Raw genomic sequence first — 72,089 nt, forward strand, 5'->3', positions numbered from 1 at the left:
GGCCCTTTGCGAGCCGATTTTGGCTTCATGAATCTACCTGCAAGACCCTTAAAGCAATCTCTCTTTATGGGCGAACGGATTTTAATTTATTATTCCCTTTGAGGCAGCTTTATGACAATGTGTACTCTTGCTTATATGACTTGATTGCTTAGAACTTCAGATCTACTAATGATCTATGTATTGATTACTGATTGACACTTTAGATGATTTCAAATCTGTAAACCTTTTTAACGTTTAATAAACCTATATGGTTTGTAGAAAACGTAACCACTTTCGGTCTTCCTTGTGGAGCCTAACGTGCTTTATCTTATTTAAATGTACTGATGTGATAGCTAGCCTCAGTTGTGGACCTTGATTCATCGGGCAAGTGCTTTATGGGCTCAAAATTAGCACAAAGAAAAGTTCTAGCAGTGTCTTCTAACAATTGAAACAATCCAGATTAGAGCTGTTCTTTTCCTGTTAATATCACATGCTTGGTGAAATTGGCTGTTCATTTTTGGTTTCACTTTTCGACAAATCAGATAAAGGGTTCAATCACAGTTTAGTGACAGTCACCTTTTGTGAAAAGAAAGTGTGTGTGTCCAGTGTAAAGGCTAGCTTTGTACGGACTATGTTGGAGTCTAATTACGGATGCAACAAGTGTTCCTCTAGGTCAGTGTTTCCAAAACAGTGGGTTGCGACCCGGTTTTTGGTGTGTCAGGAAAGTCCAAGCAGTAAAGAAAGTTCCCTTTCAATTCTGTGTTTACCTTATCACATTTGTGGGTGCTTCAAAGACAAACGTTAAATGTGAGGCTATGCCTTCTGACAAATAGTTGCTCATACTGCAAAAAGAAAGGACATTTTAAAGTCAATTATGTGGCAATCTAGCTGAAGTACATGGTGTGTGAAAGGAAAGGCTGTAGGATGCTATTTTTTCAACACACAACATGTATCCACCTGTAAATGAGCTGTATGAATTCAGCATTTAAGAAAGCAAAAACAAAGCACATTTTGGTACTTTTGACGTGTGCTGGAAAAATAAATTTTAATAGGATCAAAACAAATCAAGGCATTTTGCTTCGTTCTGCCCAAATGATAAAAACTTGCATAAATCCAATTTCCATACATTATCATTTACATGCTATATAGTTTTATCAGTAGAACTCTTTATCAGTGCACATTTAGTGACCACTTCAATGGAAAATGTGCTATCTGTGAATGACAATACTCAACCACGTGATGCTTTGGTTACATTCAAAAAGCACCCCACCTCATCTCAATTAAAGGTAGGTTGGTCAAAAAAATGTGTTGTGGATATTAAAGGTTTGGGAAGCACAGCTCAAGATGGTTGAGAAATGGATATACATAACACAGCTACAAACAATAATTCAGACAATAATGTGGATGAAAAACATATTGTCAAGTTATGCAGTTTTATTGTATTTACATAGTGCTTACTACCATAGAAGAAGCACTTTTGGCTGGTGACATGCTCCTCCTGAACCCAAGGTTAGTTCTTAATCCAGTGGTTATTGTTTAATTATTGGTCAGTTGTTTTTGGGATTCACTTTGTACTCTAAAGGAAACCATTTCGTCAATTTACTCCATTTTTTGTGGCAGATTAAAATAATAGGTATTATCCTCATGTGATTTCATGCAAATGGTTGGTTGGATAATTTAAAGATGCAAGGAGATTAGGTCATGTTGCACTGCAGTGCTATCTATGGTTTCAAAGAAGGAGGGGAGGTGAGGGCAACATTCAGAAATACAATGATAAAGAGTAGGCAGACAGGCTAGCAGAATAGGCTACACTGAAGAGAGTAAGTTATGCAGAGAATGGAGGGTAAGAAGGGGGTAATTCGATAGAAAAGATGGAGAGAGAACAGTTGTTAGTTTTAAGTCGTGGGCAATTTTTCATTCATGGTTTTTAGGAATGTAGAGGTAGCTTTTTGAGATAGCATGCAATCTGAGGATGTAAACCTGTAGAAAGAGACAACATTATTGGCATGTGGGTTCGCACAATGCACTTCAGCATTTGTATACCCCCATGTGGAGTGCCCAAGCACCTATCCATTCATATAGCATGCTACATTGAGATACTGCCTACATAAACGCCTATCCCACAACTAAAACTTAAATGGGAACTTTCACAAAGTGCTTAGGATCTGGTTCTCTCTTAATCTTCGTAAAGGGATGTCTGTATGGAGACGGAGCTGATCTGGTTTTCCTTGATCATTAACAGGTAGTGCAGTGGCATCTGTTTTCAGGCAATGAGACCAAAATGTGTGCTAGCACTTGTATTTATGAACAAGATCATACAGATGATTCTCCAATGTATCACATTGTAAATAGGCTTATTTTTAAGAACTCTAACCAAGATGTGATACCAAACTACCCAATTTGTGAGATGGTTAGTGCAGACACCTTTCAAAGCTGCGTGAAATGGGCATGCCAATCCCTATAGGGGATGTATGAAGTGGTAAGAGCTTGCATCTCCTAGAAAGCTATGATGGATGATTAAGTGGGAACCTAAAAGAGAAGGCTACGATGGCCAGTGCAAGCACTTAAAATGGTTTTGTGGGATGATGGGTCAGATATCCCAGAGGGTTGCTTGCTGTAGGGTGTGTACACCATAACAAGCCTGTAAGAGATATCCGGAGAGGCTAGCAATGTTTTCAAGGTGAGATGTACAGATAACTACCTGAGGTGTCTGTAATGGTGGTTGCAGGTACCCATCGGCGATGCATGGTGTGTTTGGTTCGGTACCTTCCAGGGATGTGTGGGACGACAGGTGTGACGGTTGGTATCACCATACAGTCTTATTAATACTGATGTAACAGACAAAAAGTGCATGAAAATGGCAGATAAAGAGATGTAATCCAAAAAGGATGATCCTTTCCAGCAGTAGCTCCAGGATCTTACAGTGTTGCAGTGGCAGCACCGCCTGAGTTGCTAGAAGGGGCCTGGAAAAAACTGGACCTGATCTGCTCCTTGTACGAGACCTAAAATATGTTGCATGTCTACCAGTTATGTAGTTTCTTAGATCTTTTGATCCAGAAGATGAATTTGTAGTTGTTAATCTGTACACGAGTCCACCAAGGCCCTTGCTCAACTAAGTATGTGTAATGCAGAAAGAGATGTTTTTCTCTACAGTTGACCTTCTAGGGATAATTGGTGGATCAAGCAACCTGCCAACCAAACTCACGTGGGAGAAATGCTTGTTGTAGATCATCTGCAGTTGTGTTACTATTGAAATTCAGGTTTTAAGACTCTCCGCCTAAACCCAGTTAGCTGTGTTGGGGTCATGTTTTCTTTTAAGATCTATTGCATTTGTAGGTCCTCAATGCTCATTTTATTCCACAAAACGAAAATTACAATGTGTTTGATATGGTTTTAAACTTGTAAAAAAATTGGTAGTCACATTTTTGTCTGTAAATGAATCTTCTCCAAGGCAAACACTCACAAAATACTTGTTTGTGAATATTCCCAAACTCTGCTCAACTGATAGACAGCTTCACATACCGGAGCAGATAACATGCAAGCAATGATCTAAGGTAATTATCCTTTTAAGATTTTACTGAATGGATGTGACGGTGATCACCAGCGCATTGACACTACATGTGGCAATAAATTAAGCTTCTGGGTGATCATCAATACGATAATCTCAATATTAATCGAAGACATTAATTCCTTCAAAATCGTTATCTACCAGACGCTACGGTGGTTACTATAGAGTAACAGCAGTATCAATATTTCCCTCATAGACCATATTATATACATCCAATGATTATTTTGCACAATTCCCAATTCTAATTCCAAAAGTACACCCATAGACACTTAGGTTTATCTCAAAATATATTTTTATTTATATCAAAAGATTTGTTATTATAAATTATTTTTTATTTTTCTCTTTTTGTTATTTTAACATCACATCCATTTATCTAGTAACAGAATGAAGGCTTCAGTCCTCCAGTACATATGTTCATCGATACATACACTTCTTGTAATTCATGCTACTCATAAAAAATACAGATAAAAAACACGTATTACTACACCCCCCTGGATTACTTCACTCATACACTCTAATACCAACTTTCATACCACTCCTTTCACTCTCAAAACAACCTATATCCCAACTTGGTACTCAAGGCGTCTCAGTAACAATGTATGAGACTCCGCACTAGAATGGTCTACGCGCGTTTCGGTGGGTTAAATGTTGTTCGACAACCACCTTCTTCAGGACCTTGTTAGGTATCACACTTGTATCTTGCCAGGGGACCTACAAATACATATACACAGTATTAACATGGTGTACTAACATAACAATTGTATACAAATAACATTCCATTTAAATTGTCTGATCCAAACCAGTCCAGCCCACGGGCCACCCAGAAGAGAACGTCTCATGTACAGTAACTCATTCAAGTCCGGAAATTTGGAACAAGATTCTTACAAAACAACTGCTCAAGTTCATTATACAGTGTCTCATGTAAGCACTGTGCGTCTCAATACCATATGGCTTCAACCCTCATTCAAGTCTGGAATTTGGAGCAAGATTCTCACGAAACGACTGCTCAAGTTAATAATGCAGTGTCTCTATCTAACCACTGTGCGTGTAAGTACCATGTGGTTACATCCCCACTTCATATCCATATGCTCCCACGTAATACTTTCATATCCAACATCATTCATTAAATCCTGTTCTCTCAAACTTACATGTGAGTCTCAAACTCAAACGTCCTTATGGTGAAGCTTTTCTTCTAATAGTCGGAGTTGTCCGTTTAACGACACGGGAGGTCTAGGTCCTACTTTCTAAAATGATAGGTTTAAGGGACCTCATTAAGTTTGCTAATGACACCATGTTTAAATCAATAACCTATTGGGGGTTGCTTCCATAATTACAACTTACCCACAAGAGCGTCAGGTACACATAATTCCCAAAGTCCACTGTTCTATTTCAAGCTTGTAAGGGCTCAGTGTTTTTATTGTCCTGATGTGGGGAAAATACATAAAATGTTGTTTTACTCTCCTGCTCTCTAATACTCTCCATTGTACATTCTCCCCATATTGATTGTTCTACTAACCTGAGGTGCTGTGATAATGTCCTCATAAATTCCAATGGATCAAATCCGTCACGTAGATGTTTTCATAGTGACTTGTTATGGTCCAGTAATTCTTGTCTAATACCTATGATAAAAGTCACACATAAGTACTGAGTACCACAATCTATCGAATAACGACTAACTGTTAGTAGGTATTTGTTTCAAAAAGGGGTGGCATGCCATCAACACACTGTAAACTATAGTGTGGAATTAATGTTTCTTATTATAGATTTCTGTCATCCCTTCATATACTGCCTAAAAAAGATTACAACTCACACGGTCAGTTTAAGTTAATAAAGACCATCGCTATCCAAATATTATCGCTAAAAAGTACTGCGAGCCAAGCGACCCGATACGAGAGAGATATAACATTGTCCAGATAGCCTGGCCCTTTCCCGATTCTAACAGAAGCCGTCTAATACGACTAACTATTTGATCACAAGGAACCCTGCACGAGACTAAATCCCATTCTTTCCAGTCTCTTACCTTTTCTTATTTTCGTCGTAATCTTTGCCTAGTGGTCCGTCTCCCCGTGCCGCCTCCGAGAAAATTAGTTACACTAGTGTCTCCGGATGTTGGCTTTTAAATACCGAACGCCGTCTTTTCGGTCGGTCATCGGGTCTGTATTCTCGCGAGGAGACGTCGGACAGATAACGTTCGCTATAGAAAGAGGACTATACCTATCCACCATCTTGTAGTGAAAAAGGGCGCCGCATATATTTTACCTACAGATATCGATGTTCTAATGGTATGATGCACGTCGCCATATTAAGGCGAAGTTTTACAATATCCTCAAGTGTCTTTGTAACCGGGGATTTTAGATAGCCATAATACTTAATGTCCTGTACCGGTGAAAAGGGAAAATTGTAACATTCCTGTACTTTTCTCCATTTATTTTTATAGGGTGTCCTAATTAATTCACTATTGATCAAGTATAATGAATCTCATTAGAAGGACATTCTAATATTAGGCTAGCCTAATTGAGCTCTGGAATCACAGATTTAAATATACCTACTACGAGTCATCTCCTCTAGGTTGATCAGGAGATCGTCAAATATTTTTACAGGTATGTACTAGGCAGAGTCATCATCACTAATGCTCCCTAAATCAGTCCTAGTTTAGAGAATAAAAGAGTCTTCCGAGTATTTAATTCTCTGTTTTTCATGATACGTTGTTTTATATAGGGTCATAGATCATTTTGTAACATACCAGGCTATGTCTTCATTTAAGCCTTTCCGTATGCTGTTAAAAGGAAAAATCCAAAACGTTTCACGTTTCTTGCGTGTGTTTTCTATTTTTTGACCCATTTTGTATTGTATCTTTTCCAAGATACACCACTGTAGATCTTCTTCTGTGTGATTTCGATCTAAAAAGTGTTGGACCAGTGGTGCCGACATTTTTTTCGTCCTAATTGCAGACTTGTGTTCACTCAGTCGTACCCGGAATTCGCGACCTGTTTCCCCTATGTAAGGAAGACCACAGGGGCATACGAGTATGTATACAATGTTGCTGCTTCTACAGTTTGTGAGGGATCTAAGTTTCACCTCCACATTGTTACATTTAAGGCAGTCTGTAATAATCGCTGATCCGCATGCGTGACATGCTCCACATCTATGGTTTCCCAAAATACATGGAAGACCTGTAATCGATCTCTGTGTCGTTTTCTCTTTAGCCCTCTCTCGCGTATGAACCAACAGATCCCTGAGGTTCCGATTTTTTCTATATGCCACTAGGGGTTGGGGTAGTTGGGGTTCATTTTCGTCCGTGTTAAGGATCCTCCAATTTTTGTTAATGGCATTTTTTATCTTAAAATTCATAGAGGAGTGAATAATCACACATACAATTTGGTCACGTGGTGTACGAGTGTTTCTCTGTAATAAGGCTTCTCTATTATAGTACTTGGCTCTCTTGTACGCGTGGCGTACTAACCGATGTGGATAGCCTCGGTTTAGGAGTCGCATCTTGAGGGCATCACCATGTACATGGAAGTCTTCCATATCTGTACAATTCCGCCGGATACGGAGAAACTCACCAAACGGTATCGAGTCTTTTTGACAGTTCGGGTGAAAACTGCCAAATTGTAGGATTGTGTTCTTCGCAGTAGGTTTCCTATAAAGGCTAACCTTCAGTTGTCCTTCAGTACCGTCAATTGTAATGTCGAGGAATTCTACCTTACTGACACTCCAATTTGCTGTGAATTTGAGGTTGTTATTGCTCGCGTTGAGCCATAAAATAAATTCCTGCAGTATATCTCCTCTCCAAACAAAAAATATGTCATCGATAAAACGTCTCCAATGAGAGACGTTTTCAAAAAATGGGGCTGTCTCGTTAAATATATTGGTAAGTTCCCATTCTCCCATGAATGCATTCGCCACACTCGGGGCACATGACGCTCCCATAGATGTCCCCTTAATTTGCTTAAAAAGGGAACCATCGAAGTCAAAGTAGTTGTTCAACAGAACGACTTCAAGGCACTGCAGGATGAATTCATCTGGTCTATTGTGAGGAAATCTCTGTAGGAGGGCAGCTACTGACTGTAACGCCTGACATTGAGGGATGTTGGTGTACAACGCCTCAATGTCAAGCGTCACAAGTATTTCCATCCTGCCATCAAAGGGGGTCCCCTCAATTTTATTGATCATATTCCCCGTGTCCCGAACGAAGGAAGCATATCTTTGTGTGAGTGGACAGAGAAAAGAATCTACATATTTTGATAGTGGTTCTGTACTAGATCCTATGGTAGAAATAATGGGGCGCATAGGAGGGTTCACTTCGTTTTTATGAGTTTTCGGAAGGCCATATGAGGCAGATATGATGGGACACTCTCTGTTGGGGAATCTACGTTCATTCTCACAAATGTAGCCTCCACTAAGAGCCTCATTTGTCATTTCCTGAATCTGTGTGTTCAGTCTTATCAATTCTCTGGGCTGCGCTGGTCTATAATGATCCTGTACTGACAACATGTCCTGCATCTTCTGATTGTACAATTCTTTATCAAAAACAGTGATGCCCCCTCCCTTGTCACAGGGTTTCACAATCAGATTACGATTATTTCTGATATTCTTAAGGGCAATGGTTTCTGTGTTAGACATATTAAAACGAGGTTTAGTAGGATGTTTTACTATACGTTCAATGTCCTTAAGGACATTCTGTTCAAATATGTTGCATTCCGGGCCCACCATATCTAATGTGGGGGTGAACGTAGAGGGGGGTTTGCACTGAGATAAATTGTTGCTCTCTCCCTCTTCTGATCTGTGCATAAAGAACTTCTTCAATCTTACTTTCCGGAAGAAGGCAAAGAGGTCCTCATGAAGTTTGAACTTATTTAAAGGAGTAGATGGCACAAAAGATAGACCTCGACTCAGCAATGATAATTCCTCAGTTTTAAGCTCTGTAGTAGATACGTTGTATATCGGCATGGTCCCTGCATTATTCTCCTTTACCACCAATATTGTTGATTCCTGGTTCTTACATATCGTTGAGGTTGTGGGGTCATCTGATGTTGTTGTTGTTGTCCCCCTCTGTCTTGTTGCTATCGGACATTCCTCCCTCTGAACTGTCACCGTGGTAAAAAACCACGACCAGAGAAGGAACGCTGGAATGGCCTACCTCTGTATGATCTAGAGTTGTATTGACCATTTCCAGAATCATATTGGTTGTCATTATCTGAATCAGATGAACCAGTGTCTGAAAAGTTGGTAAAGCGCCTATTATAATTGTTGGTACAGTTTGTGGCGTAACTATTAGACCCGTCGTCTTGATAATAATTTGGGTTCAAATAAGGATATGCTTTCTCCTTTGTAAACCATCTGATGTCTTTTCTCAACTTTTCAGATTTTTTATTAGTCAAATAAAGTTCAAAGTCTTTCATCTCAGCTAGGGTTTTATCTAGTCTTATTCGAGCTTCCTCTACTGCATTAGATGTTTTCAATTTTTCCTCCATATCAAATATTTCCTGGCTTAAGGTCGCCATGATGTCTTTGGCAGTTTCAATTATTAACATCATCCAGTCGCTGGAGCAGCGGTTAGAAATAAGTGACCACCACTCCAGGAACTTTCTGACCTCAATAAAAAGGGCCGGAGCATTACGTACTCTCAGGCCAGATGGTATAACTCCTACCTTAAGGTATTCCAACATGTAGAAGGCATGTGATTCGATAGGTTTGAGTTTCTTTTTAAGATTAAGAAGGTTTTGCCATTCACTATTGTCACCTTGAAGCACTGTGGAGGGCCCTCCACTATCCAGCGCCTGTCCTATTAGTGAGGAAAAATCCTCATCGGAAAATCCAAAAGTCTGTAATCCTTCCATAGTGGAGGGTTTACTCACACATATGATTCCAAATAATGCTATTTATTCATCCACCCAGATTTAACAGACAAACAATTATATTCACTCTACTAATATACAATCATACAACCAACTATGCCTCTCTCCCAGGTGGTGGGAAAAGATCCGTCAGACCAGACAATTCAATTGAAGTACCAGTGGGCTACCTCTAATACAAAAAATCCCACAGTTAAAAAACTGTGAATGCAAAAGCAGAATTTGGGGACCCCCTCTTGGAGACCTAGTGTGGTCAGGGAAAAGAGGAGAAAGAACATGCAGCAGTATCAATATTTCCCTCATAGACCATATTATTTACATCCAATGATTATTTTGCACAATTCCCAATTCTAATTCCAAAAGTACACCCTTAGACACTTAGGTTTATCTCAAAATATATTTTTATTTATATCAAAAGATTTGTTATTATAAATTATTTTTTATTTTTCTCTTTTTGTTATTTTAACATCACATCCATTTATCTAGTAACAGAATGAAGGCTTCAGTCCTCCAGTACATATGTTCATCGATATATATACTTCTTGTAATTCATGCTACTCATAAAAAATACAGATAAAAAACACGTATTACTACACCCCCCTGGATCACTTCACTCATACACTCTAATACCAACTTTCATACCACTCTTTTCACTCTCAAAACAACCTATATCCCAACTTGGTACTCAAGGTGTCTCAGTAACAATGTATGAGACTCCGCACTATAATGGTCTACGCGCGTTTCGGTGGGTTAAATGTTGTTCGACAACCACCTTCTTTAGGACCTTGTTAGGTATCACACTTGTATCTTGCCAGGGGACCTACAAATACATATACACAGTATTGACATGGTGTACTAACATAACAATTGTATACAAATAACATTCCATTTAAATTGTCTGATCCAAACCAGTCCAGCCCACGGGCCACCCAGAAGAGGACGTCTCATGTACAGTAACTCATTCAAGTCCGGAAATTTGGAACAAGATTCTTACAAAACAACTGCTCAAGTTCATTATACAGTGTCTCATGTAAGCACTGTGCGTCTCAATACCATATGGCTTCAACCCTCATTCAAGTCTGGGAGTTTGGAGCAAGATTCTCACGAAACGACTGCTCAAGTTAATAATGCAGTGTCTCTATCTAACCACTGTGCGTGTAAGTACCATGTGGTTACATCCCCACTTCATATCCATATGCTCCCACGTAATACTTTCATATCCAACATCATTCATTAAATCCTGTTCTCTCAAACTTACATGTGAGTCTCAAACTCAAACGTCCTTATGCTGAAAGTTTTCTTCTAATAGTCGGAGTTGTCCGTTTAACGACACGGGAGGTCTAGGTCCTACTTTCTAAAATGATAGGTTTAAGGGACCTCATTAAGTTTGCTAATGACACCATGTTTAAATCAATAACCTATTGGGGGTTGCTTCCATAATTACAACTTACCCACAAGAGCGTCAGGTACACATAATTGCCAAAGTCCACTGTTCTATTTCAATCTTGTAAGGGCTCAGTGTTTATATTGTCCTGATGTGGGGAAAATACATATAATTTTGTTTTACTCTCCTGCTCTCTAATACTCTCCATTGTACATTCTCCCCATATTGATTGTTCTACTAACCTGAGGTGCTGTGATAATGTCCTCATAAATTCCAATGGATCAAATCCGTCACGTAGATGTTTTCATAGTGACTTGTTATGGTCCAGTAATTCTTGTCTAATACCTATGATAAAAGTAACACATAAGTACTGAGTACCACAATCTATCGAATAACGACTAACTGTTAGTAGGTATTTGTTTCAAAAAGGGGGTGGTATGCCATCAACACACTGTAAACTATAGTGTGGAATTAATGTTTCTTATTATAGATTTCTGTCATCCCTTCATATACTGCCTAAAAAAGATTACAACTCACACGGTCAGTTTAAGTTAATAAAGACCATCGCTATCCAAATATTATCGCTAAAAAGTACTGCGAGCCAAGCGACCCGATACGGGAGAGATATAACATTGTCCAGATAGCCTGGCCCTTTCCCGATTCTAACAGAAGCCATCTAATACGACTAACTATTTGATCACGAGGAACCCTGCACGAGACTAAATCCCATTCTTTCCAGTCTCTTACCTTTTCTTATTTTCGTCGTAATCTTTGCCTAGTGGTCCGTCTCCCCGTGCCGCCTCCGAGAAAATTAGTTACACTAGTGTCGCCGGATGTTGGCTTTTAAATACCGAACGCCGTCTTTTCGGTCGGTCATCGGGTCTGTATTCTCGCGAGGAGACGTCGGACAGAAACGTTCGCTATAGAAAGAGGACTATACCTATCCACCATCTTGGAGTGAAAAAGGGCGCCACATATATTTTACCTACGGATATCGATGTTCTAATGGTATGATGCAAGTCGCCATATTAAGGCGAAGTTTTACAATATCCTCAAGTGTCTTTGTAACCGGGGATTTTAGATAGCCATAATACTTAATGTCCTGTACCGGTGAAAAGGGAAAATTGTAACATTCCTGTACTTTTCTCCATTTATTTTTATAGGGTGTCCTAATTAATTCACTATTGATCAAGTATAATGAATCTCATTAGAAGGACATTCTAATATTAGGCTAGCCTAATTGAGCTCTGGAATCACAGATTTAAATATACCTACTACGAGTCATCTCCTCTAGGTTGATCAGGAGATCGTCAAATATTTTTACAGGTATGTACTAGGCAGAGTCATCATCACTAATGCTCCCTAAATCAGTCCTAGCTTAGAGAATAAAAGAGTCTTCCGAGTATTTAATTCTCTGTTTTTCATGATACGTTGTTTTATATAGGGTCATAGATCATTTTGTAACATACCAGGCTATGTCTTCATTTAAGCCTTTCCGTATGCTGTTAAAATGAAAAATCCAAAACGTTTCACGTTTCTTGCGTGTGTTTTCTATTTTTTGACCCATTTTGTATTGTATCTTTTCCAAGATACACCACTGTAGATCTTCTTCTGTGTGATTTCGATCTAAAAAGTGTTGGACCAGTGGTGCCGACATTTTTTTCGTCCTAATTGCAGACTAGTGTTCACTCAGTCGTACCCGGAATTCGCGACCTGTTTCCCCTATGTAAGGAAGACCACAGGGGCATACGAGTATGTATACAATGTTGCTGCTTCTACAGTTTGTGAGGGATCTAAGTTTCACCTCCACAATGTTACATTAAGGCAGTCTGTAATAATCGCTGATCCGCATGCGTGACATGCTCCACATCTATGGTTTCCCAAAATACATGAAAGACCTGTAATCGATCTCTGTGTCGTTTTCTCTTTAGCCCTCTCTCGCGTATGAACCAACAGATCCCTGAGGTTCCGATTTTTTCTATATGCCACTAGGGGTTGGGGTAGTTGGGGTTCATTTTCGTCCGTGTTAAGGATCCTCCAATTTTTGTTAATGGCATTTTTTATCTTAAAATTCATAGAGGAGTGATTAATCACACATACAATTTGGTCACGTGGTGTACGAGTGTTTCTCTGTAATAAGGCTTCTCTATTATAGTACTTGGCTCTCTTGTACGCGTGGCGTACTAACCGATGTGGATAGCCTCGGTTTAGGAGTCGCATCTTGAGGGCATCACCATGTACATGGAAGTCTTCCATATCTGTACAATTCCGCCGGATACGGAGGAACTCACCAAACGGTATCGAGTCTTTTTGACAGTTCGGGTGAAAACTGCCAAATTGTAGGATTGTGTTCTTCGCAGTAGGTTTCCTATAAAGGCTAACCTTCAGTTGTCCTTCAGTACCGTCAATTGTAATGTCGAGGAATTCTACCTTACTGACACTCCAATTTGCTGTGAATTTGAGGTTGTTATTGCTCGCGTTGAGCCATAAAATAAATTCCTGCTGTATATCCATTTCCCCTCTCCAAACAAAAAATATGTCATCGATAAAACGTCTCCAATGAGAGACGTTTTCAAAAAATGGGGCTGTCTCGTTAAATATATTGGTAAGTTCCCATTCTCCCATGAATGCATTCGCCACACTCGGGGCACATGACGCTCCCATAGATGTCCCCTTAATTTGCTTAAAAAGGGAACCATCGAAGTCAAAGTAGTTGTTCAACAGAACGACTTCAAGGCACTGCAGAATGAATTCATCTGGTCTATTGTCAGGAAATCTCTGTAGGAGGGCAGCTACTGACTGTAACGCCTGACATTGAGGAATGTTGGTGTACAACGCCTCAATGTCAAGCGTCACAAGTATTTCCATCCTGCCATCAAAGGGGGTCCCCTCAATTTTATTGATCTTATCCCCCGTGTCCCGAACGAAGGAAGCATATCTTTGTGTGAGTGGACAGAGAAAAGAATCTACATATTTTGATAGTGGTTCTGTACTAGATCCTATGGTAGAAATAATGGGGCACATAGGAGGGTTCACTTCGTTTTTATGAGTTTTCGGAAGGCCATATAAGGCAGATATGATGGGACACTCTCTGTTGAGAAATCTACGTTCATCCTCACAAATGTAGCCTTCACTAAGAGCCTCATTTGTCATTTCCTGAATCTGTGTGTTCAGTCTTATCAATTCTCTGGGCTGCGCTGGTCTATAAAGATCATGTACTGACAACATGTCCTGCATCTTCTGATTGTACAATTCTTTATCAAAAACAGTGACGCCCCAAATTTACGGACTTGAATGAGTTACTGTACATGAGACGTCCTCTTCTGGGTGGCCCGTGGGCTGGACTGGTTTGGATCAGACAATTTAAATGGAATGTTATTTGCATACAATTGTTATGTTAGTACACCATGTTAATACTGTGTATATGTATTTGTAGGTCCCCTGGCAAGATACAAGTGTGATACCTAACAAGGTCCTGAAGAAGGTGGTTGTCGAACAACATTTATCCCACCGAAACGCGTGTAGACCATTCTAGTGCGGAGTCTCATACATTGTTACTGAGACGCCTTGAGTACCAAGTTGGGATATAGGTTGTTTTGAGAGTGAAAGGAGTGGTATGAAAGTTGGTATTAGAGTGTATGAGTGAAGTGATCCAGGGGGGTGTAGTAATACGTGTTTTTTATCTGTATTTTTTATGAGTAGCATGAATTACAAGAAGTATATGTATCGATGAACATATGTACTGGAGGACTGAAGCCTTCATTCTGTTACTAGATAAATGGATGTGATGTTAAAATAACAAAAAGAGAAAAATAAAAGATAATTTATAATAACAAATCTTTTGATATAAATAAAAATATATTTTGAGATAAACCTAAGTGTTTAAGGGTGTACTTTTGGAATTAGAATTGGGAATTGTGCAAAATAATCATTGGATGTAAATAATATGGTCTATGAGGGAAATATTGATACTGCTGTATGTTCTTTCTCCTCTTTTCCCTGACCACACTAGGTCTCAAAGAGGGGGTCCCCAAATTCTGCTTTTACATTCACAGTTTTTTAACTGTGGGATTTTTTGTATTAGAGGTAGCCCACTGGTACTTCAATTGAATTGTCTGGTCTGACGGGTCTTTTCCCGCCACCTGGAAGAGAGGCGTAGTTGGTTGTATGATTGTATATTAGTAGAGTGAATATAATTGTTTGCCTGTTAAATCTGGGTGGATGAATAAATAGCATTATCTGGAATCATATGTGTGAGTAAACCCTCCACTATGGAAGGATTACAGACTTTTGGATTTTCCGATGAGGATTGTTCCTCACTAATAGGACAGGCGCTGGATAGTGGAGGGCCCTCCACAGTGCTTCAAGGTGACAATAGTGAATAGCAAAACCTTCTTAATCTTAAAAAGAAACTCAAACGTATCGAATCACATGCCTTCTACATGTTGGAATACCTTAAGGTAGGAGTTATACCATCTGGCCTGAGAGTACGTAATGCTCCGGCCCTTTTTATTGAGGTCAGAAAGTTCCTGGAGTGGTGGTCACTTATTTCTAACCGCTGCTCCAGGGACTGGATGATGTTAATAATTGAAACTGCCAAAGACATCATGGCGACCTTAAGCCAGGAAATCTTTTATATGGAGGAAAAATTGAAAACATCTAATGCAGTAGAGGAAGCTCGAATAAGACTAGATAAAACCCTAGCTGAGATGAAAGACTTTGAACTTTATTTGACTAATAAAAAATCAGAAAAGTTGAGAAAAGACATCAGATGGTTTACAAAGGAGAAAGCATATCCTTATTTGAACCCAAATTATTATCAAGACGCCGGGTCTAATAGTTACGCCACAAACTATACCAACAATTATAATAGGCGCTTTACCAACTTTTCAGACACTTGTTCATCTGATTCAGATAATGACAACCAATATGATTCTGGAAATGGTCAATACAACTCTAGATCATACAGAGGTAGGCCATTCCAGCGTTCCTTGTCTGGTCGTGGTTTTTTACCACGGGGACAGTTCAGAGGGAGGAATGTCCGATGGCAACAAGACAGAGGGGGACAACAACAACAACATCAGATGACCCCACAACCTCAACGATATGTAAGAACCAGGAATCAACAATATTGGTCGTAAAGGAGAATAATGCAGGGACCATACCGATATACAACTTATCTACTACAGAGCTTAAAACTGAGGAATTATCATTGCTGAGTCGAGGTCTATCTTTTGTGCCATCTACTCCTTTAAATAAGTTCAAACTTCATGAGGACCTCTTTGCCTTCTTCCGGAAAGTAAGATTGAAGAAGTTCTTTATGCACAGATCAGAAGAGGGAGAGAGCAGCAATTTATCTCAGTGCAAACCCCCCTCTACGTTCACCCCCACATTAGATATGGTGGGCCCGGAATGCAACATATTTGAACAGAATGTCCTTAAGGACATTGAACGTATAGTAAAACATCCTACTAAACCTCGTTTTAATATGTCTAACACAGAAACCATTGCCCTTAAGAATATCAGAAATAATCGTAATCTGATTGTGAAACCCTGTGACAAGGGAGGGGGCATCACTGTTTTTGATAAAGAATTGTACAATCAGAAGATGCAGGACATGTTGTCAGTACAGGTTCATTATAGACCAGCGCAGCCCAGAGAATTGATAAGACTGAACACAGAGATTCAGGAAATGACAAATGAGGCTCTTAGTGAAGGCTACATTTGTGAGGATGAACGTAGATTTCTCAACAGAGAGTGTCCCATCATATCTGCCTTATATGGCCTTCCGAAAACTCATAAAAACGAAGTGAACCCTCCTATGCGCCCCATTATTTCTACCATCGGATCTAGTACAGAACCACTATCAAAATATGTAGATTCTTTTCTCTGTCCACTCACACAAAGATATGCTTCCTTCGTTCGGGACACGGGGGATATGATCAATAAAATTGAGGGGACCCCCTTTGATGGCAGGATGGAAATACTTGTGACGCTTGACATTGAGGCGTTGTACACCAACATCCCTCAATGTCAGGCGTTACAGTCAGTAGCTGCCCTCCTACAGAGATTTCCTGACAATAGACCAGATGAATTCATCCTGCAGTGCCTTGAAGTCGTTCTGTTGAACAACTACTTTGACTTCGATGGTTCCCTTTTTAAGCAAATTAAGGGGACATCTATGGGAGCGTCATGTGCCCCGAGTGTGGCGAATGCATTCATGGGAGAATGGGAACTTACCAATATATTTAACGAGACAGCCCCAATTTTTGAAAACGTCTCTCATTGGAGACGTTTTATCGATGACATATTTTTTGTTTGGAGAGGGGAAATGGATATACTGCAGGAGTTTATTTTATGGCTCAATGCGAGCAATAACAACCTCAAATTCACAGCAAATTGGAGTGTCAGTAAGGTAGGATTCCTTGACATTACAATTGACGGTACTGAAGGACAACTGAAGGTTAGCCTTTATAGGAAACCTACTGCGAAGAACACAATCCTACAATTTGGCAGTTTTCACCCGAACTGTCAAAAAGACTCGATACCGTTTGGTGAGTTCCTCCGTATCCGTCGGAATTGTACAGATATGGAAGACTTCCATGTACATGGTGATGCCCTCAAGATGCGACTCCTAAACCTAGGCTATCCACATCGGTTAGTACGCCACGCGTCCAAGAGAGCCAAGTACTATAATAGAGACGCCTTATTACAGAGAAACACTCGTACACCACGTGACCAAATTGTATGTGTGATTAATCACTCCTCTATGAATTTTAAGATAAAAAATGCCATTAACAAAAATTGGAGGATCCTTAACACGGACGAAAATGAACCCCAACTACCCCAACCCCTAGTGGCATATAGAAAAAATCGGACCCTCAGGGATCTGTTGGTTCATACGCGAGAGAGGGCTAAAGAGAAAACGATACAGAGATCGATTACAGGTCTTCCATGTATTTTGGGAAACCATAGATGTGGAGCATGTCACGCATGCAGATCAGCGATTATTACAGACTGCCTTAAATGTAACAATGTGGAGCCGAAACTTAGATCCCTCACAAACTGTAGAAGCAGCAACATTGTATACATACTCGTATGCCCCTGTGGCCTTCCTTACATAGGGGAAACAGGTCGCGAATTCTGGGTAGGACTGAGTGAACACAAGTCTGCAATTAGGACTAAACAAATGTCGGCACCACTGGTCCAACACTTTTTAGATCGAAATCACACAGAAGAAGATCTACAGTGGTGTATCTTGGAAAAGATACAATACAAAATGGGTCACAAAATAGAAAACACACGCAAGAAACGTGAAAAGTTTTGGATTTTTCATTTTAACAGCATACGGAAAGGCTTAAATGAAGACATAGCCTGGTATGTTACAAAATGATCTATGACCCTATATAAAACAACGTATCATGAAAAACAGAGAATTAAATACTCGGAAGACTCTTTTATTCTCTAAACTAGGACTGATTTAGGGAGCATTAGTGATGATTACTCTGCCTAGTACATACCTGTAAAAATATTTGACAATCTCCTGATCAACCTAGAGGAGATGACTCGTAGTAGGTATATTTAAATCTGTGATTCCAGAGCTCAATTAGGCTAGCCTAATATTAGAATGTCCTTCTAATGAGATTCATTATACTTGATCAATAGTGAATTAATTAGGACAACCTATAAAAATAAATGGAGAAAAGTACAGGAATGTTACAATTTTCCCTTTTCACCGGTACAGGACATTAAGTATTATGGCTATCTAAAATCCCCGGTTACAAAGACACTTGAGGATATTGTAAAACTTCGCCTTAATATGGCGACGTGCATCATACCATTAGAACATCGATATCCGTAGGTAAAATATATGCGGCGCCCTTTTTCACTACAAGATGGTGGATAGGTATAGTCCTCTTTCTATAGCGAACGTTATCTGTCCGACGTCTCCTCGCGAGAATACAGACCCGATAACCGACCGAAAAGACGGCGTTCGGTATTTAAAAGCCAACATCCGGCGACACTAGTGTAACTAATTTTCTCGGAGGCGGCACGGGGAGACGGACCACTAGGCAAAGATTACGACGAAAATAAGAAAAGGTAAGAGACTGGAAAGAATGGGATTTAGTCTCGTGCAGGGTTCCTCGTGATCAAATAGTTAGTCGTATTAGACGGCTTCTGTTAGAATCGGGAAAGGGCCAGGCTATCTGGACAATGTTATATCTCTCCCGTATCGGGTCGCTTGGCTCGCAATACTTTTTAGCGATAATATTTGGATAGCGATGGTCTTTATTAACTTAAACTGACCGTGTGAGTTGTAATCTTTTTTAGGCAGTATATGAAGGGATGACAGAAATCTATAATAAGAAACATTAATTCCACACTATAGTTTACAGTGTGTTGATGGCATACCACCCCCTTTTTGAAACAAATACCTACTAACAGTTAGTCGTTATTCGATAGATTGTGGTACTCAGTACTTATGTGTGACTTTTATCATAGGTATTAGACAAGAATTACTGGACCATAACAAGTCACTATGAAAACATCTACGTGACGGATTTGATCCATTGGAATTTATGAGGACATTATCACAGCACCTCAGGTTAGTAGAACAATCAATATGGGGAGAATGTACAATGGAGAGTATTAGAGAGCAGGAGAGTAAAACAAAATTATATGTATTTTCCCCACATCAGGACAATATAAACACTGAGCCCTTACAAGATTGAAATAGAACAGTGGACTTTGGGAATTATGTGTACCTGACGCTCTTGTGGGTAAGTTGTAATTATGGAAGCAACCCCCAATAGGTTATTGATTTAAACATGGTGTCATTAGCAAACTTAATGAGGTCCCTTAAACCTATCAATTTAGAAAGTAGGACCTAGACCTCCCGTGTCGTTAAACGGACAACTCCGACTATTAGAAGAAAACCTTCACCATAAGGACGTTTGAGTTTGAGACTCACATGTAAGTTTGAGAGAACAGGATTTAATGAATGATGTTGGATATGAAAGTATTACGTGGGAGCATATGGATATGAAGTGGGGATGTACCCACATGGTACTTACACGCACAGTGGTTAGATAGAGACACTGCATTATTAACTTGAGCAGTCGTTTTATGAGAATCTTGCTCCAAATTCCCAGACTTGAATGAGGGTTGAAGCCATATGGTATTGAGACGCACAGTGCTTACATGAGACACTGTATAATGAACTTGAGCAGTTGTTTTGTAAGAATCTTGTTCCAAATTTCCGGACTTGAATGAGTTACTGTACATGAGACGTCCTCTTCTGGGTGGCCCGTGGGCTGGACTGGTTTGGATCAGACAATTTAAATGGAATGTTATTTGTATACAATTGTTATGTTAGTACACCATGTTAATACTGTGTATATGTATTTGTAGGTCCCCTGGCAAGATACAAGTGTGATACCTAACAAGGTCCTGAAGAAGGTGGTTGTCGAACAACATTTAACCCACCGAAACGCGCGTAGACCATTCTAGTGCGGAGTCTCATACATTGTTACTGAGACGCCTTGAGTACCAAGTTGGGATATAGGTTGTTTTGAGAGTGAAAGGAGTGGTATGAAAGTTGGTATTAGAGTGTATGAGTGAAGTGATCCAGGGGGGTGTAGTAATACGTGTTTTTTATCTGTATTTTTTATGAGTAGCATGAATTACAAGAAGTATATGTATCGATGAACATATGTACTGGAGGACTGAAGCCTTCATTCTGTTACTAGATAAATGGATGTAATGTTAAAATAACAAAAAGAGAAAAATAAAAAATAATTTATAATAACAAATCTTTTGATATAAATAAAAATATATTTTGAGATAAACCTAAGTGTCTAAGGGTGTACTTTTGGAATTAGAATTGGGAATTGTGCAAAATAATCATTGGGTGTAAATAATATGGTCTATGAGGGAAATGTTGATACTGCTGTATGTTCTTTCTCCTCTTTTCCCTGACCACACTAGGTCTCAAAGAGGGGGTCCCCAAATTCTGCTTTTACTATAGAGAAACATCCTGGTGATCTTCAAAAAGACAATTCCAACCCTGATGAAGTTCATGTTGGACGAAACGCGTTGGCTGGGCTGATGCATTTGACTACAAATAAAGAATAATTGAAAATATGAAATCCCAAGACTCCTTGCACTCCATTTGTGCATGTATTTTGTTGATTCCATAACATTTTGTATCATTTGGGAAAAAATATGTTTAATTACATGCTTGTGTATAAATATTGAAGGTCTTACGTTCAATTGTATGCTCCTTTTCAGAACATAATCTTCTATGTGCATGATCGGATATTTACTTCTATCAAAGGTAGGATAAATCTGTTTCTTGGCTGGGAGTGGCAAGATAACACCACCCAAGTTGGTGGAGGTGTGTAAAGAAAGTGTTTCTAGAAAGGGTAACATTTGTTTTGAAAAGATACAAAGTTACAACCTTTTCTCTCATTTATAAGATCTTGACCCATTTCACATTTAAGCATTTATACATGAGGAAATGCCTTATCACTGTAGTAAGCGACAATTCAGAAATGTTTCGGAGGAATGGTACTGGGATCCTGAAATTTGGCACATCTTTTTAGTGTATTTATAGAAGCTATCTAGAACTGCTTGTGAATTATCAAAGAAATTGAAACTGTACTCGACAAGTAGGATGAATCTTATGGGAGTACATTTTACTAGAACCATGGCTTGACTGAGTATTACAATACTTTCCCGGCTTAAGGCAACTTTAGGACTGTCTTAAGATGGAATAGCCAGCCTTAACAATATGTTATGATAGGACAAAACTTTTCTTAAACCAGGGACATCTATCTTGACTTAAGGCAGTCCCAGGAGTATAGTAGAAAAGGGAAAATGCCAGTGTTGTAAGTAAGGAAACATCTTTAGTAAATGAAGTCCCATGATTATCCCAAACAAAGAAGGACACATGATACATAATTCAGTTACTCCTAAAGGCTGCCCATTGTTCAACAAACTGTGTGTTACTATACCAAAGAAAGTATGAAAATTAGCAAGCAGATAGAGGCAAATAAAATGTGAAAAATGACTTTATGATTTGGTTATTAGCGTGTCCAATTTAGTTATTAATGAGAAATATCTATTACTTACCCATGTGGAAAAAAGGAAAAATAAATTGATAGGAAAGTTAAGATTCAGCTTCACGACATTTTACTACACAATTTCCATTGCATTTAAAAAAAAAAGCTGTAAAAATGTTTAATTTAAAGGCAATCCAAAGTATACAAAAAGTGATTGATGGAATGCTTGAATTATTCTCAGCCACTGGTATTTACTTGGCCGCATCCCAGTCCATCGTTATTTTGCACACCATGTTACCTCAGTTTGGACCCAGCTATTTGCAAATCAGTCTTGACCCTGCTCCAATGGGAAAAGTCCAGCCCGAACTGCCAAGCCAGGTCCTCCCTGAACTGGACACAAGCAATCTATGACCTGTTTTGCCCGGGTTATGGGCTCATCAGTCAGGTATAGCTTGGTTCCAGAGATACGGTGTGCACGCAACCCATGTCTTGGACATGCACGTCCCGCTTATGCCGACATACTAAAGTATTCAAAAAGTGATTATGGAATGCTTTAAATATATATAAATGCTTTATATATGCACATCGGTCTTGACTCTGCTCCAATGGGAACATTCAAGTCACAACTACCAAGCCAGGTCCTCCTTGAAACGAAACACAAGCAACCCATGAGCCGTTTTGCCATTGTTATAAACTCATCAGCCTGTTATAGCTAGGTTCCAGTGACACAGTGTGGCTGGGACCCACGTCTGGGGAATACCCGTCGTACTTAGGGCAACATGCTAAAGTATACAAAAAGTGATAGATGGAATGCTTGAATTAATCTTAGCCATTGGTAATTGCTCAGGGCCACACCCCAGTCCATTGTTATTTTGCACACCATTCCACTTCAGTTTGACCCCAGCTATATGCAAATCAGTCTGGACCATGCTCCAATGGGAACAGTCCAACCCGAACTGCCGAGCAAGGTCTCCCTTAAATGGAACACAAGCAACCCAGGATCAGTTTTGCCCTTGTTATGGTCTCATAAGCTAGCTATAGCTTGGTTCCAATGACACAGTGTGCACAGGACTCAGACCTGGGTGTACCACTCCCACTTAGTTATACCGTACTGATAAGCCAATAACAAGGGCTAAACCAGTCCTGGGTTGTAATTGTAGTTGTATTTATAAAGTGCTTACTACCACTGACGAGGCGTTAAATTGCTTTTCGGGGAGTAGCATGCTACTCCGGAACCCAATGGATTAGTTGAGGATTAGCATAGGGAAATATAAGTTGTCAAGCTGAGCGGTGGACATGTGAGTCTGTTAGTTTGATTGAATAGATAAATGGAGGGGCAGGGGAATAAAGAGTCTAATAGTGTTATTTGGGAGATCATATTAGTTAGATGAGGTTTGGGATGAGTTAAAGAAGGGATACAAGAGGGAAGAGTCTTGGAAATCTCATTTTGGAGATGATAGTAGTAAAATGAGGTTTGAGGTGAGTCAAGGAAGAATAGAGGAGGCAAGTGTCAGGAAAGGGTTAAATGGGATACCATAGTATTAGATTGAGGTTGGGGTGAGTCAAGGAGGACTATAGGAGGGGAGAGTCAAGAATTGATCTTAGGGTGATCATAGTTGTTGAATACGGTGTGGGATGGGTCAGAGAGTGGAGGTAGAGAATATATTGAGAGAGGAATAGGATAAGACATAGAGTAGTGCATTAGAGGGAGTTGGTTTTTTCGTTTTGTTTTTTGCTTGTGTTCAAGTTCAAGGAAGACCTGGCTTGGCAGTTTTGGCTTGGCTGTTCCCACTGGAGCACGGTCAAGACTGATTTCCATATTGCTGGGTCCAAACTGAGGCGGCATGGTGTGCAAAATAACGATGGACTGGGATGCGGCACTGAGTAATTACCAGTGACTGAGACTAATTTAAGCATTTCATCTATCACTTATTGTATACTTTGAAAGAAAATCCATGCACTAAAAGTATATTGTGGGTGCTTCTCCAAACCTATGGGTACCTACAGAGAGAAAGAGAGAGGGACACAGAGAAATAGGCTGTGTGTGTCTGTGTATTTATGTGCAAATGAGTAAACTCCCATGCCCTTTGGTGCACACAAGTAAGAGCCCTCCTTTTAACAAGAACTTACTTCTGTGATGGTTATGGCCAATGGCAGGTGATGGGTGGGAACGGTTTAGGAAACAGTCTAGAGAGTAATAGTAATCGATTCACCATACTTCATCACACTCCTACATCTTAGATCTCTCCTTTTGTCAAAATGTGACTTCACAGCAAGAGAATAGGATCAATGAAGAGGGTAAATGAGGCAAGAACCAGGCGAATGGCTTAAGCAAACAAATGTTCTCAAGCACTCTTGGAAAAGTTTGGCATTACCTTGTGAGACCATTTAGGGTTTAGTGTTGAAGAATGTATGTATCCTGGCTCACTTAGCAGACGCCTATTTGTCTGAAAATGGCCTGCTTGGAGAAAACCAAACGCCATCTTCTCTCAGGTTTAATGTGGATGGACAGAGTATGTAAGGGATGTTCCCTCTAAACTAGGGCGATGGTGGCTGCAGAAGGTAATGCCTCTCATGGTGTTGCTGAAGCTGTTTTTTCTGCATCTAAATCTCTACATGTAATGAAAACTGGTTATAAGGTAAAAGACACCTGGTTCTATCCAGACAGAAACATTCGGCTCATCTGTCATTGCTATTGTGTAATAGCATTGCAAGATGTAACGAAGTTAGCAGTCCAGTAGCTGGGGTGGGCGGAGTTAGGTGGGCAGAGGGGAAGAGGAGGGGACAGGACAGGAAAGGGCAGTCAGAGTAGGGACAGGAACCAGAGCAGTTGTATGAGAATAAAGCTCCAGTAAATATACTATAGAGCGTCTGTGGTTATTGTAGCTGGATGCTACAGCTGGCGACGAGGATGGGATGCGCTTGAACCCAACCCACAGAACCCCACAAGAAAGCCCTGTCCCCAGGCAGCCTCGAAGAGAAGGAAACGCTGACCAAAAGGACGAAAGTACGACCTGCCACGTGAGGCCGGTAGCAGGTGACCCTGTCCCCCCCCCAGCGGACGAGAGGGACCCCAGAGGGAGCCGAGGCACCAAGCGTCTTAACGCTCGAGGTAGAGGAGACCTTTTCGCGCTAAAACGCGACTTGCGCAGGAAGCGCGCAGTGACCAGCCAGTGCTGCAGGAGCAGAAGCCAGGAGCCTACCCTGACTCTGCCAGACCCCACGGGAGAAGAGAAAGTGTCCCGGCGTGGAGGACGGCGCCCCACGGAGACCGCCTGTCAAGCGGTGCTGAACGAGCGCTGTTCGCGCCAAAAAACGGAAGAAAAGCTCACCCCCGATGCGTGAGACATCGCCTGCTTGCCACGCAGTGAACCGGGAGCTCGCTTGAGTCGCGTCTGACTGCTCCGGTGTCCGAGGAGCGTCTGGAGAGGTGCGGAGGGTGAGCTGCCCGAAGAAACCGGCTGCCGGTGAGTGCCAAGTGGAGAATGGAAGCCTGAATGAAATCCTGTGGAACACGAGACTCCCATAGCGGCGGCCATCTTTAAGTCAGGCGACTTCCGGGACATCCTCCCTGGACAAAATAGAAGCGGCCATTTTGAAGTCAGGCATCAAAAAAAAAAAAGTGGGAAAACAAGCATCGGCCATCGATAAAGAAAGAGAAAGAGAAAACAAGCATTGACAGCCGCAAGAGACAAACAAGCATTGCTAGCCACAAGTAATCAAACCTTGGAAACGCACGCCTGACGCAAGAAGCGGACGCAGGCGCCAAACCTCATTGCCAAGATGTCTAACCCTCCCGCACAGAAGGACGTCAAGGGAGGCACCCACCTGCGAGCCCCGGAGCCACTGTCAGTCACAACGGGAAGCAGTATGGGACTAAAATGGCAAGAATGGCTAGAGGACTTCGAGGACTATATTGAAGGGTCCAAAATTGAACCAGACAAGGACAAGATCATAGCCCTTCGCAATCTAGGGGGGCGTGAAATAAGCAAGATTGTACGAGAGATTCCAGCCACAGATAGTGACACCTATGATAAAGTAAGAACTTTTCTAAACAATCGTTTTCTGCATAAGAGAAACGTCGACTATGAGAGACACAAGTTCCACCAGCAGCGCCAAGGAAAGGAAGAACCACTGAGCTCTTTCATACATCGGCTGCGGAGGCAGTCCCAACATTGTGACTTTACCAATTTCTCGCCGGATGCGGCCATCAAATCTCAAATAATCACGGGGTGTCACTCGGAGTCGCTGAGACGGCGACTGCTGAGAAAACCACAAGAACTGGCAGAGATCGAAGAAAACTCCCGACTGTACGACCAAGCCGAAGAAAATGCGGCGGAAATCGAAACAGGACCCAGTACCAGCCGTGAACACGCCAACCGCATCACTGAGAGACGGCAGGGACGACAGGACCGGCGCGACAGTGGACGACGTCACCCGCGAGACCGATCGCGGCGCTCCAAGTACTCGCCCCGGCGTCGCCCGGACTACAGGAGGAAAGTACCCGAGAGGCGAGATCGCCGACCGGAACGCACGAGACGATGTTTCAGGTGTGGATACGACTACCCTCACATTGACTCCTGCCCTGCCATGGGCCAACGGTGCAGAAAATGTGGACGGTCCAACCACTTTGAAGCCATGTGTGGGGATTACCACAGAGAAAAACGCAACGATGGTGACAGACGGGATGAGTCGCAGCGGCCCTCACGAGCAGAGGCCAAGCGTCATCACATCAGAGCAGTTCAAGAAGAGCCTCCTAGATCTCCCACGTCCTCACACTCCAGTCACGACTCCCGGCGCTCCCGATGGGACCGTCGTTCCCCCTCAAGAGACTCAAGATCGTCCTCTTCCAGGCACTCATCCTACACCACCGAATATGTCAATTTTGCTGATCATGACCAGTTCAAACGTTATCCACGTCTCAACATCAAAGTGGGCAACCATGCCGCCAAGTTCATGATGGACAGCGGAGCATCGCTCAACTACATATCTGTTGCCGAACACGACCGCATGGACCCCAAACCACGTTTGCATTTCGCGCCTGTCCGCGTCTACACCTGGATGGCGAAGAAACCCCTCCAGTGCTTGGGCAAATTTGACACCACCCTCACGCATGGCGAGCTCTCCATTCCTGCGGTTATCCATGTGATTAAAGGACCGGAGGCTGACTGTCTTCTGAGCCTCCCCACGGCGGAACGTCTTCAGTTGGTGCACATCCTTTTCAACGTCCATGACATCTCGGACTGCGCCGGAAAGTTCCCTTCCCTCTTCCGAGGTTTGGGGAAACTAAAGGGCCGCCAAATCCACCTGCACATCAACGAGAAAGTCAAACCAGTGGCTCAACACCCGCGAAGAGTGCCATTTCACTTGCAATCTGCGGTTGAATGTGAACTGCAGGAACTCCTGGACGCCGACATCATTGAGCGCACTGCGGGACCCACTCCATGGGTGTCCCCGGTGGTCATCGTCCCCAAGAAAGGATCCCAGAACAAAGTCCGCCTCTGTGTGGACATGCGTCTGCCGAACACAGCCATCGAGAGGGAGAGACACCCAGGCCCACTCCTAAGCGACATGATCACGGCCCTCAACGGGGCAACTGTGTTCTCCAAACTGGACCTGAACAAGGGCTACCACCAGCTCGAGCTAGACGACAGCTCTCGCCCCATCACGACGTTTGCCACCCATCTCGGCCTTTTCCGCTACAAACGTCTCAGCTTTGGCGTCTCATCGGCCGCCGAGATCTTCCAAGAGGCCATACGTCTAGTCATCCACCACATCCCTAACGCTCTTAATTACAGCGATGACATCTTGGTCTACGGTTCAGACACGCAGGAGCATGACACCGCCCTTGATCGTGTCTGCCTTGCTCTGATGGAAGCTGGGTTAACCCTCAACAAGGACAAATGCGAATTTCATCAGTCGACCCTGAAATTTTTCGGACACATCTTCTCAGCGAGTGGCATGAAACCGGACCCGGATAAAATCGCCACGCTCAATAACACCAAGAGTCCGACGGACGTCAACGACCTGCGTTCCTTTCTTGGGATGGCCAGCTACTGCGCCCGCTACATTCGTGACTACGCCACCGTGAGTCACCCTCTGAGGCTCCTCACGAAAGCCGGCGCTCAATTTGTGTGGACCCCGGAGTGTGAGCGCGCCTTCAAGGACATCAAACACGCTGTGGAATCAGCCAAGTGCCTCTCCTATTTCAATCCCATGAGGAAAACGGAAATCACCGTGGACGCAAGCCCCGTGGGCTTAGGGGCCATCCTGGCACAGTACGACCATGAGTCGGATCAGCGGAGGATCATCGCCTATGCCAGTCGTAGCCTAACAGACCCGGAGAAAAGATACTCCCAACCAGAGAAGGAGAGCCTGGCCGTCGTGTGGGCGTGCGAACACTTCCACATCTTTATTTACGGGAAACACTTCACACTCATAACCGACCATCAGGCACTTGTCACGATCTACGGAAATCCCAAGTGCAAGATGCCTCCCAGGAACGAGAGATGGGGCTTGCGGCTGCAAGAATACACGTTCTCGATCATTCACAAACCGGGGAAGGATGAGAATCCTGCTGACTATATGTCTCGCCACCCCCGAGACTCATCAGAGACTGAGCCCTCCATTGCGGAGGAATACATCCACTTCGTGACTACTCATGCTCGTCCACCAGCCATCCCCATGCACGCCATTCGGGAAGCGACCAACCAAGACAGCATCCTACAAACAGTAATAAAGCGCACCCGAATGAACAGATGGAGATACCACCCGCAGGAGGAAGAGGAAAGCCCTGCCGCCAAGAAAGAACTCCAAGCTTTCCGGCATGTCTCCGACGAACTCTCTGTAACTGGTGACGACCTCCTCCTCAGAGATCACAGACTAGTCATACCAGCGACACTGAGACAAGGAGTAATTGACTTGGCCCACGAAGGCCATCGAGGGGTCGTCTCCACCAAAAGAGCACTGAGAGAACGTGTCTGGTTCCCAGCCCTCGACCAGATGGTCGAAGACACATTGAAAGACTGTCACCCCTGTCAACTGACCAGCCACAGCAATCCACCTGCACCCCTACAGATGACCCCATTGCCTGATGGGGTATGGCAAGAAGTCGCCATGGACTTTTATGGCCCCCTGCAATCCGGGAAGTATGTGGTCGTCATCCTGGATGAATACTCCAGATTCCCAGTGGCCCAGTTCATATCATCCACCAGTGCCGCCTGCACCCTCAAGGTACTTGAAGAAGTCTTCGCGACTTGGGGCGTCCCCAGGGTCATCAAGACGGACAACGGGCCCCCATTCAACGGTCATGAGTTCAGCGACTTCGCGAAACACATGGACTTTCAACATCGCAAAGTCACGCCACTCTGGCCTCAGGCCAACGGCACTGTGGAAAGATTCATGTCCACCATCAAGAGAACATTCCAACAAGCCTCGGCTGAAAGGAAAGATCTTCAGTCAGCCTTGAACGAGGTCCTTAGTGCCTACCGGACCACCCCCACTCTACAACGGGCCAATGCCCTGCGACTCTCATGCTGGGGAGGACAATGAGAAATCGGATCCCCACATGGGACGGAGCCTTGAGAAAACCTCTGTCGGATCAACAACACAGAGACATGGCCATAACGGATCGACACCGCAAGGACAAGATGAAGGAGTATGCGGACCGCAAGCGAAGGGCCCGGTCCCCCTCCCTGCAAGAAGGCGACAGAGTTGTTGTCAAGCAGGAACAACGCCAAAAGACTGATTGTCGTTTCAAAGATGAGCCACTAACAATTACCCAACAAAAGGGCACCATGGTGACCGCAGAATCAGAGACACGAAGAGTTACCCGCAACGCTTCTCATTTCAAGAAGTGCTCTCCTGAAATCCATGAAAGTGTACCTGTGGTCCCCACACTTGAACGCAGGGACAACCCTGAGACTGTCGCACCCGACACCGGATCTTCACCTACAGAAGAAGCCTCACCTGAAGCTGTCGTGTCCACACCAGCGAGACCCCGCCGTCACGTGCGGCCTCCCAAGAGACTGATTGCAGAGATGGACTAATCTCTATTTCTTTCATTTGTTGCTTTATTAAGAAAGGGGGAGATGTAACGAAGTTAGCAGTCCAGTAGCTGGGGTGGGCGGAGTTAGGTGGGCAGAGGGGAAGAGGAGGGGACAGGACAGGAAAGGGCAGTCAGAGTAGGGACAGGGACCAGAGCAGTTGTATGAGAATAAAGCTCCAGTAAATATACTATAGAGCGTCTGTGGTTATTGTAGCTGGATGCTACACAACTAAGGAAAAGTGAAGATGCAGACAGGACTAGTAGATACATATCATTTAACTGAGTGCTTACTACCACCCTTCAAGCTAAAATAGTACTCAGTTTATGAGCAACTAAGGTCCGAGGCCACTTATGTACCTTGTAAATATAATAGCAGTCAGGAATGCTGTTTTCTAATAAAGCAGCTTTATGTTGTACATTCAGAGGTGTTCTGAATCACATATCATCGACCAACAAGCTGCAGGCCATTCAGATGGCAAATGATTAACCTGCTGCAGGTGGAAAAGGATTTGAATTGCCAGTTTCTGTAGGCACCAATGGAATATCAATGGCTAACTCAGCCCAGTAACTAGGGACTAGCATGACATCATCCACAATCCAAGGTAGGGAACTGCAGTCCTTGGACAGAGCCCAACAGTACCCCCTCAGCCACTGGCTTTTGCGTAAAGACAAGGTGGTAGAATGTTTAAAGTCTCATTTAACAACTACTCTTTGAAAAACCCGCCATTAACATTCACTCATCACCTCTCTTAGGCCTACTTCACAGCACCACACGAAACTAGTGAACATCATCCAGGAATACAATTCTTAACCAAGTCACTATGATGGAAACATTACTCAGTCTTTCATCATAAAGAAGCATCCTGCATTTCAGTCACCACAGCAAGCCCTGGTTCAGTAAATAAGATACTCTAAAACAAAGAAATCACTAACCCAAAACACTCGATGCCACCAGGTTTGATGTAATGAATAGCAAGTGAGTTTGTTTTCCTATTTACTTAAAGTATTTATAGAGCATAGCCCTAGCCGCTTGTCTAGCTGCTCGCTACAGAAAACATTTTGATATATAGAACATTTACTACACCACCTTCCAATACCTATATCTATGACTATCTATCCAGGCCAACGCCAGCTGCATGACACAATTGAATGTTATGTATGCATTTTGTGCATGTTGTGGTGATCTTTCACATTAAGGTACATGTTCTGTTTGCCATGGCAGTTGTTACTCCCATTGAGGCTTGCTCTTGTGGAAGATGTACTGTGCAGATGAAATTGGAACAAATAGCAATTTAAAAAAACTAAATTCAATCTTGGAATGCCTAGTAGCAGGGTTTTAAATCACTACGTTAAAAGTTCTTAAATCCAACACTATCTCACCTGACGGATGAACAACCTGTTTGCGGAGCATTGTGCGGACAAAATAACCACTGAACTCGTCGAGTCAAATGGCAACATATTTCCAGGAGGGTACACCCTTCCTTGTGGAGACTTCACACGACATCTCAGCCATTATCTTCCCTTGTCCACTTTCCAAATGCCTATGAACTGTACTGAATATAAACACAGCTAGCAAAACACCAGATCTCACAGTAGCTAAGACTAAGAACTACAGCCCACTGATTTCAGATGCCAGCCTGGGTCAACTGATCAGGCCATTACTTATTTTCCTTCACTGACAAAACACTCATGACAACCCAAGTCTCCAGACAATGTAGAAAAAAATCTAAATAACATAGGCACATTTGACAACTTAGTACAAGCAAGCCTAGCAATTCCCAAGGAAAATCCAGATGTACATATTAACAAAAAAACTGCGTATACAGCTGTATTCTTAAGGAGGGAACCAAATTCCATATGTTGCCCAGTCTGCCACAAGACAGAAAGATGAGTCTGTACACGGAAAAAAATCTTCAGCCAAAAGCAAACTAAGCACCCTAAGGCCTATGATTAGGCAGTCTAAAAACCACGATCCAGTGAAAAAAACAGCTTACCTAAAATCTCAATGAAACAAAGCCAGCAACTGACGAAAATAAATTCTTGTGAAGTGTAAAACAAATTACTAATAACCTCCCCTCAACAAAGGTCTCACACTTCTTACCTAGAACTACCTGAATCATTAATACACATGTAAATGTTGGCATTTTGCGACCCTTTGCAAAAGTCTGAGAATGCAGGGGGTGCCTCTTTAAAAGCATTAGGGACTTCTTCTTTTTTTTTTTTAAATGTCCAATGGAGGGAATGCTATCAAGAAAGCATGTACTGGTACCATGGACCACTGTCTGCTCCATCGAGGCCGCCCACCAGATTTTACGGGACAGCTTCCACTTGGGTGTTGGTAACTTTTCAAAGGTTTGCCACTTCATTTGAGGTTACAAACCACTGATACGTAGCACTGTGACTCAAAATTAGGAGGTGAATGCCCCAATCAGACCCCTCCTATTATCGAGTAGGAATGGGTCACAAAAAGCCATTTTGAAACTTTGAAAGATGCCTTCAAATCACAATATATTTTTTGTACATTGCACCACGGATTATTGCAGTTGCATAGCCTGAGATTTTGCGAATCACGTAAATCACTTACAGGTACATGCATCAAGGTAGACTTTTGCGATTCCTTAATTGCGATTATTAAGGAATCCCAATTAAGGAATCGCAAAAGTCTAGGCATGTAGAAATCTCTAAAAAAAATAGCGGTTTCTAAACATTCCTTAATTTCGTCTCGCAAATTGTGAGTCGCAATTAAGGAATGTCTTCCCATTCATTCCTATGGGCCTAGAGGCCCATAGGAATGAATGGGAATTGCATTCGCAATTGGCGAGTACCCAATAGGTACTCGCAAATTGCACATGCAATTTCAAGGATGCAAGGGTGTCAAAAAGACACCCTTTAGCACCCCTGAAATCTGCATATGAGTACATCTTGCACACAGAGTGTGTGTAAAATGGAACTTTGAAATATGCACTACAGTGCATTTTTCAAAGTTTTTGCAAATTACCATCAAGTACAAATTGATGGTAATTTGCGACTCCTATCATCGAAATCGCTAAGTTTTTTTACTTTAATGCATTGCATTTAAGGAATCTCAATTTGTGATTCTTTAAATGCATTTGCAATTTAAGTAATCGCAATTTAGAGATTACTTAAATTGCGATTTTTGCATTTTGGATGATGCATCCCAAATGCAAAAATACCGGTCGCAAAGGGGCAGATTCAGAGAATCTGCCCGTTTTGCGACCGTTTTTTTCTTTTGATGCATGTGCCTGTTAGTAAATTAGACTACAAGCCACCACCTTTATGAAAGAAACCCCTTACATTCCTGTATGGGTCAACGTTTTCTCACTTTTGCACCTCGACCAATACACACTGTCAAACTGATGAGACTAGCCACATCTTTTTCTGACTCTATATACAGGCTACTGTTTCCAAAACCAATTTTTTGCTATTGGCACACATAGACCAAACAAAAAATGTCCTACCACCATGAAGATTGACTATTAAGCTCAGAAAATCCTCCTGCAGCCAATCCTACAACGGGAACCACCAACGTATCACATCGCTCCAATTCCCAGAAAACAAAAATAAAGACCTATATCTCCTCATCCATCTCCGACAACAAATTCCTGGACAAATACTAATTGGCGCCTGATTAACATGGATCACTGATGGAAATGCTAATGCTACACTCTTTAAAAAAGATCATAGTGAACATCTCACAACCCCATTCCGCTGGCTTTCCACACAACTGACCGTGAAGTCCCCTGAAACATCTTGAAGACCCAATTGAGAACTGAGTCCTCGATCGGTACTGGTCATTGCTGCAACATTACTCCCAACTAGTTAAAATCAAACACTTCAAAGCATCTCAGCCTGAGAAATTAAATACATAAATAGCTACCTGGTAACTCAACTTGCGCTAGCTATAGATACCTGCCATTCAGGATAAATATTTTGGATTTGTTCAAAGGTGGGCGGTAATGGGACATCTGCCAACAAGAAATGGATGTCTCAGCCATTCGCCTCTGCCTTCCCTAGCTTATTTAGGTCATTTTTTTAAAGCAGTGCTATTAATGGTAGAGCTCCTGCAGGCTGCAGTATTGAGAGCATCTCTCTACAGACTTGGCATGGAAATGGTGCCCTTTCTCAACAGGGTGCCATGTACCCCTTGAAATGTTCCACTCACACTCGGAGGCAACTCCCAGCTCTTGGGGGATATACAATACTTCATTAATCCACTCTGAGAGGTCTATTATAAGGCATAACATAAGTGGCGCATAATTTTTCTCGCAACACGTCTCTCACCATGTACACAGAAGACATTTCCAGGGGGAGGGGGGTGGTGGTGTGTAATGTCCATAACCACTGCAGACATGTTTAGATTAGGTGACCCAGCTGTGGCTGGCGGAGCACGGACACAGGCTTAGCTTCAATTGTGATATGGAGACCAGGCTACTTACCTTTAAATGAGGCGCTGTGTCTGGAAACTCTGACCATTAGGGAAATATCTCTCAGTTACGTTTACCTCTAAATGTAGTGCATCTCCAATGCATTCAGGCACATCCATATAAATGTGATCCAGAATGAGAACATCCATATCATATGTAAAAATATCCAATGAAAAAAAGATTTTAAAAAAAGGTTTAGAGTACAAACAGTGTTAATTAACATTTTTAAAGAGTAAAGGTTGTACGCTTGGGGAATTCAAGAGCTAAGATTACAATGCAATCCTAATTTAGTTATATGCATTTTCAAACTGGTTTGACTAATCCAATTATAAACGCAACAAGTCAATTTCGCCTTTCTGTTGGCTCACCACAGAAGTATTTTACATGGTTTCTTAATTCCTAATGGGGGAGAGAGTCACCTTAATAAAATTAACTGCTGTTTAAATGTATAGTTAAGCAAACAATGCCTCACATCCTAAAATGAATTACATATGTTAATTTACACATGGAAACCTATGCCACGTTTTTAATTGACACCACGTCGAAAGTAATTTTCAACACAATCTGAGCTACTCATCCTCGCAGAGCCTGCTCACATGCATCACAGTAACCTGAAATAAGACCAAAAGATATCACATCCTGCACCATCCACTGGGAAAAAAGCAAACATTCGATGTGGACTTTCTTGACTACATGGCATCTCAACGTATCTCCTGCAGAGACAATATAGTTTTGGTAGATTTTAACCAGAAACGAAGAGCCAAAAATCACCCAGTCATGTCAAAGCTCGTATCCAACACTCCAACATCCCCACTCACAAAAAAGATGGCTCCTAGACCATCTAAACATTACACCATTAAAATAGGGGCTACTCATCTAAAAAATTGGCCGAACAAGACCTCGATACCATTCATCTTATCTGTCCTAACTCATGCTCCCAGGATCCCGAACATAAGGGTGATGACCTGATCAAGTGCCCTGCCGAACACTGATACCAAATCTTGAAAATCTAGAGAGCATCCAGTTATGTACAGAAGAAAAAAGGCCACGGAAAAGGTTTCAAAATTGCATAACCCTGTCCCAAAAAACACAGATCCAGACCTTTGCAGCAACATTTTGACAAACATCCTAGACATGGTCACCTCAAGGGCAACAAAGAAAACATACAAAGAGACCTAAAAATAAGTTGTCTTCTGATATGACGAAAGAATGGAAGCATATCCTCATATTGAAACTCTAGGATGTCCCAGGGGTCCATCCCGGTACCCCTACAACTCAATGTCTACATGAACCTCGAGATGAACTCAACGTCGTACAGTACACAGACAACAACAAACCCATCCACCCTACCCCCTACACCTCCCAAATCTTGACATTCTGTTTCATCAGAATTCAAAACTGGATAAAGACCAAACAATGCATAGACAGAATTCCTCTTTCACTTCCACAGTTAAGAAACTACGATCAACGACAAGTGGCTTACTGCCCTAAAAGAATGTATTATCAACCATTAAGTAGTTGTAGTTGTGTAGGTCCCTAGGCTTCATACCTTTCAAAAAGACTACATTTGAACATCAAAGATCTTTCAAAAATTGCTATAGAGGACTTCAAAAGTGCAATTCAATCCCTAGAACAATCCTGTTCAGACTACTGGCATTGACACTTCAGGGGCTTCGCCCAAAAAGTGACAACACCACCCTTGAAACCAGTGTTACATGCAGCTGCACATCTCGCCACCAACAATAACAATAGTGACCACACCGTTACTCTGCTATCCTCTCTGAGATGTCTCTCCTAGGATGTTTTGTTCTTGTTCTAAGGGAAATTCTGAGGTCTTCTGCTTCTTGTAATAAAGCAGACGACAACATCCGCGAAACACGTGTTGGCTTACACATGTCTTTTTCATTAGGCACTCGTTCTCTATCAGTTACATATAATGTAACAATCATGATTGTATCTTAAGTTTTTGATGTACAAGCAAAACTTCGAACTGTAACAATAATCATTATATTTATTTTGTGGTATTCACATTGTTAACATTTAATATCAACATCAGAAATTAACAATTCTAGAAATTGGCTTTGCGCGCTGCACATTTCGAAGTGTTTTTATACTGTGGAAGCCACTTAGGGTCACTGGCTAGGTGGGTTGTAGCTGTGCATGGCAATCGGGCATTCCTCCAAGTCCGCCTGCATTTACTTATTTAAGTGAAAAGTTAAAGCTCAAATTATTTAGTCCCCTAAATTCATCCTTTGACAAGTTTGTGGGGAATAAGCAGTTGTGTAACTATTTCAAAGCTCAAGCTATCATCATTAATAGCTGCTAGCAGTAAATTAAAAGTGGAAAGTAGGCATCATGGGTTCAAAGTCCATATTTTTGAAACAGTAATTTAAAGAAAATTTTCAGAAACGAATATAATCATCTTTAAACGGTTGTATGATAGAGGCGCGACTGGATAAACCATGCGTGCCTCTACCATGCGGCCTAAACCACAAATGCATCTTAACCACGCATTCCTTTACCACGCATGCCTTTACCATGTAATTTCGTGCTAAAGGCATGAATTATAAAGGGATATGCGTGGCTAAGGTCGCAACCCCCCTCCCCCTGCCCTAAGCTACAAACTCCCTTCCCCGCCCTGAGGTCCAAATACCCCTACCTACTCACAACCCCCACGCTTTTCCTAGCCCTTAAACTCTACCTCGAACCCCTCCCATCCCCTTAAGCTGTTCCTACAAATACCCCACCCACTTTTACTACCCTTAGGGAAACCACTATTTTAAAAAACTACCACGACCACCCCAGCCCTAAAAACTACCCTGCCCTCCCCTAAGCCCTAAAAACTACTTGACTACCCATTCCTCTCCCCCTGCCCTGAGGCCTAAAACCCTGTCCCTTAGCCTGACCCAGCCCAGCTTTGATCCAGCCCCAAAAACTACTCCGCCCACCCCGAAGCCCTAAAAAATACCCTGGTTACACATTCCCCTCACCTGAGGCCTAATACCCTAACCCCTAATTAAAAAAGACTACCCCAACCCTCCCTCAGCCCTAAAAACAACTTCAACCCCCCCAGCCCTGAAAACTACCCCCGGACCCCCAGATCTGAAAACTACCCTGAACCCCCCAGCCCAGAAAACTACCCCCGACCCACCCCCCAGCCCACAAATCTACCCTGACCCCCAGCCCACAAAACTATCCTGACCCAACCCCAGCCCACAAAACTACCCTGACCCACCCCAGCCCAGAAAACTACCCCCGACCCTCTGCCCAGAAAACTCTCCCGACCCACCCCTAGCCCAGAAAACTACCCACTACACTCCTATCCCAGAAAACTTCCCCTGCCCCACTTCAGCCCAGAAAACTACCCCGACGCACCTCCAGCATACAAAACTACTCTTGATCCCCCAGCCCACAATACTACCCCTGACTTCCCCAGCCCAGAAAATTACCCCCAGCGCAGACAACTACAGCCCAGCCCCACTTACCTCACGTAGATCTCTTCCTGCGAGGTCTTCCTGCTTCCGTCCCCAGCAGCTAGCACATATGCGTAGGTAATCCATAATATGGGCCTCATTAGGATCGCGGACGGACTTGCGTCCGTCCGCGACCCCAGAGGATGAGGGAACGTCCGCATGGGCTGCGGCGTTCCCTCATGTGCGATTAGGATGTGACCGCCACCCTGGCGGTCACATCCTCGATATTTAACATTGCGGCGGGTGCTGCTTCAAGCTGCACCCGCCGCAATGTTAAAAGTGCATGTTTAACATTTACATGCACAAAGCGGCAGGCACCGCGCGGTGCCTGCCGCTTTGTGCATGTAAATGCTGGGGGGTACCATAGGTACCCCCCATGTGCACCCCCCACCCGCCAACACCCTGGGGGCCCGCAACGGGCCCCCAAAATCAAAAGTACACATGCTTTTCCACGGCGGAAAAACCGCCGCGGAAAAGCATGTTTAGAAATGCTTCCTAATTCGGCTAGCGGTGTCTGATAGACACTGCCAGCCAAATGAGAGTTTTTCCGCCGCGGTTGTAATCCGACCGCGGCGGAAAAGCAGCGGACAGAAACCAAGACCCACCAGCCATCGTGATGCGGCGGTGGGTCTTTGGTGAGTCCGCAGAGGATTTTCCGCCTCCTCCGGGCCGGAGGTGGCTTCCGCCGGCCCGGAGGAGGCGGAAAATCCTCCATCATAATGAGGCCCTTAGTACGGTTAAGGCAAGCTTGGTTTAGCTTACGGAGTCGGAACACTCATGGTTAAGACCGCGGTGTTCCAACAGTTTCCCTCTTTGAACATCTTGAAACAGATCTTTGCAAGCAGATGCAAAAGAAATTCCCTTGCTCAAGTCTTACAGTGCAGTCTGTGTTAAACAATGGGTAAATAGATTGGGCAACATTTTTTTTAGGTTTCAGGTATGTTTCTTTGTCCTTCCAGTTTCTTTCATGAGCACTAACCATTTAAAATGAAGGGTTATAATCATGTTTACTGCTTTTATTCGTAACATTTATCTTTGTAAATAATGCAATAACTCTTTTCTTGCAATTCGGTGAGTTTTAATTAATCGATTCATGTGTATTCATTTAGATTCGCTTGCTTGAGCCCAAGGAAAGCTACTTACTGTCTGGGCTCTGAGGCAGCAGAGACGGTTGGTAACCACCTCTTGACTTGCCACCCGGAAAATGACAAAATAAATATTGTTTCTTGGAATATAGACTGAAATATATAGGGCCCTTTTTTGTGGCTGAACACATTATATAACTTTTATGTATGTCCTCCCATCTGAAGTACCTAAACTGGTCACACTCCATTACAATAGGCTTGTAAAATAAGCATCTTTTGTGACGAGTTTGACTACCCATTAACTAACATACGCTAAATTATATTGTTACAGCAGAGAGCTCGAGGACAAGTAATTCTAGTGTTCTAGAATGTCTAGGTGTTGATTGTCTCAATGTTTTTAATGATTGCTGCTTGGAAGTTATATTGAAAGGATTTATGCATAATGCTACCCTGTAGTCTTCAGAGATATCAATGGTGCCCTGGAAGTGGTATGATGTTGGGACCTTTCTCTGGCTGATTCACACCCGAGTTCAGAACTTCTTCCAGAAATCCGCGTATTTTCATTTACTACCCAGCTCAAAATCAAGTCCCTTCACTGTTGATATAGGAAATTGCTTCTCCCTGCACATTTGAGTCATTTGCACAGGCATGACTGCTCCCGAAAAGATTCAGCTAAAATAGCACTGTGCTATTCTTACAGTGCTGATTTCATGTCTATTCATCCCTTCATGCTTAAAATGTAAAACGAAATTGTGCGTTAATAATTTGAGAATGCTCAATTGGACTTCGTTGGTGCACAGGCTTCTAATGGTATTTTGTCATCAGGAAAGGTGAAAAAGTGAAACTCTCCGTGGTGTAGAAAAAAACATTATAAGGGGCGAATGGTAAAATAAATGCACACACTGGATGTACTTTTACAGGCGCTAATATGTCCCTTAGCATTCCCCATTTTACCCTTAGGTTGAAAAAAACTACAGAAAAATCAGTGCACACACCCTATGGTGTTGTGACCTGCTTTCAATATTTGACAAGAACGCAACATAATGTCCTCATTGAGCTGTTTTCGTATACTTCAAAGCAGCAGTGTTACTAAGCGGACTGTATTCAAAAGAAAATAGTGAGACCAACCAAACAGCACAAAACATTGCCTTTTGAGAGGTTTGTTCCACATTGTGTGGTGTGTACGTAGACGACCTTCAAAACCGCCACCTATGTTATGCTACTTTATAGGTACGTTTTTTAAAAGGTGCATCTACAAAATAGGTTTAAAAAGAAAAGGTAGTCTAGATCATCACAAAACTTTTGAATGGATCATAAACTAAGCATTATGTATTAAATAGGCAGTGTCAAAGACTTCTCCACACCTGCAGTCCTCAGCACTGATCATTCCACCTTCTATCACACAACTGCAAAGGCGGAGAGGTAGGAATTATTCACAATCATCCCTGCACCGACACTTATTATTCACTCACCCACTTTTGAATACTACTCTACCTCCATCATCTCTACCATCAAAGCCAATATTTTGGCCATCTACCTCCTTCTGGGCGCAGCTGGCCTTTCTTCGGCGAGCTCGATATTGTTTTTGAATCATTTGTGCCCACCACCCCACTTATCATTTTTGGTGATTTTACCTTGAACCGCAGTTACCAACTAGACCACGATGTGTTCTCCTCTCTGAACACTCTCTACTTAACATAGACTTGATAGAAACACACAAGAGAAAAGCATGTGTCTATTTGTAATATCCAACACCTAGTCCCACATTATCTGTCACCGGCTCCTCTCCCTGTAAGCATACCATAGCACAAATTCTGGTCGGCATGCCGCCAACCCTCCATCCTTCTACTAACACTCCTATCTTTACATGGGAACACCTTCCGGATTCCCTACTAGCACCCTTGAATCAAATCCATCATGAAGCCACATCTGTTAATAAAACAACATCTTTGGACCATCTCCTCATTGCCCTGTAAAAGGTCTTTAACTTATCTAAACCTCTTTGAACGTTCACCCCAGCTACCTCAGTTCCATAACCTTGATTTCACAAATCATTTGCACAATAAAACCAAATGTGTGAGGACTATTTCACAAAAGGTCCAAGAATTGCACTATTGTACATGTTGAAGCTTATACAAGGCAATTTACCCTTAACGTTAATGTCAAACAAACATCTTCCATCACCTCACTTTAGCCTCACCCAGAAAAACTTGAACTCACAATCAACTGCCTACTCAAGCGGTCGCATACAGCTGTAACACCACACACGATCAAAGGCCTACTCACTCAGTCGCATACAGCTGTAACACCACACAAAATCAAAGGCCTACTCACTCAGTTGCATACAGCTGTAACACAATCGTTACAGTCAGTAAATTATGTTCAATCCAACTTCTCTTCAAAATGTATTAGAGAAGCCTTTGCTGTGCCTCTTAAAGCTCTTCCTCCACCATCCTACACCACCTAATTGTCCAACATTGTTCTGCAATACTCTGACAGTTCACATTTCAAACACAGCGTATTTCCATTATCAAATCAGCGAATTCATCTCATGCTCTGCCTGACCCTTTCAACATAAAGCCCATCTTCCTCTAGCTCTAACCTCTAGGGTTCTTCTCAGGAAATCCTCTTCAAATCTATAGTGGCTCTGTCCTTCCTTAAAAAAAAACTAGAGCCTATTCTCCCTCTCCTTCTATTTGCAGCCCAGCGCACCCTATATATCTTCTGTAACAACCGGCTTGATCCCTTCCAATTAGATGTTTATGTGCTCAACTCAAGAGAATCCGCACACCCACTTAAACACAACTCCCTCAGCACATCACAACCACATTTCATCCATCCTCATAGTGCTTAGTTTATCTCTGGGGTTAATCTGACGCAGTTGATCGCTCTATTCAACTATTGTTCCTGCAACCATAAGGCATCATTGGTCTAGCACACAAATGGTTCTCCTCCTACTTTCCTGTTTGCTTCTTTTTTCGTTACTTGGGACTCCAAGCGAATGTATGACGTTAAAACGCATACATTTACAACGCATGCACCCACAATGCGGTTTTTACATCGCAACATCCACTACAACGCCTTCCATTACATTGCATATTAAAAACTACTTTTACAACGCATTCCATTAAATTGCATACTACATTTACAACGCATACCATTACAACACATCCATTACACTGCATTTAAGGTAAGTATTGGATAGTATAGGGGTAAAAATTACTATTCTAACTCCAAGGGGTGCAACAGTAGGGTAAGTGTTGGATAGTGTAGGGGTAAAAATTACTATTCTAACTCCAGGGGGTGCAACAGTAGAGTAAGTGTTGGATAGTGTAGGGATTAACATTACGAATCTAACTCCGGGGGGTGGGCAACAATAGGGTAAGTGTTGGATAGTGTAGGGGTACTATGCATTGTAATGGTATGCATTGTAATGCCTGCGTTGTAGTGACATGCGATGTAGTGTCATGTGTTGTTATGCTTGCGTTGTAGTGACGTGTTGTAAAGGACGTTGCAATGTAATGACTGCGTTGTAAGTGTAGTACAATATAATGACTGTGTTGTAAATGTTATTTCCCCTCCAAGCTCTCTGCACCCACTGAGCGGTGCCTCAGGCCTAAGTCCGAAGTGCTCATCTTTTTTCTCTCTACACCACCTTCTCTGATAAATTCATCCATCTCCTCGTTTGGATTCTTGCCCCATTACTATCAGACAACACACACATTTTTGTTTCTTTTCCTACATTCTCACTTCTCCCCTAGTAACGTATATGTAAGTGTCTCATTGCCATTAGTGACTAGCTCATCTAAGCTCCCTTGTGTTGAAGACGTCAAAGACAAAGGTCCTGTACTTTACTTTTTCTTTTCTTTGGCTGCACGAGTTTCCCTGATTGAATCCACCTAAAAGTGGAAATTCTGTGGCATCCTTCTACAGGGCTTTCTCTAATATTCTTTCTCCCAGCAGACAAGGTCTTAAAATGTGCCACTCTAAATTGGTTTACCATTACTTTTGTCGGCACGATAAGTAGGCACAGCCTGCAGCATATACCCTTTGACTGCCAGCTTACAGTCCCATAGCATGAATCTGCAAAAAAAGATTATCTGCCATGAAGGCAAGATTTGTATCCATTTGTAGTAGTTGGAAAAACTTGTATATAAAACGCATTAACGGAAAGCTTTCTACCATTAGGGTGTGTGGAAAAAAAGTAAGCTGTGAGTTCAGAATGCATTAGTTAAAGTGGTTTACAGTATGGAAATGTGTACAATTAGTTACAAAATTTACCAACATTCAGACTAATTGTTATGCTCCCAAAATCCCTTGTGACACATATACTCAGAATCTTGAAAGTGAGTTTGGGAATTGTGTGCTTTCACAATAAAACGCACAAAAAATGCAATTTGAAATTGAATTATTGTGCAAAAATGTCCAAAAGGCACCATTTTGTAAAACATGTTAAACAAGCATTGGCAAAGCCAATATATCAGGCTTTTTTTTTTTTGGCAGCTGAATACTGGGTATTTTTAAAATTGTTATTGTGTATTGCAGTTTATGCCAAAAAAAAACAACAAAAAAAAACATAAATGCCGATTCCTAAACATGGTCGCCACATATATACAATTAAAAAATGAAAAAATAACATATGGGGTTTGAATAAAATTTTAATAGAACTGTGCCTGGTGATTCCTAGCAGCAAGGTACACCTACAACAGTTAAATGAACTACTTTTAAAAAAATATATTTTTATTATTTTTATTCTATACAAACGAGAAAAGAAAGGAAAAAAGGCGTCAGCCATTACATTAGTAAGGGAATCATTGTAGACTGTCCATTCAGCATTTATACATTTGGTAATCGTATCAAGGAAACAGAAACACAAGAAAATACTCCATAATTAACTTCTCCTTCCCATATCCTACAGCAGTCTCCTCTTATAGGTTGTGGCATACAAAGTGTTAGGGGTCACCAATTGCACTCTGTTCTTGTGTGGGTAAGTGTGTGTTATTGATTCCCGCCTCTTCTATTTTTAATCCATAGTAGTTCAGCCATGGGGCCCATATCTTAGTGAACTTTTTGGGCAGCCTCTGGCCTCGTAGGTAGTCTTCTCCGCTCCCATATACAAGTCCATAGTAACTCTCCACTCCTTTAGTACATCTGATGCACCCCAATGCTTGGCAATATATAATATATGAACCCTTTTTAGCTCTAATGTAGATCAGAGAAAATAGGATTAACATTGGAGCAGAAATATATACTATTGGTTTTAAATTACTATAACAAGAAGATATAGTTTACAAACTCAATGATAGCTTTGTCCAGACCCAAGGAATCACCCAGTATAAGTAAAAGCAATACCCTCTCAGGCTTACAGTGCTGTATAAATTATGCACAAAAAAAGGAATTAGGAATCCTGGGTAGTTCTCAAGTTTTAGATGGAGAGCATTTCCTTTATATGGTGCACAGTACCACACCACCAACACACCAAAACTCCTGAAAACTCAAATGTAAGGCATTTGAGGTGAACAGTTTCAGTGAGGCAAGTTTCTGGGGGCTGTAATGTGGATAATATAAGGAGCAGCTCTCCACCTAAAACTTGGGAACTACTCAGGATACCCTACTTCCTTTATTGCGCGTAACATTTAAAGGTCATTCATACCTGTTTCCCCCCTACTGCCAATCCTCTGTGTAAATCTAAGGAAAAGGGGCAAAATCAGAGTCTTGTTATAGACCAAACCCTGGCATATTCAGAGAGGCTATTATCAGAGGTATAAAAACGCTGCTGAAATTTGTCACCCACTGCAAATCATCAAATGAGATAAGTGGGTTTCTTTGCAGGACAAGACGATTTCTGAAGCTTCATGTGAAGTGGTAAAGCAGATATTTCATAGCATGCCTCAATCCTTCTGAGGCAAAGTCCTACCACCATCAATGTCGCCATGGTGACTTCCTGTCAATGACAAGGACCCATGTGAGCTATTGATGTTTGTTTAAAAGGCTGTCCATGAAACTTCCCCAATGTCTCTTACGTCTTTTCCCAGAGTGCTCCTCTTGGAGCCTAAGATTGGCCAGCCATAACGTACTATTCTCACTGAAACAACAGTTTGCTGCTTACAGAATCCGCGCCTCCAACCTCTTAGGTCTTCAACAGTGGACCTCATTACCATCAGATATTCACTCATGCCTTTCACTCCAAGAGTTTGAAAAAGCCTTAGAATGTCGTCACCTGGAACTAGAAGGCCAAGAGTGACTATTGCTTCACTGAACCCTTTATGCGCGAGTGTTTTGTCTTGTTATAGTTGTCTATGATAATGCTTGTCCATCTCTGCTGTCAATGGACACACAATGACACCAACTGCCCACAACAAAATTCTTGCCTTTGATGGACGTAAACCCATTCCCTCATGTACTATTTATTGTTCACGTTTATTTTGTACAACATTTATATTGCTGTATAATAAATGAATAAAAAACTGAAGGTGAGACCATAAGCTGGAAGGAAAGAGTGTCAATGGATTACAAGTATTGGGCAACTTGTTAAATCAACTAACGGTACCCTTTTCTCATCACTTCCTCGGCTTTCGAGCACTTCTTTTACTAAACCTATTGTTAATAAGCAATGGAGAAAAAAGTAACTCATGAAAAACAAACAAATCTTGCGAGAATAAACAAGCGAGGGCAACATGAGAGTGTTTATGAACAAGTATGTGTAGGAGAAAACAAAATATTCTACGGATACTGATGCTGTGACTTGTCATGGTCATACCAAAATATCTCTAATAGTTGGTAAAACTTGAATTGAATAAGGAACCCTATCCCCCACCCTGTACGGTTCTATTTTTCCAAAAGCTGCATTCATCTTCTTCATATTCCTTTTCTAATCACTCTTTGTCTCGTTTACACTTTGCTCATGGCATTCATCTCCATTTCCTCTACACACTTCACTTACATATTCACTCTGAGAGCGTCAACGTACTTGTCATTCTGCCCTGCAACAATTCACATGTCACTATGCTGGAAACTACAATGAGTGTAGTGCAACACACACAGCATACTCAATACTGCCTTCCAAACATCCCAAAAAACTACTGTGCATCCATTGAGCACAATTTAACACCTCCTTGTTTACCCATTCTATCAGGCCACTGACCTTTGTACACTACCGTGCAATCTTGTGATTACGCATTTCACTTTATAACAAAAACTGGGGTATAAAAAATATAAACAGATGAGCACTGTCCAGCACAAGCTCCTATGGAAACCCCACTGTAGAGAACACACTTGTAAATAACTGAATAGTCAACTCCACATAGGGATTGCCAACAAATCTCAAGTCTGTCCTACTTGAAAAATAATCAGTCATACCTATGTGCATTTATATGCCACTTCAGAACTTGACAATGACCTGAAAAACGCACAGCTTCCTTCCTTTGGGGAGCACTGCTCTGGAAATAAGAAGTGTCTCTCTCTCACGCTGTACTGTGCATGAATGTACTGTGCTCTCCAAATCTCCATTCCTTGCCCATCTTCGTCGAGTGATTAAGGTTACCTAATTTTATATCGTGAACCACCATTGCAATTCTCCTCCTTAAAGAAGTCAGATAACAGAATACATTTTATCACATGAAGACACCATTTTCTCCCAATCACTCATCTTCAAAGCTCCAGTAAGCTTGCAATAAGCACAACTGTTCTTGAATCAGCTACCCATCCATGCCCATTTTAATTATGCATGAAACCTTGTGATAACTTCCATAGCCTCACCCCAGTCCTTAACTGCACATACCTCCACCAGTGATATCAGACTCCACAATTTAACTCACAACTTCCCTCACCCTCAATAAGCAAGCCAGTCTTATATAAGCCCTCGAATTTCTCTCTCCAGAAAATATTCAACCCTAAAGTCAAACTCTATCAAGTATGTTGACAACATGGCCAACCATATTTTCCCCACTAAGCCTAAACCTTACAACTCGTCATCAGCGATCCACACGAAGAATACATGGCTTACCCCACAGACACTCTTGTATTTCTCCACTCCCCAAATAATTAGGAACATCTATTTCTTAATAAAGAAACACTTTTATTTAACTGATTACAACATGTATTACATGAAGGGGCGAGCTCTACCGCGTGCAGTAGGTGGACCTATGACCGGGCAATACAGCCTGCCCAAAAATAAAATGTGAGCCTTAGGCTTCCTAAGTCGGTTTTGAGGAGTTTTCCTCTTTTTCTCTCTTTAGTAAACCCACTGAACACTTCTTTCCAAATTTAATTTTAATACTTTTTGGTATTGTTTGATTCTGATTAAACAAAAGTTGTTTTTTATCAGGATTGAGCCAATCAGGAGTGTAAGATGGTTATAACTCTTAACTGTTTAACGATGTCTTCGCAATTGTTTTTAGAAAAAGTGAAGGGGTGCGATGTGCAGCAGCTAAATATGGAGACGGGGCAAATTCACTCTTTCCAATCCTACAGCCAATGAACAACTGAAGAGATTCCAATCATTCCTATCCCATTAAAGGGGTTAAATTGTTCCTCCCGATTTGGACAACTCGTTTTCTTGAAGTGGTCGAGAGTCACTAGATGTGAGAAGACAATTTTGCAAGAGAAGGACATGTTTTGCAAGAGGTCACAATACGAGGGAGGAAGGAAGGATACAGTGCTGTGACTCACTTCAGTGATGATGGGGCGACTTCATTGCAAAATACTGCACCATCAAATGACTGCTACACTTGATGTCAAAGGGTAACTAGCGGATTCCAAGGTTACAGTCTGCCCGAAAGATTTAAAGAAAAAGCAATCCAGTGGATTCAAAAGCTATTCTGTCTGAATGATTTAGAGGGAAAGCCATTAGACAAATGGAAGGATAAGCCACAGGAAAGTTGAGCCAACTGGTACAGGGGAAGGAGATAGCATGATGTCACATGTATTGCTCTTCTGGAAAGGCTGGTGGCTGGCACACAACCAAACATGGTGTTGAGGAAGGAGGTGTGCCAGTTTTTCGAGTTGTGCACTTTGGGATGGGGAAAAAGGTATTTTTATTTTGAGAGTGAAGCAAGGGTAAATCAGCATGTCTGTCCCCATCTTCTGAAAAGGAAGAGGGGCAGGACACCAGTTATATGTGGCTTTAGAAGAAGCAGGTCAGGGTGTCTGGTATTCGCATTTGAGGAGATAAAAGGAATATAGGAGGGAGCAGAATACTAGAGGATTATATATAGGGGTCAATTTTAGTTCAGATGGTCCTCAGAATTTAAAGTTGTCTGCCCAGCTGGGAAAAATGTTTTGACCGGAACTGGCCCTTACCTCTATGGAGAAACCAACTTCAGGGTCAAGGGAAATGGAGACAGCAAGTCCAGCATGCCATGGAAGACTGGACCGACTGTCACTCGTGTTGTTTTCAAAGATAGATTCCCAAAGCAAGGATATTTCTTCTGAAATAGCATAATTAGTATCCCCCATACACTGGAACTTTTTTCCGAGTGCATGGAAGAATTTCTGGACTTTTATGCCCAGGATCACAGAGAGGATGCTGGCAATAAAATAATCGGATTTGTTGCCCTTAGGGTGCCCTGGAAATACGAACCCTGACGGTGTCGGGATTGTTGTCAGAGTTTCCCTGAAAATAGAGCCAAAGAAAAAATACATGTACTCTAAATGTGGTGAGGGAATGGAAATGAGGGCTGAGCAGATAAGTCCCATTTTTGACAGATGTCCCATTATTGTACTTCTCTCAGTGAGGCCGCTTGTGTTTTGGGAAGTAGATGGGAAGGGGGCTGGACACCAGGTAAATGTTTCCTTTGTACATGGGGATAGCGCAGTGCCAGATGCTGGTGATTTGGGAGGCACAGCAATAGTAAGGTGTCAGGTATTTTGAATACCGGTATTTAGGGCCAAATTACGACTGCATGGACCGCTGTAGTTGTGGTGGCAGTCCGACAACCGCCGCACTGTGGGACCACCAGAAGATGTACAACTGCGGTGGTCAGACCGCCATGAGACCACCGACACCGCCATGATCAAGGATCCCACTGGGCCGGCAGTCTTCAACACAGCAATAACATAGTGGTGGTGCTGCAGCCGACAATGCTGAACATATTCCGACTTGCCAGTTCGCTGCCCTTTTCATGGTGGAGAGCCCGCCATTAAAATGGTGGCAGAATGGCAAGAAAGGGGGCCCTAATAGGGCCCATTGCTGGATTTGGGCCTGGAGGTGCAAGTGGGGGGGGCACATCTAGTGCCCCCCTTTAATTTGCACCCCCAGTTCCTGCGTGGTGTGTTATGTGTGCCACAATGTGCAGGAAGGTGCAGTCGGTACTCTGAGAGCAGCGGTCTGCTCTTTTATGAACCTGTCAGACTGCTGCTCTCAGACCGCCACAGGACTGCCCGCCAGACTAGGAAAACTTCCTGATCTGGCACATAGTCTCACCGCGGGTTTGGTAGTCCCACAACAGACAGTGAGTTGCACCGTCCGCTGTGGGACCGACAAACTCTTATTCAGGCATTTAGTCTTTTGAAATTGCGACATACAGGACACCTGTTATCTGACATCTAGAAGTGGATGGGAAGCTACAGTGTGTAAGGCATGAGGGTACAGGGAAAGAGAGAGAACATTACCCTACAGTTCCATGGTGCATAAAAGGTGGAGTAAATGTTTTGGGATTCAAAGCTGAGAATGTGTATTGGCTATGGACACGTGCAAGGGGTGCTTAAGTGCATAAGCTACCTAAAAAAAAAACGCAATTATATGTATTTCAATTATTAAACTTGCAATAATAAAATACAAATAAAATACAATACTTCTCCATCTGGTCATTTTACCACCATGGCAAAATAGTCACACTCTGTAGTGCCGCTGATTGTTTTCAGGCACCATGGGGAAAAGTGAAACAAGAATAACATTTCTACGAGTACACCCCACTATGAAGGTAGTCAGCCACTTTACACTCCCCTCCCAATAAACCTGAAATATCTGTCATACTGCTATTTCATGGGATCACAATAGAGAAAAATGTTTCACATGCTTAGTGGGATAAAAATATAAATTTGTTTTTGCTTTTTTCCATTAACAGTTAGATTAAAATATAAAACAACAAAGGACTTAGAACTAGTGCGGGAATGAATTCGCCCCAATACATAGCTCCTACAAATGTTCTCAAAAGACTTTCCTTTTTAGAAGCAGGTCCTCATGCAACAATAAATGTCATTGAGATTGTTATTAGGTAAATGTATACCACCCAAAATATGTCAGTCTGGTCCTAAATTGATATCCAGTAAACCATAATAAGCTTTTCCAAAAAGGCCTTCAAAATGGTTCCTGGTTGTTAGGTTCATATGGTAGAGATAACTTTCAGTTTTTCAGTCCTGCACAGAGAACCTTATGTGTACAAATCTTAGTAAAACCATAACTCTGGGAATCCATGTATTTTTTTCACTTAAACCCTCAGTTTTTTGGGGCTGTGCCTCGCGGCTTAGAACATTTCTTTCCAGCCTGCAAAACATACAGAATCCCAAACCTAGTAAACTTTTATCCACTTAACCACATCGATGCTCGATGAGTTCCAGCCCTGTGCTGGAATATGCAAAAACCCATTATTCATGACGAGCTGGGCTCGTCATGAGCGTGCTGGGAGGCTACTGCATGACGAGCCCAGCTCGTCATGAGTGTGGAAGGGGTTAAACATACTGTTGGTCTAGAACACTCATCTCTTATCCTAAAGGATTCTGAAATTAATGTTGGATTAGGCCATTATTTATAAGAATTCCTTCAAGAAATACCTTATTTTAACTTAGATATTAATGGACCATCCGCAAAGCTCTAAATAAGGGCCTGTGAAGAACTTGTGGGGTGAAAATATTGATGATTTCATTTGAACTGCCCTCATTTATCTCTGGCTAACTAATTTTCTCCCATTCCTTTGACTGCGAGTAAGAGTGGACTGCCAACGCTCTCTAGACTTGTAAGCACTCAGCATTATCAGTAGTGTTGAGATGTCTGCTCAAATTGACAACAGTGATCCCGATCCTCATCAATTATCACAGAACTTTCTCTTAAAGACAGAGTTACCAACTTTTAAACTGTCTACATTCTTTGCAAAGTTGTATTGAAAAGCATTTTAGACAATATTTAGAAATGTTAAAGCTGATGTCTGATTGGTAGTATGTTCAGTTGTCATTAGTCTAGTTTTAAGCGGAGCAGTTTAAGTTTGGTCCCATCTGTTTAATTCAGCTGCAAATATTGACCCATAACCCACAGTAGCATTCTATTCTCGATAACTCATGCTGGGGGTCAGATGAAATACCGATCTTGTTGGAGCATATTTGGGTATAATTCTAGAAAAAACTCACAAAATAACATAATTTTGATTCTGTCTTAAACATACCAGTCCGAAATGTCTGTGGAATTATCATCAGGTATTGCATGAAATTACTATACTCAAGACAGAATATGTATTCACATGTTACCAAAAAAATATGAATGTATTTTAAAACTAGGGCCTGCAATGAGACACACACCTGTTCGCTAGACAAACGTATCCCAAACTGCTGAACAAGACGGTTACATGCAAAGTTTCCATTCATGTTGGTTTAAATTATTTGTGTTTTATATTATTCTTCTGTGATGAATACTTATGGTTTATGATGTTTGCTACCTGTCAACAGTCTCTACTGCATCTTCAGTCTCTGCTAGAAGTGATGGATATAATAGATGGCTATTAGACGTGATGGATAAAAAAATGGCAGTTAGAAGTGATGGATATAATAGATGGCTACTAGAACTGAGAGATATAATAGATGGCTGCTGGAACTGATAGATATAATACATAGCTGCTAGAACTGAGAGATATAATAGATGGCTGCTAGAACTGAGAGATATAATAGATGGCTGCTGGAACTGATAGATATAATAGATGGCTGCTACAACTGATAGATATAATACATGGCTGCTAGAAATGAGAGAATAATAGATGTCTGCTAGAATTGATGGTAATAACAAGTGGAGGACAGAGGAAAATACTCACCACGCACTGCATCAGGAGGTGGCTGTAAATAATCCCATCAGATCTCGGTATAAAAGAGGTGATCCTCCACTCTTCTCCCAGACTACTCAAGTCTCATGGTGGAGTCTCTTCACTCTGGAGCCCACATTCTGTTGTGTATTCTTCACCAGTGTCTTCTACTAGTCTGTCAGAGGGGATTGCTTTCCAGGATTCACAGATCCGGGGAAGGGTTGTGAAAGACGATGCAGTAAACATCAGAAATGACACCGGGTTGAAGTTTAGGGATCATACTCCACAATGTGCTTCATGAAGAGAGCCGCTCTGTTCAGGACACCGGACTCACTTTGCAGGTGTTCATCAGGAAGGTTCTTTTCAGGTGTCTCTCTCCACCACTATTAAGTCCCTAGCTTGGCATACGCTGTCGATGTGGGGTGTCCGAGGTCTTCTCCGCCTCATCCCGAAAAGGTCACAGCAGCTGGGGCTTCTCCCTCACCACAACCCACGCTCAAAGCTCTCATGAATGGGACCTCATGAAAGTGGCCACTGCACCTTATGAAGCATTAAAGTCCCAAATTCAGCTTACTGCACCTAGGTGTACTCGGTGTGAATTACCTGGTTGGCTTTCCTAGGACGTCTGACACTTCTCTGCTTCCCTATGCCTGAAACATCCCGTTTTCCTGCATTTTTGTCATTCTGACTCCCATTATTCTAGTTTCTTTCCCCATGATTCACTCATTGTAAGTTAGAGGCATCATTTCCCTGCTTCTTTGTCCCTGCTTCGTCCCATTGGAGCCAGAGACCCCGGTGTCCCTCTTTCTTTCCCCTGCTTGAGCCAATCAGCGCACCTGAGACCCAGATCCCAAATTTCCCATCTTTGCATGTGGCCTTTCTCCAGCTTCCCTGCTGCTCTCTCTCTCTCTTCAGTGCCAAGGGCTCTGTACCTCTGCGCGGTCCCTTCCGATCCTCGGAGACACCTGCTGGCCCCCTCCGGTCTGGGAGTCGCCGTTTCAGCCTCCAAGCCCCGCTCTTTATACACGCCTGATCCCAGGAGAGCAGCGTGCCCGTTTCCCGCGCTTCATTCGGGCGGGCTGGGTGGCCTCCCAGGGACGCGTCTCGCGCGCCCCGCCTCGCGCACGGGCTCCGCTGCAGGCTCGGCGCGCGCGCTGCCCTCTCAGGTAGCCCCAGCTGCTCCTCCCTCCGCGCCTGCGATACCGCGCTGAGTGAGCCTCAGAGGCGGAGGAGGGACGCGGATCTCTCCTGCCGTGCGTGCGTCAGAGGTCCCGGAGGGCGGTGGCCCTCCCCGGTGCCCGCGGGCGAGGTGGTGGCGGCTGCGCAACCCCGGGCGCCTCAGGCTCGCCTCACTCGTGCGTCCGGCAGATTTATCTCCTCCCGCGGCCAGGCGCGCGCCGTAGCTGTTACTCCTTTACTTCCTCCCCCTTTCATACTCCCATCTTCTCGCGCTCCCACTCCCCTCCCTCCCTCTCTCCCTTTATTACCCATATAGCTTAGTCTTCTACCCCGTGTCTCCCGCAGGTAGGCGTCGCGAGGGGGGAAGTGGCTGTTGGCCGCACTATTTGTTGATGCGGCCACCTGTGCCCACCTCCTAGCTGTACGTAAAACAAATTGCCTGGGGCTCGGTGGTTGCTCAGGTAGGAACGATGAGGGTCCTCTAGAAGCGGGTGTTGAATGAGGAAAGGTGAGCCCATTGCGCATCATGGAAAGGGGTATTAGACGGAGACGGGAAAAGGACACAGAGAGCATGGAAGAAAGACATAGTGGTGGAGAAAAGTAAGCCGAAAGGGCAGAATAAGGAAAGGAGAAATTGAGACGAGGAGACATTTGAAGGTAGAAAGCAACAGCGAGAGCATCCTGAAACGCGAAATGGAAGGAAGAGGAGAGAAGAGAAGAAATAGTGAGAAGGAGAAAAAGACGGGGGGTTGACAAAGTTAGGGAATAAGGGGAATGTAAGAGATACGATTTCAGGGAAGGAAAAAGGCAGAAAAGGAAAAAGAGGAGCTACTACCATATAAAGAGAAGAAGCCGGGATCAAAATGTGACAGAGGGAAAGAGGAGGAGGGCCTTTGGGAAGCTGTGGAAGAGTTAGAGAGGGTGGAAATCATGAAATATGTCAGACTTCGAAGGTAAACTTTATGAAAAGTCAAGTGTAAAACCGGAGACAGGGCAGGTCAGGTCAGGGAACCAAAGGTAGTCCTGGCAAACATTCTCAAACCAGCCACCTCGCTTCCTCCTCTCTCATCTCGCTGGATTTGTCTTTTCTCTCTCTTTAATCTAGCTTTCCCAAAATACACAGGGGCATATTACCAACAGTTAGCGATATTTATCGCTAACTGAGCTTAGCGTTAGATTTGTTAACACAGCGCTTCGCCCAATATTATCGCAGAGATAACGTCCTATTACCAACGTTTATCTCAAAAGCGATAATATTGCAGGCGTTAGCGTGAATATCGTTGGAAAACCAGCGGTGTTCACGCATTAGCGTGCAAATGCTGTTAGCCATGTTATCCACCTCCCATTGGATAACATGGCTAAGAACTGGTATTTGCAGGCGTTAGCGTTTGGCGATATTCGCGCTTAGTGCGAATATTTCCATTGCGTCAACTTTCTTGGTAATAGGCGATAGCGAGGTTAGCGACTGCTTTCAGTCGCTAACCAGTTGGGTACGCCCACTTTGCATGTCATTAGCGTTAAATATCGCTGACATGCAAAGCGGGCCCCAAACCGCTCGCTATCGCCTACAAGCTGTCGCTAACTGGTGTTAGCGACAGCTTGGTAATAGGGCGATGGAATTATCATCGCTTAGCGGCCGAAAACGGCCGCTAAGGTGGCAATAATTCAATACCGCCACCCTTGGTAATATGCTCCACAATGTGTCTGCCCCAATTAATTGGAGAAGTGTGGCTCAATGGTTAGAGCGGCAGACCCTGATGCAGAGGTCTAGCCCGGGACCAGGGTTCAATTCCCCGCCTCTGCGGGTCTTGGGCTAAAAAATTCCACGGAGCTGATAATTCTCGCCTCGTGCCTATTCCAATCATGGAGTCCCACTCTGCAACTCTGGTCAATAGCTTGCTTAATCTCCACAACGGCCCCCACAACGTTAAAGATGCCTGGCCTCCACCTTGGGGGTGCCCAGGAGTGGACACCTCACAGGGAAAGCCAGGATGAGTTCCAGAGCGGTATTCGTACAAGCGCCTTGAGACCCTTGCGGGTGAGTAGTGCGCTATACAAGTATCAATTTTACCTGGAGTGATGGATAAAGCAGCAGAGGACCGCACAACAGCCCCTTGCCTATGTTTGTGTTAAGCGCTATGTAAATACTTTCATGATTACACATATAAAAGCATGAGATTGTGTAACTGCTTATTCTTCCGCCCCACATCACTTTCTCGTCGCCACTGATGTTGGTGCTTCAGTACACAGGATGTGTGTGAGTAACCATTAAGCCTTCCTTCAAGGTAAACGTTAAGAAGGAGCAAAGCTAATCCAGCCTTAACAAAGGACCACTGTCTGCCAAAATGCCTCACATTCTTCAAGCCACATTCTATCAACATTTCAGATTCCTACTACACTCTCACGCCATGAGAGGGATTTGCCCCGAGAATCTGGAACTCCCTTCCCCCTGAAATCAGACTGAGCCCCTCATCCGTAGCATTTTAAAAGGAAGTCAAAGTGCTTTTAATGAACACATTTTTATTCTAGGCTCATGTACTCTACTAGTTGGCCACATTAGGTCACATCTGCTATAACCATGAAAATTATCGGACTTCTATAATTATGTATATGTAGCAGCTGGCAAGGGCTCTATGAAGGCCTCCTGCCTCATTTTAGGTCACTCCCATCCTGTTTCTCTCCAGATTTTGTTATCTGTTTTACTGTTTCTTTTCTTGACCTCTTGTAAAGCTCTCTGATACCCTCTTAGGGTCATGGTCTCACAATATAAAACTTTATAAATAAAACATGAGTAACTATCACTACATCTTTGGTCTTTGTAATAATAATAATAATCCACATTTGTAAAGCGCACAATCACCCGTAAGGGTCTCTAGGCGCTGGGGGCCGTCGGGGAGATTAAGCAAGCTATTGCCCAGAGTCACATGGTGCTGGGCTAACCTGCCACCTGAGCCGGGGATCGAACCCTGATCCCCAGATTCCAGCGTCAGTCGCCCTGGCCGCGGCGCCACACCTCTCCCTTTAAGCTACTAAAAACCGAAGAACGGTACTTGTGAAAAAGATGAAGTACACATGAGTAGACATCTGGGACCTTAATAGCTTGGAATGAAGTTTTAACTACCTAATGAAACCCTTAATCCGCCTTCCACTATTACATTTAGTATGCTTCTCCGTCCACAATCTACTGCATTTTTTACCACAGCATGGAGCAATGGGTCTGCCCACTTCAGCCATTGGCTCTCCTCACTGTGAGTGGCAGCATTTTGCTTGCACACTACCACCCGTAAAGTAGTTCACTAACATGCCAAAGCCGGTGGCTCAATTTCTTTTTCATTACTGCCTTAATTTCATGTTACTTTTTTTTTAAAATGGGTCTTTTTTTTACTCTTTTATGTTTTCAGACATGTGCATGGCACTTTTAGACTGCACCATGTTTAATTTTTATTACTTTTAACCTTTTAATGCCTATTACATATGTTTGCAATATTGTTGTAAAAAAAGCATTGTATGCTTGTCAAAGACCTAATGACTTTGCTAATGTTTATTTATGCTTAATTTCCCTCTTTAACAACTGCCTGCCTATATCACAAATTGCTCTGTCCAGTTCCAGTTTTCTTCTGCTGTTCACATTCTGAAAATGTCCTTTCTTACTATAATGAATTCATTGTCCATCATTAGCCTATCCTTCTCAATCTTGTATTTAGATTTTACTCCGTTATATGAGATGTGTCACAGACATGCACATACCTTAGATGCGTGCACACACCGATATTTTTTTTTTGTAAAAAAATTTACATCACTGAATGAGGTCTAATTTATTAAAATATCAAAGGTAGCAGACATTACATCATGTGCTGTTAAAGGCTAGGGCAGTCGACCTTGACTCTGGGAAACTGGGTTCGAGTCTGACAATGACGCTGAACATCCTGTGATTCTTGGCAAATCACTTAATCTCCCTGTGCCTAACAAAACAAAAAAAAATGAATGTGTCCTCGTGTAATGCAACTGGTGCTATGTAAAGCGCTCTGATACCCGATTCGGGTCAAGTTCGTGCTATATAAAACTCTGTAAAAAAACCCTAGGGCTGACCTCAGTATCGCCCTTAGCCCTTCCATAGCTCCCGGCTGTATAGAAGAGAAGTGAGTGCAATCTACACAAACTAACCTTCTCTATTGAAGTTCCCTTTACTTTCTATTCCTGCTTTGGATTTCATGATTCTTTGGGTGAGAGGTTAGAAGGGCATATCTAAGGGTAGGAAAGGGCAAGCTAATGGCACAATTTTCTAATTGACGTATATGCATCAATGGATATTAATCGAGTGAGGTATTATTAATCTTTGAGTGAGCAAGCCTAGATATTTAAAGTGAAGCAACCACAGTAATTGTACCACTCGTTTGTGCATTTTCTAGAAATTCCGAGAACACTGCCAGCCATTATTAGCGATTCAGTGATCATAAGATGAGGGAAAGAGGTACAACATGCACCGCTGAACATTAGATGCTAACTTAAATTCACGAAATGAAAACAATAATGGGCTTTTATAATAGTGTATGTGCGTGGCAAACATGTAATTTGTGGGAGGCGGGCTTTGTTGATCAGTGCAGTGCCCCTTAGTCGTAAACTGTCATGGGAATTCCTAATCTTTTATTTCGTGGCTTCCTTTTCTGTTCCTTCAGCAGTGAAAGGGTTCGGCTTCAGAATCAAAGTTGACATTCATAATATGTGCTCACAATGTTTATTTAAAAGTGGTCTATTTTTGTTCATGCATGCATGTAATGATGCCAGGGATTCCCCCTCCCCTCTTTTCGCTTTTTGCATCAGCCTTGGCTATCATGAAGCAGCAACTGGTTGCTAGGCAACCACCTCTGGGGAGTCACATCCCGCATTTCAACTAGGTCCATACAAGACAAAAACATAGAGCGAAGGAATTTGGAAAACCCTTTTGTTTAGAAAATGCAATTAGTCAGAATACTGCAAAGGAGCATTCTGTGGTTCCGTGTTTGGTTATTCGTAGATTTGAACGCTCTTTCCATCTATGCACACATATTTGGATATTATCAAAAAAACGAAATTTTAGGGGGAACATACCATTGCATAACTGACATGATATCCGAAGTGGTATCTTCTGATAAACAGCTGTTTTGATGACAGTGAATGTATTCATGGAATTCTGTATCATTGTGGTTAGTAATAGGTGATCTGCATCGCTTTTCCCTTTCGCATACAAACATTCTACTCCTGCTTAAGCGTGCATCAGATCAAATCATATATTTTAATATGAGAAGACCTGCATATTGGTAGCAATGGACATCTGACAATTAAACACAGTCACTGTCTAACGATGGCACAGAATACAACAAAAACTCAACAAAGTGTCTGTTTATAACTAGGGAGATTGCGACTAAAGCAAGCATGTTTACTCTTAGCTTGCGACAGGAATAGCCCCCAGAAATGTACACACTGGTTATTTCCTCTCCGGTGGTAGTGCTTGAAAACATTTGATCTGCAGCCAGTTCTGATCTCAGCCTTTGTTCCCCATAATGGTATGCACTTCGGCACGAATCCTGGCATAATTAGATAACAATGACTGTAAAATGTGTGCACAATTCTGATTATTAATACAGTATGTCTAAAATAATAGGTCTTATGTCAGAATATTCGCCACTGAAATGTCATACCACACAAATATCATAGAAAGAATAGCGACAACAAAAATATCTTCAATGTAAGTGTATAAGTAAGCATATATTTCATCTTCTATATATATTTCATGGTCTGTATATATTACATACAGAGTGACGGTAGTTACTCTCTAGGTATAGTCAGGATTCCCAGAGATAGGAGTTCCTCAGATTTTTGCTTGCTAATAACTTTGCCACCAATTGACGAATCTCCACACCTCTCTACCAGGCACAGCTTGTAACCTTTCATATTACATCACTTGTTCTATGTTAAATCATAGAGTTCTTAGCAACCCTTATGACATCTGAAATGACATTATTTATGAGATACTATGCATGGTAGAGGAGAGAGTTATAGTTAATGTAGTCAGCCTAGCCAGTTCACAGCACTGTATGGATGTCTGCAAGCTATACTGAGTTTTGGCCAGGACGTAAATTGTTACTTTAAGTTATAACTATAACGTTATAACAATTACTTTTGAATTTCAATGTTTTCGTAGTTTAGTTTGGCTTTGTGTAGAAACAATAAATTAAGTTTTCCTAACAACAACTCAACTTTAACCTATGGGTGTGTCAGTTGTGTGGGTGTATGAGATGTTGTATGGGATGTAAGTGGGTGTGTGAGTGGTTCTGTGGATGACGTAATCAGTGATGTCATTTGAGATGTCTTCAGTGATGTCATCAGCAATGTCACTGAGCATGTCATTTTTTATTTTAAACAAACTTTATTTGGTATTACTGGTGTAGAGTGCATATTTATGCAATTTTGCAAAAATGTTAAATTTGTACAGGAATGAAGTACAGATTATATATGTCTCATGGTACATTTATTATTTATGTATTTTTTTTATTTGCGGTTTTTATAGAGCGCGACACTCATCCCGAGGGATATCACAGCGCTTATACCAGATAGCAACTACTGATGGCGGATGCTAAGAGGCTAGAGTTTGGGGAAGAGGTGAGTTTTCAGTTGTTTCCGAAACTGAAGATAATTTGTAGTATGTCTCAGGTCGGTGGGGAGCTCATTCCACCTCTTTGCTGCCAAATAGGAAAAGGAGCGTCCACCTTTTCTAACTTTGTGGATGCGTTTCGTCTTGGCCAACGCAGAATGGCAAGAGCGAAGGTTCCTAATGGGAACATAAAATTCGATCTTCCCTTGAAGAATTGTGGGGCCGGTTTTATGTAGAGCCCTGGGGGCATGGCTAAGCAATTTAAAGGCAGCCCTCTGACACATCGGTAGCCAATGGAGTGTCTTTAAGCATTCCGATGCCGAGTCTAATTTGCCCTTGTTGCAGATAAGTTTGGCCGCCAGATTTTGCAGAACCTGCAGGCGAGAGAACAGATGTTCATTCATCCCCACAAATAGTGCATTGCCATAGTCCAGGCGACTGACCAGTAGGGCCTGTGTGACTGAGCGTCTGCAATCCAGGGGTATCTTTGGGAAAATCTTGGCTAGGAGTTTTAAAATGGCAAAGCCCTTGCCACAAAGGGATCGAACATGATCCTTCATGGACAAGTCATCGTCCATGATAATTCCCAGGTTCCTGGCATGTTGCTTTGGAGTGGGGGCCAAACCCAGTGAAGGTGGCCACCATGTGGCGTCCCATACACGTTTGGCACCACCAAACAGTAGAATCTCTGACTTGCCTGCGTTCAACTTTAGGCAGTGGGCATGCATCCACTGGGCCATTTCGGAGAGGCAGTCATGTAGCTTGGTTTTGGTTATATCAGGCCCTTCGTCCATGGTCACCATCAGCTGCGTATCATCCGCATAAGAGCAGATGCCGATGCCCCACTTCCTTCCAATGTCGGCAAGAGATGACATATAGACATTGAAAAGAGTGGGGCTCAGTGAGGCGCCCTGGGGGACCCCGCAGCTGATGGGATTGGGCCTGGAATAGAACTGACCCATATGTACCGCCTGAGTGCGGTTGCTCAGGAAAGACTGTAGCCAGTTCAGTGCCGTAGATTGAACGCCTTTATTCCGAAGTACGTTCAACAGGCAGTTGTGGGATACCGTGTCAAATGCCGCTGACAGGTCAAGCAGTATCAGCGCCATCGCTCCACCTTGATCGGTGGAGGATCTGATACTGTCCGACACTGCCAGCAGCGTTGCATCGGTGCTGTTATTGGCTCGAAAGCCAGTTTGGGTGGAATCCAGAAGGGAGTTGTTTTCTAGGTACCTGGTCAACTGCACATTCACCAGTTTCTCTAAGACTTTGGAGAGGTAGGGAAGCTGGGAAATCGGCCTGTAATTCTCTGGGTTGAGAATATCAGATCCCGCCTTCTTCAGAAGGGGGGTCACAGAGGCGTACACAAAGTGGGGGAAAGGGTCCAGGGGGGAGCCAGCTTTCACTGTGGTCAGGACTGCTAGGACCTCAACTTCGGAGAGTAGGTTGAAGCTGGTTAGACGGGGTGCATTTCCTAGGTCCGGTGGAGCAGTGAGAACATCAGATAGGATCGCAGTCTTGGATGGATTGTCAGAGTAGCTTTGAATAATTCGGGGAGTGAAGGTAGAGTAGATTCCCTTAATTTTTTCAGAGAAAAAGGCATTAATACGTTCACAAGCCTCAACCGAAGGGGTGAGTGTTTGTGAAGTACTAGATGGTTTGCTCAACTCCTTCACTATTTTAAACAATTCCTTCACTGAGTTACTGTTTTCCTGAATGCGCTGAGCGAAATAGTCCTTCTTTGCCTTTTTTATGGCCAGAATATACTGCCTCCGTTTATGGACATAGTCTAATCTGGCTTCACTGTCTCTAGACTGTCTCCAAAGATGTTCAGATTTTTGACATTCTCTTTTAACAGTTTTTAGTATACCATTTTTCTGTTATAGGTTTTTTTCTGGATTCCCGCATCGGGACTAAGTTGTTTAGTGTTTGCAGTATTCCCTTATTTAGCAGGGCAACGTCATTGCAGACAGAGGAGCCATCCGGTAGTTTAACATTAGCCTCTTGGAAATGTTTCTCAAAGTTGGATTCGTTGATTAGCCTCCAAGCGCGTTACATCTACATATCACAGTCTGTAGGTTTGCTCCTGTGTGTAATCGTTGTATTCAAACCAAGTGAAAATTCACATATATCCACAATATAATATTACAGCATTAGCTATGCATCCAAGGTAATTTATGATTAGAACCCAATGCATCCCACCTACCATAACCCACCCCCATACACCAATCCAGCAAAAAAAAAAAAGAATCACTTGCTGCTACAAAAGTTCTATATCATATCCTTGTAGAGAGTACCAGGGGATAAGTACCACCGATACTGTTAGGGTGGACAAGGGAGGGGAGACAATAGCAACACAAGGGGCAAGGGAGAGGAGAGAGGGGAGGGTGAATGACCATCCACTCAAAGGATATCTGTTAAGAGTTCAACCGCTGCGTAAGGGGGCCCTAATATCTATATCTTCAGCAGCCTGTGGAGTTTGAGAGACGCTTGAGACCTCCTCCGTGTCCGTTTTGAAATGCTCTACTAATTGCGCCCATTCTAAGGATATTTGATATTTTTGTAGTCCCCTATACTCCCCCCGCTGTAGCGCCTCCCAAGGCGAACAGTATTCCAAGGCGTGCATTCAGTTAATACAGACAAGTTCTGGATAATTTCCACCCAATACCCATGCAACGCCGGGCAGGACCACAACATATGGATAAAATCAGCATTGTGAGCGGGGCATCTAGTGCAGTTCGGGGAGGCTGTTGTATACATTTTGTGTAGTGTTTTTGGGGTGAGGTAGGCCCTATGTAACATAAATAACTGTATTACTTTCAATCGGCAGTTGTGGGATACCTTTCGAGGATGCTCCAACATTAGGGTCCATTCCCGATCTTCCAAATTTCGTGATAATATGTTTACCATTTTTGTCTGAGAGGCCCTAACGGGATATTCAAATGTTCCCGCAACCCATGGTACAACTATCAAACAAGATGACGGCCATGCCTCATTATGTGAATGGACTTCAGCAAATGAAAGGTAGGAGGCTCACCCTGGTCCACCAGCCAATATCTGCGAATAAAGTGTGTAATCGTGGCGTGAATCAGAAATAGGGTATCAGGTACTGCATTAGTGCGCACAAATTCATGAGGCATCTGGTTACCATCATGAAAGAAATCTCCAACTGTTTCAATCCCTAGCTGAGTCCAAACTCGATTCTGAACCCCTCTTATTATTCCACGTGTTGTGGGTTACCCACAGAGCGGGATATTCGGGGTATATGGGAACTATATTTTTGCATACTTATAAGCTTGTCTCCAATAGTGAAGTGCTATGTGTAAAAGAAAGGGAGGGTTTTGTACTTTGTCTGTCCCCGGGCGTAGCAACGCCTGTAAGGTACCACGGTCAAGGCAATCCTAAGAATACGCTATCTCAAATAAATTATGGCCTGCTAGCCAGTATGCCAGCCATTGCCATTGCCCAACTATGCAATCTGCTTTAAAATCGGGCACCCCATCCCGCCTGCAACACTGGGGAGCTGCATCTTGCCTACTGCCAGTCTATGTCTACTCGAACCCCAAAGCAAGGAGGTCAGAAGGGTGTCTAGTGTTTTAAAAATCCATGCTCGGAGGGTAACCAGAAGGTTCACAAAGTGATATAAGAGCCAGGGCAGCATGACCATTTTGGACACCGGCAGACGGCTCGCTACTGTAAGCTGTAAAGTATTCCAAAAGGAAACCTGGGACCTAAGGGAATTGACGGTTCGTACTACATTGCCAGCTATTGTGTCGGCGGTGGTCCTGTATATGTAAATTTCTAAGTATTTAAAGGTTACGGGTTACATTTTAAACTGCAAGGGACAAATTCGTAAAAAGGGGTCAGCATACGTATTATTGAAAGAATACACTATTGATTTGGAGGCATTGAGATGTAATCCAGACAGCCCCTGAATCATGAAAAAATGTCCGCTGTTGAATGCATGCATCTGTTCAAGTCCCGGAAATACAATAACATATAATCAGCATAGAAAGACACAGAATGAACTGTACCATGTATGGGAATACCATAAGGGACCATGATTTGCCGCAGATATTAGGCTAGAGGCTCGAGTGCCAGGACAAACAATAAAGGCGACAGGGGGCAGCTCCGTCGCGTGCCTCGATATATAAAGTATGCTGGCGATATAGTTGAACCAGTTTTTGTGCGGGCTGTAGGGTTAGTATAGAGTAATTTTTTCCAGTTATAGTATGCCGGAGGCAGTCCAAACTTGGTCATGACAGCTAACATATAAGACCAACTCAGAGTATCAAAGGCTTGACGTATATCCAGAGAGAGACAACCAGCTCGCGGGAATTGTGCCGAGGTAGCATGTAGTATGGCGCGAAAGCGACAAATATTTAAAGAGGTACTACATTTGGGAACAAACTAGCATTGGTCTATATGTATGAGTTGGGGAAGCAAGGTAAAACATCTAGACGCCAACAGTTTACTGAGTAGTTTATACTCCGCATTAAGGATGGAGAGGGGCCTGCAGGATGTAAGCTCGAGAGAATCCTTGTCAAGCTTCAGCAAGGAAGTGATTAATGCCTCTCTAGTTGTGGGGGGCAGTGTACCCTCAGCTAGTGAGGTAGTGTAAAGCTGCAGCTGCTTAGGCACCAGCGCAGTCAAAAAGGTTGAATAAAATTCAATAGGGAGCCCGTAAGAGCCCGGTGTTTTATTATGAGCTAACGCCCTAATCGGCATTTTAATTTCTACCGGTCTAATCGGAGCTGCCAGGTCTTAGGCGACGGAGTCAGAAATAACTGGAAGGTCTACCGCCGCAAGGAAGCGAGTAGTATCGTCTATCAAGTCCAGATGAGGAGCAGCATATAGAGTGGTATAATATGTTTGAAATTCGGAATCTATCTCAGCTTGAGTGGTGACCTGCTCATGCTGAATATTATTGATTGCCAATATGGGGGTAGGGATTCTTGGAGGCGCAATGAGTCTCGCCAATAAGGTGCCCGCATGGTCTGCCTCAGAGTGCGTGCGAAGTGTGTATGCATTAAAAGTCAATCAGTGTTAAACATTCCAGCATTTCTGCATATTTGATCCTAGCTAATTGTAAACGTTCCACCCCCTCCCTGTCCATTTGGGCCTCTACTTCCTGTGCTTGCAGTTTGCCCTCCAATTCCGTGAGGTCTCTAATCACCTCTCTTCTAAGTCCTACCAAGGAGCTCAAGGAGACATCACGAATCAACACCTTAAATGCCTCCCATTTGAGGGATCGGGTCGAGGCTGTGCCTTCATTAATCGTAAAACATGTAGTTATGGCAGTGGCTAATGTAGCCCTATACACCTGATCCTCTAATTGCAGGGGCTGCATACCCCAGGTCGGGATAGGCATTGGAAAGCGTCCCCATTTGAGATTTAGTTCAATGGGATTGTGATCTGAGGTTTTCTTGCCTAAGTAAGTACAGTGCGATATGGTCGATGAGAGCTCGGTGAAAACAGGAAATAGTCCAGATGGGTATGCATTATGTGTGGGTGTGACTAGAAGAAATATTCCCGCATGTTTACATGTTCGGTCCTCCAAATATCTATTAAATTCCATCCTTGTGCCCAACTCGACAGCGCTGCGGCCTGGGAGCATGCAGTGGTGTTTAGCAAGGGAGGATGAGAGCTGTCTAAGACCACATCACACACCGCATTCAGGACCCCCCCCCCCAGTAACCATGGGTAGCAGGACCAGTCTGAGAGGGCTAGTGACACCCGTAACAGAAAAGCATCTTGATCTACATTTGGCGCATAAAGGGACCCCCAACACCACTTGCCCACCATCCAAGGTCCCCCGTAGGAGCACGAAATGCCCTTGCTCATCTATCCTACTCTCACTAAGGGAAAAAGGGATCCCCGCCCGTTTCCATATTGCAGTCCCTCTAGAATAGGCAGAAAAGGCTGTGGCATATATTTGACCCCTCCAACGTCATTGCAATTTCGCAGTTTCGGTGGGTAGTAGGTGTGTCTCTTGCAAATACACTATTTGGGCCTTACAGTGGTGTAACTGTGCAGCTATACGATGGTGCTTGGATATCGCTCCCATTCCCCTAATGTTCCAGGATATGATTGTATAAGGTTTGGGAGTAGTCATTGTCAGGGCACCCTAGTGGGACCCACCTGACCCTCCTCCATCCCAACCCACCCCCACCCATCCCCCTACACATTGGATCATGCAGCAAAAATACAAACAATAAAACCATAACCCAATACTGGGTCCAACGACCTAACTTTGCTCGACCAAACTGTGAAAAACGTTAACATAATTCAATTCAACTTATTGCTATTGCCTGTGTGGGAGGTTGCAAACAGAACTGGTCCTTAGAAGATAAGGAAAGGCGAGAAACGAAAACAATAACTGGAATCGCCCAAGACGGGCCGGTCCGGGGGAGACATACCATAGTATCCCCAATCACATAGCAAAATAAATTGTAATTCAAACTTACAGGCTGCCACTGAGATCCGCATTTCAGGAATAATGACATTACTCATAGCATAATGTTGTAGTGCACAAGCAGTCTAGACAGATATAAAAAAATCTTATCATCGTCACATGAACCAATGATTCCAAGGTGTCATTACTCAGCTGCGAAGACACAGAAGGGAAAAGTGGGGTACTACCAGCTGATTCGGAGTCCGAGTTGACCTCAACTGAAGTGCTGGTGCTGATAGACGGGCGAGAAGGGCGAAAGGCCGTGGCAGATCAAAGAGCCTCCTGCCTACCCTCCAACACCTGCTGCTGAGGCGGAAAACACACAAGATGATGGACGGAATGGTGCACAATGGCAAAACATTCACCCCTAGTCACAGATCTGGGTTTAATCCATCGTTATTTTGCTCACCAAGCCACCCCAGTTCAGACATGGCCATATGCTAATCAGTCTTGACCCTGTGCCTCATGGGAACAGTCCAGCCCAACTGCCAAGTCATGTCTTCCCTGGACAGGAATCAAGCATCCTAGGACCGGTTTCTGGCTATCAGCCGTCTTCAGCCAGCATAGCTTGACTCCAGTGGCTTAGTGAGCATAGGACCCACGTCTGGGCATACCCTTCCCACATAGGGTGAACAGCAAAACACACAAGATGATGGACGGAATGTTGCACAATGGCAAAACATTCACCCCCAGTCACAGATCTGGGTTTAATCCATCGGTATTTTGCTCACCAAGCCACCCCAGTTCAGACATGGCCATATGCAAATCAGACTTGACCCTGTGCCTCATGGGAACAGTACAGCCCGTACTGCCAAGCCATGTCTTCCCTGGACCGGAATCAGGCATCCTAGGACCGGTTTCTGGCTATCAGCCGTCTTCAGCCAGGTTAGCTTGACTCCAGTGGCTTAGTGAGCACGGGACCCACGTCTGGGCATACCCTTCCCACGTAGGGTGAACAGCAAAACACACAAGATGATGGACAGAATGTTGCAAAATGGCAAAACAATCACCCCCTGTCACAGATCTGGGTTTAATCCATCGTTATTTGGCTCACCAAGCCACCCCAGTTCAGACAGGGCCATATGCAAATCAGACTCATGTCATGAGTGGTGTAATATGTGAGGTCATAAGCAGTGCATTGCGGGGACGTAAGTGTAACTGCTGAATTTCTCTGGTTTTGTATGAGTGTGAGTATGAGTGAAATGTGAGCCTAACTATAATGTCCCTGTAACCGTTGTTTTTTCCAGTGGATTTCTAAGGTTATTTTAATTCTATTTCCTAATTATAATGTCCCTTTAGCCTTTGTTTTTGTCAGTGATTTTGTTTAAGGTTTCTTAAAATCCATTTCATAACTATAACGTCCCTCTAAACTTTCGTTTTTAAGTGAATTTCTACCTTTTTTTTTACATTTAATTTCCTTACTGTAACCTGTTGAGGTTTAGTTTCTGTGAAAAGAGCATAGTGCCAAAATTAATCCTGCCCTTCGTATTTATCCAAAGAGGCCACTATTTTGTGCAACACCTCTACCCAGCTGGAGTGCTTTCTACTTGTTAAGTGCTACCATGTTGGGTAAATGTATAGTGCATTTCCCACACTACAGCTGTGTAAAGAATGCAGAGGAAATGTTTCCAGTGGCAATTGTGTGTCTGTAACTTTGCCAATGTGATTGTTGTTTGAGCATCTTCAGCAGATAACTTTGCAGGGTGGAACTGCTGAGAAAACACACCTGGATGATTTATACTTTACAGAAGTAAGTGCTTCTTTGTTTGGTGGAGATGCAATCGTATTCCTAGACATCAAGACCCTGACTCCAAAGTCAGCGGGAAAAGAATGATTTCTGTTCAATGAGCATCGTGCCAGAATGAATCTTGCCCTGCATACTTATCCAAGAAGACCCAACTGTTTTGTGCAACACCTCTATCCAACTGGAGTGTTTTCAACTGGCTAATTAACAAGAGCTACCTCATTGGATAAATGTGTAATGCATCTCCTACACTACAACTGAGTGAGGGATGTCGAGAAAATGTTTCCAGTGCCCTTGTATGTCTGTAACTTTGCCAATGTTATTGTTGCACAAGTGTCTTCAACAAATACCTTTACAAGATGGAACTGCAGAGAAAACACACTTGGATGATTTGTACTTTAAAGAACTAGCAGATAGATTCATGAAGCTAATTAGCGTTCGCAATTGCTGCGAATTAGCAATTGCGACCGCAAATTGAGGAAAAGCAATTCATGAAATTGAAAGTCGCAAAAGTGCGGAAGCGCTAAAATAAAATAGCGAATTCGCTAATAAATTCTCAGAATCCTGAAACCTGCCCATTTGCGAACAAGAAATAGCGAGAATCCAAGGATATTGCGAAATCATTAGCGAAAGCGCTAAATATTCGCTATTGCCATTCATAAAAAATGGCATATAGCGAAAAACACGAAATTAATTACCTAATAGCGACGCGCAATTTAAGGAGAACCCAAACCAGGTGGTAACCAGCAAAAGAAAAAAAAAAGAAAAAAAAGTTGATTAATGTTAACTGCATACAGGTGCTGGCCTGAGCAAACACACTAAAGGACATGCAGCTGGAGACTGAGGACTCTCACAATGCCAGGATTCTACATGGTGGTCAGGCGGCGTAGGCTGCAGCGAGCAGCACAGAACAGGCGTAGGATCCAGGAGCGGATATTCCGGCAGCGGGTCACCCTTCTGGGCCAAACCAGGGAGCAAATCTATGCCAAGTACCGCCTAAGTGGCCCAATGATCATCAAGCTGATCCAGGACCTAGACCCCCTGCTGCAGCATCTAACAAGGAGAACCAATGCCGTTCCCACCCATGTACAGGTATTGTGCAGCCTGCATCTACTGGCCTCCGGAAGCTTCCAGGGGATAGTTGCTGTTGCTGGGGGTATATCCCAGCCTACCATGTCCCGCTGCCTAAGGAGTTTCCTGGATGCAATGCTGACCCGGCTACACCACTACATTTCATTCCCCACCACCCAACTGGACCTAAATGACACCAAGCTCAATTTCTATAACATTGCACAATTTCCGCATGTTATTGGATGCATTGACTGTACCCATATCCACATCTGCCCACCAGCACAAACCGAATACATTTACCGCAATCGCAAGTCCTACCACTCCCTCAATATCCAGATGGTGTGCAACGCAAAGAATTACATCACGGACATAGTGGCACAATATCCGGGCAGCACACATGACTCCTTCATCTTCCGGCACAGCGGCATTCACACACGACTGGCAAGGGGAGACTCTGGCGAAGGACACCTACTGGGTAAGTACACATGTCCCCAAATACTCCACTTTGAGCATGTATCTGTGCAGATTAGGCACTCACCCTCTGCTCATTACCCGCAGGTGACAGCGCCTACGGTCTACGTGAGTACCTCCTCACCCCATACCTTAACCCTGCCACACCACAGCAACGGCGTTACAATGCTGCACACATACGGACAAGAAATTGCATAGAGAGGACATTTGGCCTATTGAAGACCCGTTTCCGCATACTGCACAAGACTGGTGGGGCCATCAAATACACACCTGAGGTCTGCTGCCGCATCGTGGCCGTGTGTGCAATACTCCACAACATTGCTACCAAGCGAAGGATACCAGTGGAGATATCTGGCAGTGAGTCTGAAGGTGACAACCGGCCGCCTCCACATGTACGTCATGCACGCGAAGAAGATCCTGCTGAGGGACACAGGCGCCGCAACCACATCACTATTAACTGTTTCTAGTGCACCCATTCCCCTATCACAACACTGCACCCATGCATGACTAATGTAATAATGACATGAGTGTGAATCATCTTTGACCATTATTCTTTATTGTTTATGCACAATAAATTGGCCTTTAATCATTGAACTGTCTGATGGAGAGAGTATTGCTCCATACCTCCCCATGCTGGGGTAGGGGGTTAGCAGGGGTTGACTGCATGGCCTCCCTCAGAGTGTGTGAGTCCTTACGGTCGGTGACGACGAGACGCCCCAAGTCGTCTCTCTGCATCCTGAGGGACGGTGTTGGCCCCAGTTGCTGATGTTGCCCTGCTGCTGCGGCGACGTGCAGGCATAGTTGGCAAGGATGCACTGCTGTTGGTTGACGCAGCCTCACTTGCGTCGTCAGCCCCCTCTGGTTCTTCATGGCCAGTGGCCTGGCGGCCGAGCACTGCTGCGGTGAGTAGGTCTAGTGACCTTGCCACATCCTGGCAACACTGCACCATCTGGGCCTGCATGGCGAGTGACCTTCGTGCCAGCTGTGATGTAGCATTACCTACTACATGATTGGACCTAGTGTAGGCCGATAGGCGGGACAGTAGTTGGCGGTGGCATCGGTGGGTCATGTCCTGCTGGGCTACAAGCAGCTGGTTGTTTTCACGGACTGCAGCGGTCATCTGGGCTATGTGTTGGCCGTTCGCCTGCATCTGTGTGAGCATTGCTGCCATGTGACGCGCCTGTGTGCGATGCACCGGCAGCATGCTGTGGCTGTGTACTGGGGTCTTGGCTGCACGGCTGTGGCTGCAGGGGTGGCCCTGTCCGCACGGGGTGGTGGTGGTGGTGGTGGGAGCACTGCTGGTGGCTGTGATGGGCCGGGTAGTTGGGAGGACTGGCCCTCACCCTCAGTGTCCTGCTGGCTCTCGGCGATGCGCAGCGCCTCGCTGTCTGTGCTGGCTTGCTCACCTGCATCTGTAATGTGAAAGGGTGCATGATTAAAGCCATGTATCTTGCGCATGCAATGTTGATACATGCATGCAGCCTTGCTTTCCCTGACTGGCTTTTGGATTTACTTTGCATTGACTGCTCTGGCAGTGTTTGGCCAACTGCGGGTACATGATTACACTACAACTTCCACAATGCAATGGGGCTTTTTTGGTGAGCATGGGCTGCATTGTTGGGGATGTCATGTTGCTAGCTCAGGACTTAAGGGCATTGTTGGGGGACTGGGTCGCAGTCGCATGGCACTTACCTTCAGAGTGTTGGCTGGGTCGAGATGAGTCCAGCTGAAGGACCCCCACGCAGGCTTCAGGCACAATGGTGTCCTCAATCAGGTCCTCCAATGGGGTGTTCGGTGTGGCTACAGGTTCCCCTCCACCGGTGGCCAGTCGCTCCCCAAGCCTCTCAGCACTCCTTAGAACGACCTCTCAGGTCGTACCAGCGCTTTTTTAGTTCGTCAATTGTGCGCTGGGTCACACCAACAGAATTGACCTTCGCGCGGATGCGCTGCCAGATCCTGCGATTCTCTGCCTCTGGCACCCTCCGGGAGTCTTTTCCAAAGAGCCGGGCATAATCCTTGCAGACCCCCTCAATTAGGTGCTCCAGTTCTAATTCGGAAAACTTAATTTTCCTCTTTCTCTCCTGCCCACTGCTCCCTGCTGCATCCTGGGACATGTTGGCAAACTGTTTCTGGCTGGGGTGCTGCACAGTGTTGGTTTTGGTGCTCCTCAGTTTCCTGCTGCCACTCCCTGGCTCTGTGTTCTGTTTGTGGGTGTGGTGAGCCTACTTCCTGGTTGTGATGTCATCAGTGGGCTCGAAATGCGACTTCCCGTTTTTGCGATCTCGCAGTGAGCAAGATCGCAAATAGCGATATCGCTATTTCAACATCAAAAATTACCGAATCTCCGAATAATTTGCGATTGCGGCAAGATCGCAATCGGCAATTGCGCTCATTTGCGAATCGCATTTTTTTATCGCATTTATACATGAATTGCATTCTGCGATTATCAAACTGCGAATCGCAAATGTTCGCAATTTGCTATTCGCAGATTGGTACCTTCATGAATCTATGTGTAGGTGCATTTTTTTAATATACTGTGGCGAAGGGGGCCACGGAGCCCTCCTCCCTGGGCCGATTTCGGCCCTGGGGACCCCATCCCCCAGGGCCAAGCCATGTCACCTGGGTACCCTTAT

This window comes from Lissotriton helveticus, chromosome 9, assembly GCF_964261635.1.
Source record: "Lissotriton helveticus chromosome 9, aLisHel1.1, whole genome shotgun sequence".
Taxonomy (NCBI): domain Eukaryota; kingdom Metazoa; phylum Chordata; class Amphibia; order Caudata; family Salamandridae; genus Lissotriton; species Lissotriton helveticus.